The 72,089-nt window shown below is 39.4% G+C and overlaps 1 protein-coding gene across 1 annotated transcript; it reads left to right on the top strand.

Moving 5' to 3' along the window:
* The first annotated feature begins 28,104 nt into the window (after nt 1-28,104).
* Nucleotides 28,105-61,831, top strand: LOC135481404 (uncharacterized). The gene is made up of 5 exons (XM_064761232.1): nt 28,105-28,538; nt 33,545-33,631; nt 51,516-51,593; nt 55,712-55,867; nt 61,767-61,831. Exons 2-5 carry the CDS (start codon nt 33,583-33,585, stop codon nt 61,829-61,831), a joined length of 348 nt encoding a protein of 115 aa, XP_064617302.1. The 5' UTR covers nt 28,105-28,538; nt 33,545-33,582.
* The last annotated feature ends 10,258 nt before the right edge of the window (nt 61,832-72,089 follow it).

Here is a 72,089-nt window from a genome sequence, read left to right as displayed (position 1 = left end):
CACACAGTGGGTGGGTAGGTGCGTGACTTCCTTTTCCGTGTTCAGCATGTCGATGCACTTGCCAATCCTATAACCTGTGAAAGGTCGTGCCACACCCATCGCACTTCCACACACGCTCCTGTTCTTCGTGTCACCGCTGGTGCCGGAACAAATCGCCCCGGTGGAGAAACGTCCGCCCGCAGGTCGGGCACGTGAACCTCGCTCCTTCCTCCTCCGCGTGGGACGTCCGTTGATACGGCAGTTACGCGTCCCGCCGGGAAAATGTCGGCAAGTAAACTGGGACCTCTTCCCCTCGGTGTGCTGTGCCTGCTAATGCCACAGGTGATCGCTCCGCCTAGAAAAGCGCCTGGCGCACGTCCAACAAGTAAACTTCTTTGCCGAAGCCTCTCCTTCTCCTCCTCCTGCATAAGTGGATCTTTTCATATTGACAGCGTAGAGTCTCTCCCTGGATGGCCATGGTCTGGAGCTTCACGGCTCATACACCTCAATTTTATCCCATCCGCTCGGACGTAAACCAGCACCAAACCGCGCGGTCCCCGAATGGTCAGTTTTGGCACGAATTGAGGTCACCCATTGATCAGTTTTGGCGCGAATAGAGCTTACCCATTGGTCAGTTTTGGCGCGAAATGAAGCTGAAGGATCTACTCAACCCAACTTTACAGGCCGACGTTTTCGCTACCATGCGAAACGTCATGCACACCCATTGTCATGCACACCCATTGGTTAGTTTTGGCGAGTAATGGAGCTGACTCAATGGTCAGTTTTGGTGCGAATGGCATGCCTCGCGTGTCGTGTGACGTGACGCGCATGCGCCTATTGGAGCGCGGACTCAACGACACACCTACGCTACCGCAATACGGGACGTTTGGCCCCTTGTATACTACTCTGATTGAACGTTTTTAGCTGAAAAGATCAAATTCTAGCCACAAATATATTTATAAAACATTGTTTTACATCCCCGTTAATAACATTATTATCCAAGGGCTGGTCATACCAAAAGGTGGCCCCAAATACCCACCATACAAAAATTATGAAAACTATTGAAGATCATATTCACAACTAATTTTTTGAACTATTTCATTTGAACTTTATGTAATTTTTAGGTTTTCTCCACCTTTATGAGACAAACTCAGAGCAGCAAAAAATTAAAATTGCGGTTAGTATATTGTTCTGGGGTAAAGAACCGGTTCACATATGTCAAATTTTCTAAAGCAAAACAGTTTAATTGTAGCTGTGTTTGAATTTTTGAGTCAAATCGTATTAAAGCCGTTTGATAAATGCGGGTCCAATGTAGCTGCTCATGTCTGAATCTGTGCACCAAAAGCATTATTCTTTATTGTTAACAAAGTGAGGGAGAAACAAAGCAGATAGAGGTAACTACCATGGGAACACACTTTGATTCATGTTTATGCTACAGCAATAACAGGATCTCGTGCGCGATCAGAAATCGGTTATAAAACCGTTATGTGTGATAAAGCTTTCTAATCTATCACGTGACGATAGATTACCAAGAAATGTGCAAATTGTAACCCGTCACACTTCATTCTAAATGAAGATAAGCGATGTTTTCACGAAAAGCCTTGGGCGAGTAACGTTAAATATATTACCAGGCTATATTTTCTACTTCCATGTGATGGAAGATAAAAGATGATGAATACACATGCATGATGAATACACGCACCCGTGGTGCGTGGACAATGCCATTAGGGGCTGTCGTCCAGTCCACCTAAGAGTTCTTATCGCCACAGACAAAGGGGGGTCTCAGGACCCTTGGCAAATTGAGTCGCAGGCTCACCACAACAGATTAGAAGTAAGGTCCTAGGATCGTCACAACAGATTAGTCCCTGGCAAATGGGGTCGCAGACTCGGTACTTTCGACTGGCCGCTTAGAAATGCAGTCACAAGCTGACCACAACAGATTGACCCGTGAGAGATTGGATCAAAGGCTTGCCCAGGCAGATTTGTCCTTGACAATTGGGGTGACTGGCTCGTCATAGCTGATTGGCCACTGGATAATGTAGTCGCAAGCTGGCCACAACCTGACAGATGGGATCGCAGGCTGGCCACAACCTGAGAGATGGGATCGCAGACTGGTCACAACCTGAAAGATAGGATCGCAGGCTGGCCACAGCAGAATGGTACTTGACAAATGGGGTCGCAATCTCAAAATACCGTGCTTTACACGAAGCAATTCAGTTTTCTTCACTCAAAAGAAGTGGAAAAGTATGCATAGCGTTATGGAAAGCCATAAAGTCAGTTCTGACTCAAGTCAAAATTTGAAATGCAATTTTAAAGCTTTTTTTGTGATTAATACATAAAAATTGTGTCCACCCTATCAATTTTTACAAACATCCAAATTTCAACTTCCAGCACCAAAAACTAGGCATCGCAAAGAGAATTTAAATTTTAACTTGCATGAAAAAGAGTTTTGTGGGATAAGAAAAAAGTCAAATAAATAGAAATCATATATGGGCTGGTAGCGCTTAAGGTAAAGATGCGAATACAAGTTTGTTCTTTTCTGAGGTAAAACCGAAAAAGTCTTTGTAAATCAAAGTGCGATGGCACAAACTGTAAGACAAGTGAACTGCCATTCGCGTTTTAGTCGTATTAGAGAAGGGATTAAGGACACGAAATACTGTTGTTGATGCTGTGACGCTAAGAGTGACAGTGATAAAAATGTTTATGCAAGTCAGTATATTATATTTTAGCCTAATTGCAGTTTATTTTACTTTATTTATTTATTTACTTGACAGGTGTTTTACACCGTTCTCAAGAGTACTTCACTTATTCGATGGCGACCAGCATAACCAGGGCGAACCCGGGGCAAAAACCACGACCATCCAAAGTGCTACTATTTAAGCATTTACATGAACAGTTAGAATAAAACCCTAAACTAAGATCAACTGAATCAACAAGAGACCGTGTTTTGCCGGTTAAGTGTGACCATTTGCCAATTATCACACTGTCGTAGCCGATCTGGTTTTACTCCCTATGCTGTAAGTTTTATTATTTTCTATAATGTTTTCCATCCACAACAAAACGTCGGGTGCCATGAAAGAAACTGTTCACCACACAATACCAAGTGTTTCCTACTTGGATCAATCTGTCGGGCTTCTTCTGTTTTTCGCTAGGTATTCTCTGGGTGTTTGAAGGTACCATGAGTTGCATTCCATTTAAAGAACATTGTAGCCTCTTTAAGTCCTCATTCATATTGCAATGGTAGAATCTTACTGGCGTATCTATCATTTTGTCTCCAGTCCGAACACGCTTTAAGGCCAAAACGACAACCCGGATTGTAAATTTAGTTAAAATTGCACAGACAGTTGATTCCACAGACTTCTGAATCATATTTATTGTATTAGTTGGCTTATCATGACTGAATTCAGATCAATAATTGATAAATACAAGTACTAAGACAAGAGATCAGAAATCGGCGTGGCTTAGAGCACTTTTATCTCACTTGCTGTTTAAAAGCCTTGTTTTAATTGTAGGTATACAGTATCATGAAATAACAGTCATGAAATATTTGTATAATTACGCGCCTTTTTCTTTAGGCGATGTATTTCCTGGTATTCATTTCTTCACGTGGAGGAAGGGAGAGCCGTTTGGCTTATTCGCTTTTATAGAATACGATCGGCTCCTCACCAGTGCAGAGACAGGCCTTAAAGAGGCTACACCGGAGATTTGAGGCATAAAAGTCGATCAACTTCAAACCCAATCGATTAAAATCGATTATTAAAAATAGCCCCAATAACTACCTTTCACCGAATATCAACACATGCTTCCGTTCCAAAACGGTCCAAAGCGGGTCGCATTAAAACGTTTTCAAACTTTAGAATCATTTTAAGTAGTATAAACAGTACAGGCATCAGTTGAATATTTACTCAATACAGTAATTCAGAGTAAACAGTGGAAATTTGATTCAATTAGCGAACATGGATTTTTGGCCCCAAATCTCCGGTATATCCTCTTTAAGTTAAGCGGTTTGTCAGGTATACTTCGGGAAATTAATGCTGTGTCTGCAAACGTATATGTGTTAAATTCATCATAATGGCGTTAAACAACAATCAAAAAAATAAAAATACTACAATCCTGAACACAATACTGTATTTCTGACTGGCATCTTTTTAAGACTGGAAACAAAATGACTTAACGGGGCTAGTCGCTATCCTCTTCAACGGATGGTAAATCATGGTATAGTTTCAATGGTTTAATATAGTTTAGAGGCAAAATGGCACCCCAGTAAAATGTTACCATTGTTAGAGGAATGAGGACTTAACGAGGCTACAATCTTCTTTAAATGGAATGCAAATCATGGTAGCTTCAAACACCAAGGGAATATCTAGCCAAAAACAGAAGGGGCCCGACAGATACATCTAAGCAGGAAAAACTGAGTATATTGTGGTGAACTGATTCTCTCATGGTACCCGACATTTCGTCGTTGATGCGAAACATTATAGAAGCTACAAGACTTACCGCGCATAGACTAGATCTAAAAAAGCAACGACAGTTTGGTAACTGGCAAATGGACACGTGGAAAGAGCTCTTGTCATTTTACCTCAGTTTATTTGTTTCTTTCCAACTGTTCATGTAAATTCTTAAATTGCAGCAAATTACAATCCGCTTAATACCATGAGTGAAGCAAAATTAAGCCAAAAAAATGCAGTGTTTGTTAATTACAATTAATTAGACATCACTGGTTTAGAATTACTCAAAATGCGATAAAAAATCTCACTGTGTTTAATGATTCCTACGCGTTTGGAACTTAATATCTCTTCTCATGTTCCAGTTTTCATGCCATTTTTTTGACGGTTACGACAAAGACAGATTTCTATAAACACTGCTTTTACCAGAGTGTGTTTCAAATGTCACTGAAAAAAAGTCGGCTGCTTCTCTTTTTAACGTCTAATTTTCCTCCCGTATTCCTAATTCCCATCGGATTTAGGTTAAATGCTGTTCTGTAATCGGCTCCTCTGACCATTTTCCCAGCCTTTCCATTTTTATTACGAATGTTGATAGGAATCTGAATTCTTGATAAGACGCCTAAAGTAATTCATAAGTATTTTACAGTTGTTTTTCATAGCTTTAAACAAAATGGCATTGGTTAGATTTCGACTCTTGTGTTCACACACGTAATACCAGCACAATGACGTAAAAATGTTAAAAAAAAAACAGTATTGGAAATTCTGCATTGAAAGGATATAGTGTGATGTCTGCATTTCAATGTGAGAGAAAAATAAATTAAACCTGCCAATCTTTCTACAGATGCACTTATGGTTTTCTACATTTTGGACAAAGCCTGTGTACAAAATGTCTCTTGTTGTATAGCTCCTACCAATCTACGCCAAAAATGGGCGGAGTGAAAAAGTTGTACAAAAGTTTGCCAATGATCAGTGAAAAAAAGCTACAAAAATATAAAATTCTTGGTCAACTGAGTAGTACGGCGTCTATTTCAGCTAGACTCTAGTCTTTCGTCTGGGCTCTCGTTGCATCGTTATTGCAATTACAGGTATTAGCGATGTTAGAAATGCTTTAAGATAAAACGCGTGCAATGGAATTTTATTGCGTACATGTGTTGTTTTATCTGATACTTTTCGTGTGGTTGCGTTCACTATTAGGAAAAAAATGCTTTCTTTTGAAAATGCTGATTTTCGATCTTTATGTCAAATATCGGGGTTACTCTAAAAAAAAATCTGTTCAGTTTAACAGAAAATCTGTCGTCTGTATGATCTAGAATCTAGTCTGTCTAGAATTAATTTTGTTACTGCAGCAGAATGTTCCGTCAAATATTGCACACATGTTTCTATTTATAATTGAGCATAAAGACATAAAGAGCATATTAGACTAACAGGATGTTATGTTAAATATGACCCAGTATTATAATAAAACAATTCATTCTAGCGTCACTAACGGGTTTCTGCTAAAATTAACAGATTTTTGTGAGAGTTGTTTTCAGTTAGTGAATAGTTTCCCGTAACCTTGCCACAGACTCTATTAACAATTACCTCCTCACAAAGTTCCGTACGTTACATGGTGGTGTGAGTGGGATTTTTGCCAGTTAGGCTTTAAACTGATATATAAATATCGTACCTATTTAAAAGTCATATATATATCTTAAATACACACTATCAAAATGCAAAAAAAGTGCATAAACTATAAAATTGTTATAATCTCTTTTTATATTGTTTATTAAAAATGACAATTTGACAGAGAAAATATGCTTTATATTGTGTAAGTATTGATTTCTTGGCCAGGTGTTTTCTATCTGATCTACTGATATTCATTAGGTGATTGCAGATTTATACCGTATATAGAGGAGTAGAACAACCCTGTCAACGAGTCCACGGAGTCATGTTTCTGGTAGACGACATCTTGTTCATCATTGATGGACCAATATTCGTTATCAGCATGAGTATGTCAGCCTCATGCTGCATTGTCTCAACAGTAGGATAAATATTTCCCCATAGCAGCAATTGTCGATGACATGATGTAAAGTTGAGAGGTCTCCACAATTTCTTTTTATTAGAAAGAGTCTGGGTGTCAAAACAGATTTTCGTAGGCCTATACCAGCAATCAACCAAAATGGACGTTCCGGGTCAATATATCCCTTGGTCAGTTCCCAATACAACCTTCAAAACAAACCACTAAAGAACTGTGTATAAAGAAGAAAATATACATCTGACATGATTCAAGATCAATGATGTGAAGAGCTGACTAAATTCCATTTGATCCATCAATCAACTCGAGTCAAAAGTTGAGTAAAAACATAACTTTTCTTTGAGTACCATTATATAATATCCCGTAATTCACAGCAGCTGTCCAGCTTGAAGCAGCTTTCCTTCTTTTCTATTCCGTTTAAGCGCTCTGCCTTTTGTGTACGTCACAGACAGCAAGATCAAAACACCATAGCCCAGTCGTCGGCATTCTGGTAAAATTCATCAAGCTTGTGACATGTCTAGATAGTCTGTACTCCACACATCTTCTGATAGAGCAATGAAAGGTTCCTATCTACAACAGACCAGTTAACTGCTAGTTTCATTTCCACTAATCACAGACCGATCGAGGCAACAGAGTGACTCTGGGAGACTATAACCACCACCTGAGACACCATTTAAGTGGTCACTACAGCAAATGACCCCGTCAACTTCCGGTGTTGGAGAGCTTGTCCTTTTGACAAATGTTTAACTGCTCAAAAGGCTAGGTGAAAGGTTTAATTAAACGCGGGAAGCGAATCTGGTGGCCATGGTCACATGGTTGAACCGCGCGTGTCTTTTCCACAGAAGATCATCATTACCAAATCAATTACTAGAGATTCGGTTGTTATCTGTCTTTCTGTTTGAACCACTTGTTGGTAATGATATCTGAAAGCGACTTGTTGATTTGGATGCCTCGTTTATCCATTAAAGATCACATCAGGCCAAAAATAAACTTGTTGCTCTTGTTTAGAAAGTCCACTGATGATTTGTAGCCTTGCGTGAGGAATGTGTCGCTGTTCTAAAATAAAATGAACAGTTTATGACACCTTTTTTAACCATCCTTAAACTTTCAACATAAGAGCTATTGCATTGGGTGTATCATTGTTTTAAGTGGAGAATTGGAAATGTCTACAAGCGCTTTTTAATTATTGCCAGTGGACAAATTTTCGTGAAGAAAAACTGATAAAAACGTGTTCTGCAGTAGATTGTCAATTTTGACATGTCAACCACACTGGTCTACACATTATAATCATTTATTCTTCTTTTCTTATATAATAAAATAAAGAAAGCTTATATCGACCGAGATCATCCTGTTTATGAAGCAAATTAAAACACTTTTCATCAGTACCAACAGATCTGCGTTTTACTGGAGTCACAGGTCATTTCCGGTGATACTTTATCTTGACAGTCGCGTGTTCAGAGTCATTTTTGCAATAGGACGACTACTAGGCGGAGAGCGCAGATTATAGCACAAGGGTAGAAAACGACAAAATGGACTGTAGTACAAGACTAATCCAGATAAATTGAGCGTCGGCAAGGAACTAATTGTTTCTGGGACAATGTTAGTGGCTGCTGATTGACTTTCTGAGATCCGCTTCCTGCGCGCTTTGCTTCCCTCACAGGTGCTCTTGTTACCGTTTAGATTGCTTTCCGATAATCACAAAGCCACTGCTTTTGTCCGCATTTCTTTTCTGTCCTTAATATGCTTTTGTCACCTCGATGTTTAATGTTGTGAAATCGCATGTTTTCGAGAAGAAAAATCGTTTTATTATTGGTCAGAGCTCTATTCCTGCTGCTGTTGTAGTAAGTGGGCGTTGCTTCGTGACTGGGATACACACGGGCAGCCATAATGCGGGGGAGGGAATGGGGGAAGTAGAGTTTGTTTGACTCACCGCAATATATGACAGCAAAACAGTCGTATTCTTATCCCTGAGTCAATCATCACTTGAACCGAATTTCCCCCAAAATAGCCGTTTAATCAAATTTCTCATTAAAGAGATCCATTAAAGCTCAAGCAGCAATCTTGTGATAAAAAAGCAAATATACCTGGTCTAAAAAAGTAAAATGTACCAGGTATTCATTATATATTATTGCAGACCAAATGCCCTAGAAATTCTCCTGGATATAAAAAAAAAATAGCCTGAAAAGACTGGATATAAAGGACCAGAGTAAAGCCAGAGCAGTGACGACATTGTGAAAGAAAATCGGTAAAATCCAGACTGCATTCCTACATAAATCAGGACTTTGTTGGTGAATCATGCATTCCCGAGGTCGAGGCCCTTTGCATTATTTCCACACGATAACATTTCATCTTTCTCAGGCATCTTTCTCAGACAACATAGCGTTATGTATGAATCTGAACAAGTGACGTCTAATAAATTGCTAATGACAACACTGTATTTATTTAGTTCTTTTTTTTATACATATTTCTGCTTAAGCAATGGGGCTAAGGGGGATGCAATTTTCCACTATTTATGCCTGTATATGAATCGTTAGAATGGAGCCCTATCTGATGTAGACCGACAAGTGGCCGTATTTCACCGGTTACGTGTGACCATTTGCCAACTATCACACCCTCGTCGGTGCTATTATTTTACTCGCTATGCTGTAAGTCTCTTATCTTGTTAATTTATGGTGTAAGGAACTTGAGAATATTGGAGAATACCCAGGACCATCGGTAGGTTGCTGTCAGTTTTTCTCACGTAGGCTAATACGACAGGAGAGGGAGCCAGCATAAGTTGAAGTTGGACTTGAACTCACAGCGGCCACGTTGGTTAGAGACTCCTGACCCATTGTATAAATATTTTTCGTTAATATGGGATTCTGACGAGTACCTTGGTACCCATGGTACCTCGGTTAAACATCATCAGAAAAATAAACAAAAGTATTGTTTTCAATCTTCGGATGGAATATTCTTTTGGTACATATAGATATTTTGTATAAGATTGTCATTTCTTTTAAACACACCTGGATGAAAGGATTAGCGTATCCTCAACTTTTTTGCACAAGAGTTCTTTATCAAACGTGTTAATGATATGGTCATGCATATACTTACTTGTTATATATAGTTAAACTAACATATACTATATATACTTATTTGTTACATATACTCATATTAACTTTGCTGATGGCGGATTTGATCGAGCGACTTGATTAAGCACTTAAACGCCATGATGAACAAAGAGGTATTTAAATGCATTAACAAGACAGTGCATGTTCCGCAAAATTAAGCCTCGGGATTTAAGCCTCGTCCTTGTGACCCAGATCATTCGACGGCCCAACCTTAGAAAACTCAGTGTTGGTGATAAATTTCGGATCACTCAACGTCATGATAATCACTGTTCATTAAACTACTGAGCAAATTCAAAAGCCCAGGTCAAAAGTGTGTCAATGCTCAAAGTATTTTGTATCTAACATTTCAAGTTTAACTAGATGTATCACGTCTTTCCCAGGTCTTGCAAACGCAGGTCCTCTCTATACAGGAAGCGATAAAGCACACCGAAGAAATTATACCGTCATTGTTTTGATGTGATTACGATGCTAACAGCACCCATAAAACATGTGTTCGACATTTTCTATTTATCGTTCTGTCATTGTTCTTATAAACTGCGTACCCTGGATCTATGGTGCAGATTGATGGTAATGAGACGGACAATGGGCACGCCTTCCCCTCTCGGTTATGGTGAATGAGTTGTAGCGTTTGCGATTTGTATCTTCTGTCGAGGCCCAATTTTACTAACAAAATTCGCAGTATTGTGCTATTCTGCCCTCTGTTGGAGGTGTACATGGATATGGATTCTGTGGTCTGAAAACGAAACCCTTTGCGGTGATTGCCACAGAATCCGCACAAAGGTTTCTGAGCTCTTAAACCGTTGATAATGAAGCCATACTTCACCGTGTATGCTGATTCTGTGTTGATATGAATGTATGGTTATACATTCATATCATGTACATGTACATGGAGAGCAATATCTCACATGTTGTTTGTTTTCTCATTAATATGCATACTTCCTTGCATGGTCATCTTATCAGAGTATAACGTCACGTTTAAACCTTATCGTTCATTCATTCATTCATTCATTCGTTCACCAGGTAGTACTCCCTATAATCGTCCATTCTTTCATTCTTCTCCAGTCGTTATACACTTATCATTCTTTCACACCCAGGCATTAAACCCTATAATCAATCATTCATTCAATCTCCAGGCATTAATTCCTATAATCATCCATTCTTCTCCAGTCGTTATACACTTATCATTCATTGATTTATTCATTCATTCATCTCTAGGTATTAAACCCTATATTCTTTCATTCTGCAAACACTGGTCCTATGATCATTCAATTATTCATTCATTTTTTTCCAGTCAATACCTACTAATCATCCATTCTTTCCCACGCGTTTAGTGTTGATCATTGCATTAAGAATGGGCCATTTCTCTTTCCTTTTGTTTCTCCTTGACATTTTTCGATTTCATAGATCTACATGATATTACCTTATTTGTAAATATTGTTGATATTTTACCATTGCATTGTGTCATGTGACTTATCATTAAATTGAAATGAAATACATCAATATTTATTTATTTGATTTGATTGGTGGTTTTACACCGTACTCAAGAATATTTCACTTATACGACGGCAGCCAACATTATGGTGGAGAAAACCGGGCAGAGCCCGCAGAAAACCCACGACCATCCGCAGGTTGCTGGCTGTCCTTCTCACTTACGGCCGGAGAGGAAGCCAGCATGAGCTGGACTTGAACTCACAGCGACCGCATTGGTGAGCGGCTCCCAGATCATTACGTTGCGCTAGCGCGATAACCAACTGAGCCACGGAGGCCCCTAAAATACAGCAATAAGAGTAATTCAGAACTAGTGACCTCTAATAAATTACAATAAGCATCACTGCATTTCGTACCTAATTCTGCTTACAGTCCTACTCTAGCGAAATTTTATGTCATAAAAAAAATGAAAGTGGGGTATATGTTTTTCAACGTGAGTAAAAAGTTGAGTTTGTATTTAGACTCTGTTGGCACGTGGGAATGATGTAGGATGCGATCATCTGCCGCTATTACGTTGATTCTAAACTGCGCAGGGCAGGTAAACGTGCCGAAAAAGCAACGGAGTGAAGTAATTTTTCAAAGAAAAGGCCAACGGTTCGGAGATGTGTTAGCCGCGACTGTTATCCATCACACAATGTCCAGACATCAGAAAAAGGCGGTTATTGACAGATTTTGCCCAAGCCAAGCGAGCCTTCTAGATGGCACATGGCCCACATGTACACACTAACTACACATACTTCATTTTTAAACACTGCTTTCACAGTTAGAAACGAGTCCGGGTGTGCGTTGAAAAAAAACTTGTTTACTTAATAAAGAGATGTGTTATTATGGTTTGCAAAGCAATATGGCGGATATTTTCAATAAACACCATTAGTACAGTAAGTACGTATGTTTTTTACAATTCAGTGTAGAAAGCCGTTCAATACTTAAAAGTGTTTACTATAGTAAACTTAAAACGGACTGAAGTAACTCACACGTGGAAATTGCATTTTGTAAAAATCTCTTTTCCTGAAAGACTATCCTTCAATGTGAAGGAATATTATAGGTTTTATGGCATTTTATGCCCTATAAAACGAATTATATGTATGCCGTGTCAAAATCCATAGGTGTGACTAGTATGTGTGCCCCAGTTATATGGGTATTGTCAATAAAAACATGTCGTCCATTGAGGACGACTTCATGTTTATTTTCAGTGCAAAATGTTGATGCCACATGTTTACCACATTAACCATAACCACCAGTGTTTAATTGAAAACGTCCACCACATTACCATGGAAACAATTGTTAGAAGCTCAAGACATTCAGGCTAGAATCCCAATCTTTCTCTTCGGATTATTATTACTCCCACTAAAATTGTGGAGAGTGTTATGAGAGAACGGGTAATTAGACGTATGTGCAACTTCAGTATGTTTTAGGTAAAGACTTGAAGTTGTGGAAACTGATCACGTGACTTGGTGGCAATATTGGATTTTGTGCAAAACGAAAAAGAATCGTGTTCTACAGAACGGTGATGTTTATACGTGCTGTTCACACAAACGCTGTGTACACATAAAACAATGAGGTGTATATCTACGTCCATGCTGTTCAAACAAACCCCCGTACATGTGAAGGTCTGCCAGCCACCTACCGCCGTCGTATAAGTAAAATGATCTTGAGTGCGGCGTAAAGACCAATCAAATAAATAAATAAATACAAACCGCCGATATATTGTAAGCAAATATCAATTTCAATACCATTTAGTCAGCGAACCTGTGACGTATACAGGGCACTATTCTACACAAATTAACATCTTAACGGCTGAGAGATTCTCCATTCCTTGACTGAGTAGTGGGTGTCTTGATTGATGAATGAACCCGTTGAGTTCGATTTCCTTAAACCATCACCGAGAGAAAGTAATTCCTAAAACGTTATTTTAAGATTTGCCTTCAGAAGTCTGAAGGAAACAAACCAGCTACAAAACACACTACGTATTCACCTATGTAAATCCACGTTGTTTCCTACATAATTAAGATATTTCGCTGTAAAAAGGTATTTGTCTACAAATAGACTTCGTGACATGACACCTTGGTTTGTGGTCATCAGTTTCTCCCCGAAATCAAATGATTCTTGAGGCTGTGCCAGTGAATCTAATGGGCTCCCAGACGCCCATGTCTTCTGAACCAAATCTCCTAACCCCCGTGCGCATGTCGGAATAACCCGTGACGTGGCTGACATGGTACGGATATGGCCTCTCCTCTCTGGTAAGAGATACACGGTGTGACATCCTGACTCTGTCACCTACGTGATTTTCGACAACGGAGTTTGCCAGATCTAGTTTGACTGGCACCGTCTCAACGGATTTACATGATGAGCTTGATACATCATATGCAGTTATTCATATTTCACTCAGCGACTGGATTATACTGGTGGCTACAACCCATTAAATGACGACTATTCACTGAATAGACTCTTGGACGAAATATATTCTGATAATAATGGTTTCATTTTATGTCCCCGAAACCATAGATTAGATGGCTTAATACATCCTTTATGTCTCATTTCTTCACTTCTCAGAACCGGCCCAGCGGGTCTAGGTAAAGCCTCTAAATATCGTATGCCATTTATTATTTAATCGAGATGCCCCTAAGAACGTGAAGTACTAACAGTCAACAGGCCATCTTCATCTTTTGTACAGTTCCGACATTTACGATGTCATTAATTTATGCAAATGATATGCACGCCAGCAGTCTGAAATGTCGGCGAAAGATGTCGCCCAAAAATGTGGTCTGGAATTATTGATTCAAAGTCTAGTTTGCTGAACAGTTTGCAAGAAGTTATTTTTCGTCACGTTTCTTCATATCCCTGTGAAGCTAGTACGCTTATTGTGGAGTCTCTTGTGATTTGTTTCATGACGGAATGAGAATTCGCCCACATTCCGAAGTTACCGTCCCTATCCACGCAGTTCAAACAAACGCCATGATGGTCACAGAAAACCCCGCGTCGATATAAAACAGTGATTTTTATACGGTCCCTCGTGAGTTCCTCATACGCCTGAATGATATAAAACAGTAATTTTTTGATGGTCCCACGCATGCTTATGCATCCACTATACCTGTCCTCATACGCCTTATTGATATAAACAAGTGATGTATATAACGCAACATTTGTTAGTTTTGATTAATTCCAACTATTGAAAAAGTCAACCCACTGTGTAGTGGGTTGTTTAAAGCCAAAAAGCCTTTACAAACGTCATGTAGTCAAACTTTACATACGTCATGTAGTCAAACTTTACATACGTCATGTAGTCAAACTTTACATACGTCATGTAGTCAAACTTAACATACGTCATGTAGTTTTTAGTTTTTGCACACCGACGTATTCGTATAAGATTGAGCATACACAACTGGTGTTTGGATTCTTAATCAACCTGTAGTGATATTTTTTGTAGCATTAGGAGCTTTTCCGGCTGAGCATTTAAAAGGGCTCAGTGCGGAAACAACTGGCCAATGTGGTCACGTGTTCGAATCCAGTTACTTCTGGCGAACTATTATTTCATGTCAGGATATTTTAGGTACTTGACAAGATGTGTGGATACCCCTCAACAACAACCGCCTCTGTGTGCGTTTTCGTCCGTGTATGAAATTCAACGATATTCTTGAGCAAATCATGCCAGCAAGTAAATAAACTGATGGATATTGCTCAAGCCATGGTGCTAAGGGGCATGTAAAGTGCTAGTATTTCCTGCATTTAAATAAACAGTTAAAATGAAACCCTAATCGAGTTTTGCTCTGTTTGCATTAATATTTTATATTGCACCATTGAATCAGCAACACATGTGATGAATACAAAACACCGAATGAACCACATACAACAAAAGTTGCCCTAACAGCTGATAGAGACTCAACATTCCTCAGCTGTTTGCCTTTGGTTTAGATGGTGGGTTGCCTGATTGATAAATAAACCCATAGAGATTACAGGTCGATTTCCTTAAACCATCACAGAGAGAAAAGAATCCCTAAAAACTGGCTTCAAGATTTGTCTTCAGAAATTTGAGAGGAACAAACACACTATACATATTCACTTATATATGCCCACGTTCTGTCCCAGATAATTCAGATATTTGGCTGTAAAGTTGTATTTTCTTTCAAAGACCTTGCCACATGATCCGGAATTAATGGTTGATTTATGCTCATCAGTTTCTCCCCGACATCAAATGGATCTAAGCCTTGAAGTTGTGCCGGTGAATCTAATGGGTTATCAGACGCCCATATCTTCTGAACCAAAGCTCCTAAGCCCGTGCATGTTGGCGCATGTTGGAATCCCCTGTGACGTGGCTTACATGCTACGAAAGTAGCACCCCGCCCCACCCGGGGTAAGACAAACACGGTGTGACATCTTGACCGTGTCACCTACGCGATTCTCGATAATGGAATTGCCAGATTGAGTTTTATTCGCAACGTCTAAACGGATTCACATGATGAGCTTGACACATCATATGCAGTCATTTGTATTTGACACTACGACTAGAATATACTGATGGTTACAACCCATTCAATGAATATAGCTGATGGACGTAATCATTTTTACAATGGTTTTTTTCATTTGGCCTAAACAAAGATTTTATTATTTAAGTTCAGCCATTCCGTCTTATGTCATCACAAGTAACCATCGACCAAGCAGCCCAACATGTTGCATCTAAATATCTCACCCTACGGTATTTCTGCTTACTTTGCACACACGATGTTTCCTCCATCAAGCAGCCCGAATTCCGTCGTAAAATGGAAATATATATTTTTGGGTATCATGTATATTAAGATTTTTTTTTTTTTTTTTTTTTGACTGGTGTTTTACACCGTACTCAAGAATATTTCACTTATACGACGGCGGCCAGCATTATGGTGGGTGGAAACCGGGCAGAGCCCGGGGGAAACCCACGACCATCCGCAGGTTGCTGGAAGACCTCCCACTTACGGCCAGAGAGGAAGCCAGCATGAGCTGGACTTGAACTCACAGCGATGTATATTAAGAGTAATGAAGTATCGACATATAAAATAAACCAATTGTATTTTTTGAAGATTTCATTACAGCTCACAAGTTATCGATTTCAGTTTAGTTCGTTAGGAGTTCTGCAATTAACAAATTCTCACCACGTTCTAGAATCTATCACGTTTATTGCTGAGGTCTCCTGCGATTTCATAACAGAATGAACTTCTACTCACTCCATAGCTATGAAAGACGGTTCTCCTTGTTGATTGTTGTACAATAGGCTAGGACACCTGCACACCCAAACTGTTTTCTACATACGGAAATAATATTGTGCTCAGCGACAAAGCCACTTTATACTTCGGTTATTCCGGTTTCCTTCGCCAATCAACCCGATATAACGCTGTCATATAGTTGAGAATTCGTTAAAAACACAATTGGAATAAATAAATAACGCCAACTTTTTGTGGCTATAAAATAGGCAATAGTAAGATGTATCATGGCCATTTCTGATTTATTCATTTATTTCTGGTTATGGATAGATAATGTAATATTTATTTATTTGAATGGAGTTTTACGCCGTTCTGAATTATATTTCATTTATACGACGGCGGTTAGAGTGGCGGTGACAGAAAACCGGGTAGAGGAAAGTCCGGTGAGGATTTTCATGGGCGAATCAGTATGGGCGCAACAATATTTTTATTCGTCATAAAATAGGTGAGATCACACCATCCTTTCTGTTTATGTTTTACTTGGGTTTTATTACTCTCTAGGGGTGACTTTACCATCTTATTTCATACCGCTTCTCGCATGTTTATCGTGACTGTATAAGCGTTTTCAGAAAAACGTTTGTCAAGGCCTTGTTTGTGCTCTGTAGAAAATTGCAGCTTGATCGTTCGTAGCGGAAGGCAGTGGGTCCAAGTCTGGGGTAAGCTAGACATGGAAAGATTAGCACGCATCACACTATCACGGAGTGTACCTTTACTTCATTTGAATATAAAGACATCAATTCGTTTTAATGCAATAAACAGAGTTTACTTTTTGTGGTGGATACTTAATACTTGATTTAGATGACAATACAGCATTTTGAGTATTTCTAGAACAGTGGCGATTAAATTGCAATTAACATCACTGTCTTTTTTGTTTAAGTATTTATATGAACAGGTAGAATAAAACCCAGTCTGAGGTAAAGAGGCCGTATGTCATCGGTTAGGTGTGACCATTTGTCAACTGTCATGCTGTCGTCTCCGTTCTGATTTTACTACGATGGTCTGTAGGGAAGGTGTTAAGTGAAAACTCATTGCCAACGTTCAATGTACTTGTCAGTTCAATATAGATAGTATACGTCGATCTCGCTTGATGATGGCCACATGTACGTTCATAAGGTGTATGTCGTTAACATGATAAGCGCCATTCAAATTCAGTTTATGTATACAATCGAGATGAGTGTTACTCAAATGCAGCTTCTCCTGAAACTCATCCATAAACATGGACGTATACACTCGGCATTCGCCTACATGAATACATTATGCAGAAGCTATAGAATTCAGTTTCTGATCTGAATTTTCATGTCTAAGCTAGTTGCATTATTTATTTCCAGCATGGTATTTTTTAAGAACGTGAAAACATGTAAGACATGACTTATTGCCAACCATACGTGTATATCCTGAATTTGAGGTTATAAAAACATCAACAAGGCTTTTTTTTACTTGAGAAATATCGGTCTTACCATGGCGCTGCTCACATCGAGGCAAGCCCTTCACACTGTGGATATTTTTATAATTCTGCCTTACTGCCAAAACCGTGCGTTAATACACTCACACAGAGACTCGAGCTTCTCGTTATCATCTAATTTTTCCAAAACTGAACGACATACACGAACAATTACGTTGTTAATTTATTTTGACCGGGGTATTTTAAGTGCCCGAAAAATTGCTCAAGATGGTAAATTACAATGCATATAGTTCCTAATTTGTGTTTGTAATACAAATTTTAGCCACACTTATTTGCTTGGAAAATGTCGGTCTCAAAACTCGCATATTTCTGGTGCTGCCTCAACGAAATGCTTTGACGAAGACAATAGAAATAAAGATCCACCCCGTAGTAATGACTCTCACCATACTTTAAAGTTGATGGGCAAGCTTAGTCATAATAACTGACAATTGTAAAATCCCAGTCTTGCCCTTACTTAATATACTGACACTATTTCGCTAATATGTAATGTACGCCACGATTTCAGCGCATGCGCAGGGACTTGCATTTTGACATTTCCCATATATATGAGTTAAACGATGGAAAATATTGAAGTGGCTTGCTGAGTTGTAACCTTTACGGTTGTTATTAAAACTTTAAAATGACTTATTCATTTCATTCCTTGCTTCCTTATGTATACTTCCCAATACTTTTAGGATATATCTACAAAAATATAGTCGATACATCCCTTGTGTTGAAGAGTTCAGACATATCAAACCCCGGGTTGAAGTACCACAAGAATAAATGACAATGTGTGGTAAATGCCAGGAAATAAGCTGAACTGATACAAGAATGCCATTAAGAATCGGTTTGGCTATCGGAAACATCTACTTGCTACAGGGAAGTACTGAGGCTTGGCGAGACAAGCGTTGTCGGGTTAACTCTTGCTCCGATCGACATATAATGTCATAGGTACTTGTGACGATGCGTAGGTTCTTAACAGCTTTGATTTATGACATACAGCGTATACTGATACTGCGGATACTGCGTTGAATTTGAACGGACCTCGGCCTTACACGATGTCAGTTTTATTCAGTGACCAATCTCAATCCATTTCAAGAAACCCATTTAAAGCAAAAATAATATTTATTTATTTATTTATTTGACTGATGTTTTACGCCCTACTCAAGAATATTTGACTTATACGACGGGGGTCAGCATTATGGTAGGAGGAGCAAAAATTAATATATTTCCATTCGGTTGGTTTTAATTTTCACCAAGCGATGTTTCTTGCTCATTTAAAAAGTGGAAATGGCACTTTACAATTTTACAAAACACATTTTTCGGAATAACTCTGCTTGGCACAAACATATGGAATTTTCCCTTTTCTTGATCTGCCGGTAAGCTCCGATCACACATTCAAGGATCAATCTCCTGCGACGGCACTTGTCTTATGGTCAATAAGCTCAGGATTCCACCATTTACAAATCCCACCTCTTATCCTCCGCAGGCAGAACGGTTATAAATAAATGAAGAGCTCTGATAATCACAGAGTTTTCACAACAACACAGCACACGTCTTCACACCTCTTCACAATCGATCCCCGTGTAGTTATCACCTTGGTATTATTGAGCCACCTTTCTTTCTATTCATACATAGGCAGCGTCGTGTAATTAGACAGCATTTTTAACCACGTCATAAACAACTGCTCTGGAAATAATCGCTGAAATAAAGATGTTTCCTTGCACATGCATCACTTAAATCTGCATCATTTGAATGGTTTGATTTCCAAGATTGAATTAAGTTTTCTCTTTCACAAGGCTCATTGGTAACACTTAAAATCAAAGTGATTCTGAGGCAAAATTACCACAAATGTATCACCACTGGTTAACACTAGAAATTTGCACATACAATATGTGTGAATATCAGCATCCGCAATTCGCATCCATTCCGTCAATTAATATGCGGCATGGGTTCGTCTGCTTATACGTTGCAGCACTTGTATGTCGAAGCCGAAACATATCTCCAAATACTAGGGAAAAGAGAAATTCAACTGAATATGTGACCGAATTAAAGCGTCGAAACTGGCAATAGTATACCAGCCCTCAGCCGTAATGGACGTTCTGTGTCATCAATCGCAAACCAATTTTCCAAAAACAAAATAAGTCAAATACTGAGGTAATATATGAAGTAACAGTTTAACAGTAAATAGGCTGCATACATACTTCATAAGTTGTTATTAATCGAAATATAAGAATCTCAGGTGCGCTTCGACTGGAACTGCTCATATGTCTATCGTGACGATGAGAGGCTTCACAAGAAACAGCGAACGCGGGAGCACTGATTCTGTTTTAAGAATGAAAACGACACTACACTGCACAAATTAGGTCTTTTATAAAGGAGGTGCCAAGCTGAGAGATCTTTTATCTCCCTGGAATTAAAAGAAAACCATAACTAAAGCAAACTGACAAGAGACCGTACTACTGTTGTGACTGTTGTTGTTTCTCAGACTTTATTTTCTGTGCTTTAGTCTAATTATATTGTATTCCTGTATAAACTTGGATTCTGTGGCTGGACTTAATATCCCCGCATTCTGGTCCCTTTGTATTGTATTTAGTGTATTTGTGTATTAAATGCGATGACAATGTAACATTTTGAGTTATTCTAGACCAGTGATGTTAATATTGCAATTAACATCACTGCATACGTTTACCCAATTCTGCTTGAACCATGATGTTGAGGAGGTGGAGGGGGGAGGGGGGAGGGAGGAGGGGGGGGGGCGGGGGTATGTAACTGAGGTCAATTGAGGTTATGTAACTGAGATTAAGAGGGCGTATTCCATCGTGTGACGATTTGCCATCTGTCACTCCGTCGTAGTTGCGCTAGGTTAACGCTCTTTGATGTAGTCGTAGTTGCGCTGGGTTTATGCTCTATGTTGTATATGTTACATTATATATTACCTTCTGGTTCACGAATACAATAGAAGCTGATATAAGTTCTAAAGAAAACAAACGCCAATTTGCAATAGCTGCGACATTCCGCAAGACGTTGACTTAAACGTAAGTTCCTATGGTTAATTTACTGGCCCAGTGATGAGAAAATCACAAATTTGTCAAACCGATCTACATGTAGAGTGACTTGTTCCAAAAACAAAAGAAAAATTCCTCATTAATGTCCTCACCGCTAAAACCCATTCAGATGCGTTCACACGATGCGAGTTGTCGTGTGGATATCAAATAAAACAAAATCTATTTCCTACGGGTCTGTATTCCTTGACATCTGAGGTGTTTCAGGTTTGTTGTAGGCTACAAAATCGGTACGACAAATTGAGCCGTGAGAAAGGGGCTTAACACATGATTCGCCCTTGACTTATTATCAGATTTTCCGACCAATACCTCGAGAGGGTTTCTGCGTTGCGAATTTTTCAGTTGAAAATTACGTATTGATTTGAACAGCCAGGGCTCAAGATTGTAATTTGTGAAGATCAACGATTCTGAAACGCCTTGCAAATAAACGCTGAGGAATGTTATTCTATCGTCGAGTTGTTTTCCACAGCATCTTGTCATTCGAAACGAAATACCCTCAGATAATAATTGCATGTCTGTCACATTTATGTTCACTGAATGCCTTGATTGATCGAAATACGGATAAATAACCAATTAATCAGATCAATACATTAAATAATATTTATTAATTGATGTGTTATAGTAATTCGGTGGAATCGCCAAATAATGGGATTAAAACTACTTTAATTGAAAGAATTACCGGGATATTCCTTTTGATTGTTTTATTTATATGACTTTGTTAGACACCACACTAAAAAAGTAATTTCTTTTGAAATACCTATCTTTTTACATTACATTTCATAAAACTATGCACCACTTAGCAAACAAGTCGTACATTTATTCACCTGGTTTTTGTTCAATGGCGCCACCCATGATGGCACGGAATTGCCAACAGTGTTACAAGATGGAAGCCAGATCAAATTCATGCATTTAGTGTGACAAAGTTACAAGATGTTAGCCAGAATAAAACCATTCGCCCCATGTGCAAAGTTACAAGATGGAAGAGAGAATAAAGTCATGCTTTCAGTGTATCAAAATCACAAGATGGAAGCTAGATCAAAATCATTCACCCAGTTGCAAGATAGAAGCCAGACCAAAATCATTCACTTAGTGTGTCAAAGTTACAAGCTGAAAACCTGGCCAAAATCATTCACTCATAAAGTGAAAGTTGAAAGATGGAAAGGAAGCCAAAGTCATTCACTCAGTTTGTCAACGTGAAAAGATAGAGTCGGTCAAAACAGATCATTCAGTCTGTCTCAAATGCTTACAGACAGATCACATTTCTTCTCCCACTCTCTCGTTTCTAGAACACTGAGTGGTAATTTCTATGACGCACGGACAGGCTGTTGCCATGCTTTCCCATGAAAACTAAACAAACGTTGTCACATCCGTTGTATCTATTCACTTTGAATGTTTTTTTTTTACTCTGCCAGAAGGAAAAATCCTTAGCATGTAGTGTCTAGTGTTTGCCTAAAAGAGGGCCAAAAAAGAAATATCCTGACAGCATCATTAAAGTCTATCATTATGTTTTTAAAGAGAGGGTCGCGGAGTGTGGGGAGTGTTGGAGTGTGGGAAGGGAGGTCAAATCATTTGCTCAGTGTGTCAAAGTTACAAGAGGCTAGGGATATCAATCATTTGACTGGTGTGTCAAAGTTACAAGAGGCTAGGGATATCAATCATTTGACTGGTGTGTCAAAGTTACACAATGGAAGAGACAACAGATAATTTAATCATTGTATCAAAGTTGGAAAATGGGGGATGGGGCGTGGAGGGGTAGGGGTGGGGTGGGGGTTTTGGTTACTTTGCTTAATCTGCTTGTCAAAGATACAAGGCTTTGATTTTTGTATGTTTTCCGGTGTATTAGGCGCCACTAACTTCAAATCTGCTTTGTGTTTTGTCTGTGTTTGTACAGTTTTTAGACATGGTTAAAAACTAATTTTAGGATTTCGAAGTTACTTAATTTCAGTGGCCTGTGCATCGAAAACCATGAAAGCTAAAAATTTGTAATTTGCACCAATTTGTGATTCCGTGATACCTGGAATGTAGTAAACTTGACCCACACTAACCAAGAGGGTTAGTCAAGAGGATAAGAGGATTACATGCTCTTGAACCGTCCATGATTCCCGAAAACGAACTGCATATCTTAATATCCCATCGTGCTGAACGACTGTTATAAATATTGTCATGTCGCAATGTGTTCTGTTCTGAAGCAGCAACTAAAAGACATTCGTGAAACTGGAAGCCGTGAAACTGCAGGCATTTCTCGTTCAGTTTTATTCGCATTTAACGTCTAGAATATTGAGTATGACACATTTGTAAACTGTTGACATACTTGCTCCTTGAGGCGAAATAACAAGTGTCATCTTCAAAAAAAGTTGCTTTGTATGTATCCAGCTATATACATACTTATTTATTTCATTGATGTTTTACGCTGTTCTTATATTTCACTTATACACCAGCATTATGGTGGGAGGAGTGAGTGCTTAGGTTGTAAAGTCGTACTTAACAATTTTTCAGTAATATGACGACGAAGGAGTCCTAAGAGTGCATGTAATGCGCCTCCTTGTTGCAGGACGAATTTCCACCGCTCTTTTATATAGTGCTGCTTCACTGAGACGACTTACCGAAGGCAGGTGAGTCGTCTCTCCGAAGCTAATATACTTAAACGGGTCAACCAGTCGTTGCACTGTCCCCTTCATGCTGAACGCCAAGCAAGGAAGCTACAACTTCCTCTTTGAAGGTCTTAGGTGTGACCCGTTTTATAGTGGGAGGAAATTGAGCAGAGCGCTTGTACATACAGTAGGTTACTATGGCAGCAGGGAAATATATCCTACGTTCGTCTTGTGTTTCCCTTAAAGAAGGAGATCAAATATTTCACTATAGCATAAAATTAATAAAGGTTAATGGTTTAAAACAAGCTGTGTAAGTATTAAGATATTTCTTGTGATAGCAAATGTGTTTTAGGGCGTATCAGTGCTGGGGAGAATATCTTATCTGTCTTTTATCCGGTGGAAAAATTCCGCGTATGCGACTACAAGTACCTTTTCCCGGATTTCCAAGCAAAGAAAGATTCAATATAAGCTATAGTAGTAACCCATTTATGACCAAACAAGCGAAGGTTAATATAATATTTAGCGTTATGCAACATTACATTGTTCGAGAGTGACAAAACAGGCTGTGTGGTCCTAAACCATTTGTTATCTTGCTAGCCTATCACAGAAATCATACTGTTGAAACTTTCCTTTACATACTTTCGACTATTCTTTTGGATATAAATGCGAAAAGGCAACACCACGAAAGGGTGATACCACAAAAGAACGCCGTTCAGACATCAACCAGCCAGGCAGCCAAAACTTCCAGGCCCCGATTAACAATTTTAGCTTTTGGTTCTCCCAGTGGTGAAGTCTCTTTCCTCGGGGAAATGAATAGCGCCAATGCGACCCAATTCTCGGACGAATTGCATCAAACTCATGCTGAAATGTCAGCCACGGGCTCAGTGGAAGAGGATTAAGTTTGTCCTGGATTAGGATTTACTCGGGTTATAAATGAATGTTTTAAAACATTTTCTTAGAGATGTGAGATAGACATACAGCGTGGGTGGTCAATCAAGTGTGATAGATCCTCGACTGTTTTGTATTCTCCCTCGTTCCCGTCCCAGAATAGCATTAACTTGTTGAATAGTTTGTTGGTTTCGTGTGTCGATGCCTCTGTGGCGACTTTTTTTACTCTTAACCACAGGGACCTCGGCTGGTTTAATTTCGATCTCTCAATCGTTTCGCGCGGAGATTATAGTATATTCGTCCGCCTCAGTTCTTAGCAATCGCGCGTACAAATCTTCATGCATATCCCGTCTCGGCTTAGCCCCGAAAACACGATCCGTATTGACCCGGGCACAGGGAATCCGACTAAAACATTAACGTCCTCGGTAAATGCCGATGCTACGTTCGCTATCATTAGAAAATCTGCTTCCCAGAATGCAACTTTTCGGGCACAAGAGAGACTACTCCAGTGCCGTCGCCATTGGGATACACCGAAATGATGGCGAACGAAGAATGCATAATCGACGTTATATTTTTGGTTCGGTTCCACAGAATAGCAGACATTCACGAAATGGCTTCTATTACCATTACCCCTTTATCCGAACTTCAAAAGCAACGACAACAACAAATAGATATTGTCTAAACATTTAAAAAAATCTGTTGAATATAATTAAATTTTAGATAGCCTCTGGAAAATATATGCCTACAGTTGGCTCTATCTCATATATGTGCAGTTTGCCCTACCTAATGAGACATGTTCATGTAGTTCGTTCACTTGGGCTATTTAGTAAGGCATATGCCTGACGTTCGTTCTATTACATGAGGGCTAAATACCTGTAGTTTGTCCTAATTAATATGCACTAAATATGTCTGTAGATTGCTATCTTTATTGCAGCATATGGTTTTAGTTCGCTCCCCTTGACGAGGCATATGTTTGTAGCCTTTTTTATGGCATTTAAGTTGATAAAGTTAGATGCGTTGATATGGCTACTACAACTATTATCGTGGAAAATGTTTATTGTTTATTAAATCTGTTTGTTTTATATAACTCATGAACATATAAGCCAAGTATTAGTGTACATTTTCGCACTCATTCCTTAGGCCTTCCACATCGACGTTTCCACCGGTAAAATAATCGTATTTGTTTAACTCTAGTAGACAGGTAAAGAGGGTTACCTGTTAACAAGACATGATCTTGGAGGCTGCGCTGAAAGCTATTGACGAGATGGACATCTTGTAATCCGACAGCTATGTGTTAAGGAGCCTGGATTAGTGTTTTTCTGTGATACTGCTATAGTACAATCCGATTCTCGTTGCCTCTTCTAGCGCACAGGCGTGTACCGGACAAAACACGTGTCTGATTAACGGTGTAATCTAATAGTATCTAATAATACAGTTGGCTTTGCAAACAAAACAGCGGCAGCCGTATTCCTATTGTTCACTGAAACCTTTTAATGTATCACTTGGACGGAAAAGGTCGACAAGGTCTCGATGCGACAGCTTCAATGGCCGATGTTGTCAATGGTCGGTGGCGATGTAAAGTTTATTGAGATAGGGAAAAGCCGCAGTTCAGCCTGATCAATGGAGGAGAATTAAGTTGTTGTCGTGTTGGGTTTGATCTATTAATAACAACTTTTGTACCTAATAACTCTAATATAACATTATGAAAGCCATACATTTGAACGACTCTTTCATGTTCGAATTTTAAATCTTTCCTGCCTATAACAAGTTGGGCCGAAGCTGTACTTTTTCCCATTATTCGTATACGGCCTTCTTGACGGTAAATCGCCGTTTGTCCTGAACCACTTGTCCTGTCCACCAGCATGGCGTTCGTATCTATAGTAAACTATAATCTATAGCCTTGCCTAAGCTGAATTTTAGGTGTGGTAGATTTATTTAAGCGCTGCCAAGGTTGTACTATTTAACCCAGTAAACCCTATCTCCGCTGTCAGCCAATTAGCGTCGAGTCTGTTTCCTTCAAGACTTAATTCTAGGAGACACTTATGTATTTATTTATTTATCTTTCTATTATTATTTTTTTTTCTTTTGGTATTTAACACTTTACTCAAATATCGCTCACTTATATGACAGGTTAATGGGTGGGGGGGGGGGACTTAAGCTTAATAGGAGTAGACCAATGACCTTTTCAGCCAAGTAACATAGCAGTTTGTTGTTGTCTAAACCCAAACTGATATACTGAGTTACCCAGTAAGCCTACGATACAAAATTGAATCACAGAACCTATAAGTTACGGTAAGTAGATCACTGACTTAAACATTCAAATGGACATAACATTGATGATCGTTTAGGGCTGTTTAGCTGTTGCTTCGGTAACTCGGCATTGCACAAAGGGAGAGGTAAAAAGCATCCTTTGATGAGTGCGTATATATCACCCCCGTGTGAAGTCTGCGAGTAAAGCTGGCGTCGCAACCTGCGTGATACAAACGCCATCGATTTGACACAATAACATTCATGCAGTTTCCAGAAAGTAATGATGATTTTTATGCTAACATATTGTGTCAACATTCATTTGACGACTGAATCACGCTTTCAATTAGCACAGCTAATTTTTGTCTATTAACTTGTCATTCGTCGTCTGTACATACGCTAATTTTACCATCACTGTCTCTTACTATCACTTGTTTCTTTACAGTATTGCCGCATTGTTATCATTTGCAGCTCTTCGACTTTTAAACATCTCACTTCACTCATGCAGACACAGTAGGTCATTAGATTTTGGCTTTCATACCTCCCTCTATAGACGCATCAATACACGAGGGTGGTGTAAATACATGGAGAATTAACCTGATTTTGATTGGCGGGTCCAGATTTTACATTTGCCTGTATGGTAAGCTCACCACGAAATGGCTGAAATATTGTCAGTCTGTGGTTAAACCTCAGTTGTTCATCTTCATGTTAAAATTTGGCCTTAACCATGCATGGATCAATCTGTAAGACGGTATTCCCAGAGACTCTCCTATCACGAACATTCCACTATTTAATGGACAAGTACTCCAGTACTAGTACTCAAGTACCCCTTTTACTATAAAATCCTCTTCCATTACTGAGGACCTGTTTTTATAGCGCATATAGTTAGTACCAGAGCTCTTGAAATATAGGTACTTACTACCATTATTGTGGTATTCGTTCTGTACAGAAAACACAGCCCTCACTTGGTGATCGTCTTCGGAATTGGTCTACCGTGGTTCTACTTGGTTTTCTCTCGACTGTTAAGTCCTTGTTCATAAATAGGAGGTCTTTTTATTACCGGAAATGTTGATCTCCGGTAGAATATTGTGGGCACGTTTGCCATTTCCAGTACACACCAGGTCTCTACTGTTAGTGGAGCTGGCTAGTGTTTCTGATGCACTAGTTATCTCAAATGATTTGTGCTGCCTTTGTAAACGATATGGGTGTTTCATGTTGACTACAAATTGAGTAACTCCTCTTTTTGAAAAAGTGCAAATCGGTTTCAAACGGGACATTAAATATGGTATTTTTGTATACTATGTAAATTTGTTTATGCACGAAACAAACATTGTTTTTTTTTTCTCTCCAAAACATCCAAAAGCAATTTCGACTGCACCTTGACGAATAAACGATAGTTCGCGATATTTGTATCTTATGAAAGACTTGTATGGCTGGCTAACGGTGTATATCATACCGACAATTTCCTGAAAAACCCAATCGATAATGTGCGCTGTATGAAACCCTTGCATCGCTGCTCAGGCAGTTATAAATACACTCGATTTATCGGGCGACCACCAGCAGGCCGGGACGCAGCGTCATTTTAGTCCGTCTGTTTTGGGGAATTTGCCATAGCGATTAGTTTATTTGTTTGGACACATCGAGTTTACTTGGAAGTTTTCCGTGCGTCGGGGGCGTAAGTGATGATACCTCGGAGTCTGTACAATAGCCTCTTGATGAAGTATCGAATGTTCCAACAACCAATTCGAGGCAAATCATACGGCATCGGACAGCTTCAATAGCAGCAGGAACCCTCGCGCGTCACGCGCACAGCCCCTTCACCATTGGCTCAAAACGCTCGTGATTTTCTGACGTCACAGGGGAAGGTACTTAGTACAGAAAAGGCAGTTCATTTCGTTGTAGGCCACTGGGATCTGATCAGGGAGAGCAAATAGGGGTAGAGGGACAAACATTAACTCGAGAGGATAAGCGACAGGACTTGGAAGGTGAAAAATACCGGCTTCAACCGCCCGAAATTCAAAGGAAAAGAGCTTCATGTAAGTTAATTTTTTTTATTCAAACGTCATTTCGTCTACCTCTCTAACTAAAAGACTTTTTGAATGGTGGACGTGTGATGATCAGCTTCATGGGCTCCAAAACCGCCACATTGCATTTGATTTCAGTTAAATGACTTTTTTTTCATTGTATTGTTCCCTTGATAAATTACTTGGCATGCCTTGCTAGTTATGGCGTTTATCTTAACATAACGGGTACCTTCCATTCCATTATGATTATTGTAGTTATTATCATTATTGTTACAACTTTGTAAAACGGGGTTGAGGAGGTAAGCCGAGGCGTTTAGCCCATAGCTAATGCCTCGAATAGGTTAGAAATAATATTTTTCTACATTTTTTATTTTTATAATTTTAAGACATCTAACATATGAATGTAAATGTGTTTGTAATTATGAAGCCTTTTTAGTATCGCTATGAAAGATATAGCCAACTGAAAATACCCAATGTTCAGTTACGTCAAATTGATGCAGTTTTAGACTCCGCCAAATCCTGATTTAGGGGCGAAGTAAGCTACGCCCTAGAACATAATTTGAACTGGACTTGTAGCTTCGAACTTCGAATCTCTTTGGCAACGACATCCTTAATGTTTACATCAAAAAAAAATATTGTGTTTGATTTGAAAGAATATTCTTTAACCATGAACTGATGTGAACCAATTTTAACACGATTGATTTACGTGTTTTGGAAATAGCGCAGTACGTAGGGGGAGTGTTTTTTAATTTGCCATTTCTGCACAAATTATTTATTTGTTTATTTGATTGGTGTTTTACGCCGTACTCAAGAATATTTTACTTATACGACGGCGGCCAGCATTTAAGCGGGAGCAAACAGGGCACAGCCCGGGAAAACCCACGACCATCCGCAGGTTGCCGGCAGACTTTCACAGATACGGCTGGAGAGGAAGCCAGCATGAGCTGGACTTGAATTCACATAGACTGCATTGGTGATAGGCTTCTGGGTTATTACGCTGCGATAGCGCGCTAACCAACTGAGCCATGGAGGCCCCTATGCGCAAATTAGATTTTGACTTAAATCATAATTTTGACACAAAGCAAACTAATGTAAAACTTTGTTATAAGGTTTGTGAAGAATTTCAGAGATCATATATATGTAATATTTCCATGTCCGGCACGAAGACAATGGTAAATCATAGTGAACAGCATTGAAATAACTAGCCGGTGTCAGAGACATGCCGAATGCCTTCTGCCTGATACTCGCACTTTTAGACAATGTTATCCTTTGCTTTACTCCTTTGTGTTGACATTGTGCAAAATTGTGATGTAAACAACTCACGAATTAGCGGTCATTTTGCATATGCGTATATGTCACCATTAAGATGACATGTAACACTGATAAACGACGGCCAGTATAAGGCCAAAGGTGGGTAGTTTTCAATAAGGAGTTTCCCCCACCTAGAACATACTGGCGCAATATCGTACAAGTGAAAAAAAAAGCAGCAATCAGTGATTATTTCACCAAGTTGAGTTTTTACCAAGACAAGCTTTCTGCTGCAGATTTGGACACCTGACACATGTCTGCAATCCACACAATTCTATAGCCAGCGAATAATTAAGTTTCGTTGACGTTTTACCATTTTGTAAAATAATGGTTTGCCTACATTTTAAGGAAATTTGTCAGGTATCTGGAAAATGGGCAATGGTTGTATCAGGCCACTCTCCAGTGTCCTGCATCACTAAAACTATAAATTGACAACAGATGTAAAATAAAGATTGCAATCAAACCCTTGAAAAAATATGTTTTTATGTTTTGCCAAGTGGACCATTCGATATTAAAGGTTCCACAAAGAATCCATTTGAATATGAATCACAATAACAGGTTGTAACTCTTCTTGAAGAATATTTTACCACAGGGGGAGCTTCTGCAATGTTAGTTTACCAATGATGTCTCCGTGAAGGAGATCGTTGGGACAACTGCTTCCAAGCAATATGTACTTTAGAAATTTTAGATGATTGTGTTTTCTCAGACACACCTTAAATTCAAATCCATCTGAAACCAGATGGCACTCTAGGAGAGCAACAAGTAAATTTCCCCGTACCTGCGCTTCTACCCGTTATCGTATGATCGTTCCAACAGAGAGACAATACTCTGCTAGGTACTAGTACAAGATGAAGGAAAACTTAAGCCTTTGCATCTTTCAAATCTTAAAAAATCGTTTAGACAAATTCCGGTTGCGGATTCAGATTTGAGTTCCACTAAAACACAATGCAGTGATGTCTGATCCGAGGCTGAACTGGAATCAGAATCTCATCCAAATCATTGTTTTGCTTTTTTCCGTAAATTTGATGGACATGCGAGCAGATAAACAAATAAATGTCGGTAACACATAATGTTCTGTTTGGAGGATTTGATTTGATTTGATTTGATTGGTGTTTCATGCCGTACTCAAGAATATTTCACTTATACGACGGTGCCCAGCATTGCGGTGGGAAAAAACGACCATCCGCAGGTTGCTGGCAGACCTATGGTTGGGGGAAAATGACCACTCCGTGACTGTGTTAACTATATAATTCTAGACGTACAACATAGAGAGTAAAACCAGAGGAGGAATCACACCGTGATAGCTGACAAATGGTCACACGTATCGAGTGAAATACAGTCTCTTGTCAGTTTACCTCAGTTAGACCTTTATTCTCACTCCTCACTTCAAATATACAGAAAAAAGTGTTGTTGACCGTCAGATTGTCTGCACTTTTGTGGTTGGAGAAACATCTCAAGGCTTAATTATACGCTGATAAATTCCATAGGATTCCTAAGATTTAGTTACAAGTTTCAAAAAAGCTGTATGTTGTAAAGGTCGAATGAGAGAAATGCAGAGTGAATCTGATCAAGTACATATTCCATTATGTTGCCTTTAATATACTTTCTTCACGTAAATATAGATCAACCAATTAAATTTGAGATGGAAAGTAGAGATTTGTGAACGTCAGCAAGAAGAGAACCGCTTATAGATAGGATCAAGAAGCATGGCTTTTAAGAGTGTTTCAGGTCGCCGTGTCAACGAAGTTACTGTGGTCAACCCTAAATTTAGGCTGCAAAAAGGCTCAATCCTTAAGTTGGTATATGTACTGACACAGTCTCCACAGGCTTTAACAGCACGCAGAGCGCTTTTGTCAACCCATTAACACCGCCTCGTATTTAGAAACATATCACCAGCTTATTTCATAGCTGCGGAAAAGCGCATTTGCACTGCGGTCACCATACCGATTTAAAGCCGTGTATAGTACATCGCTGATAGGGGCCTACGTGGCCGAGGTGGTTAGCATGCCACCACAGTGCAATGACGCAGGTGCTTCTCACCAATGCCGTCGTATAAGTGAAATATTCTTGAGTACCGCGTAAAACACCAATCTAGTAAATAAATAAATACATCGCTAATGCGTGGTTGGTTTTGTGTGGATTGAGAGTTCAGGTTGGTTAGACGCCGTAGTTTTGCTGAGAAAAGAGTTGAAAAAAAAGGTGTGCAGTATGTTAATTGGTGGTGAGAATCAATAGCACGCATTGTAAATTAGCCACGCAGGAGCAGGCTGGGACAGAGTTGCTAAAACACCAGCCTTTTTAATTGCTATGGCACACGAGGTGTGGGTTTAAATGCGGCCTTTGATAAGGAATTTTTACATTTACCCTCCTCTCACTTTTTGATGGGTCGTGGTGACAATAACCAGTGAACTACGCTTGTGTGACCACTTGTGCAGTCAAACATTTGTTGAAGGTTACTTGTTTTCTACCATTAAGGCGTAAGTATCCGAATATCAGGCGTGGGAAAGATTGTCACCAACTTGCAAAAGGCCGGTGGTTTTCTCCGGCCACTCCTTTCTCTTGTATGCATTGAACATGAATCCATCGCATGAGGGAAAACATATGGCGTTAAAAACTAAATATAATTAAGTAAATGAATCAGCTAAGTGCACGGACAAAATATAGAACTTATGCCAGCACCACACTTTCAGAATTTAAGGCTTTGTACGGATACAATAAACAAAAATGGTATAATAAACGAATGTTGATGGTGTACCACTTTCCAGAAACCAGCCTGTATCATCTGTTCTCAGAGGAATATATTGTGAATACTTATGTGAGTTTGCCACGACATGGCTATTAGGGATAACATCTATGCTGCATTAAACCATGATCATTCATTTATACATATTCAAATATGGCTATCGACTTGGGTGAGAGCCACAAGTGTTAAGCTTTAAAGTGATGAAATATCTTGATGACGGATTTTTGATTTTCCAAACAGCAACTAATAATTTCCGGTGCCATTTGCCAGAAGCAAGTCGTGTGATACAAGCTGTTAAGGCCTGGAAACTTAAGGCCTCGGATCAACTTTAACACGTCATCCCGCGGTATCTTGCAGGCTGTTGTGATTTTTTGATGATGTCGAGAAATCTGCTTTTTCTGCTTTTTTTTTGCGTATATCAAAAATGAAGGCTTTTTTTACATTTTTAACCCATTGTGTGGTTTCTTTTCACTTGTGTGAAACTTTAACATGCAAGGTATACTTTATTTATATCAAGTTACGTGAATGATCATTTACACTCAAACAAGCCTAGCTCTCCGTAGCATTCTCAACCCTTATTATGGGCAGGCCGAGCTTAGTTTTGGACTATAACCAGTGTTATGCATAAATTTTTGAACCCTGGGGCCATAAATTCCGTATATTATGTCGTGATTTTTAAATTTTAACTCGGTCATTGTTTAGTGGTGACCAGCTTGTATGACTGTTTAGGGGGTCTTAAATGAATTCTGACTACAGTTTCTTTGTTTCTGTGGATGAAAGTTTGTCGGCTGGTTGCCCAAGGTCAGTGGTTTCATCCAGGTACTGGAGTTTACCCCACGAATGAATATGAACATCACCATCGTACGGGGTATAAATTCTTGAGTACGGCGGTAGAAGAATTACTTTGGAGTTTGATAGGATGTCGCTAATAAACATAAATTACGACATTTTTTTTTTCTCTTTTCAGAAAACAAACTTCTTTGGACTGAACACAGAATTTTAACTATGGCCGCATTCGAAATAAAATCCACTCTGTGCGTCTTAATACTCATCGGTAAGTTGTCACTCACTTTTTGGTATCCCATCCTTCAATGCTCGTATCGTAAAGTTTATGCGTTTTAGGCCAAATCTTAGGCTAACCAGAGGCTAGGGGAATTTATATTCCTCATGCTGATTAAGATCACTACGTTTGATATGTGAATAGTAGCAATCCAAGTGCAACAGAGATACATATTTGGATTATCGACAGCTTTTACACGAACATGTACGGTAAGCGATTTGGAGACTGATTTCATTCATTCGCCAAGAGCATTCCCTACGTCTTTCTAGCATCGTTGAAAACTGCTCCTCTTTGCATGATTCCGTCCTAGTTTCGTACTTTGTATGCTTTCTTAGTTGTGTTAAACGTCGTTTTGGCCTGGAATGTTCATTTTGATTTTACGCCTGGTATATGACCGAGTGGTGATATAACCATAACATAGATGACACATTTTTGGATAAGATACGGCATCCGACGGTGATAACATCTTGGATAAAGTAAAGAAACGGCTTCAAACGGTAATAACATCTTGGATAAGTTAAAGATAGATACCTCATCTGACGGTAATAATTACCTTGGATAAGGTAAAGGCACGGCATCCGATGGTGATAACATCTTGGATACAGTAAAGATACGGCATCTGACGGTGATAATTATCTTGGATAAGGTAAAGGTACGGCGTCCGACGGTGATAACATCTTAGATAAAGGAAAGATACGGCTTCAAACGATGATGACATCTTGGATAAGGTAAAGATATGGCTTCAGACGCAATTAACATCTTGGGAATTGGCAATGCGATCATTGACCTGAAACGTTCATTTTGGTCAACGCATAGATTTAAATGTATTTATTTTGCAACGAGCGGTTAATTAACTATAGCATTAGGGAAACGTCTCAGGTAAGGTAAAGATACAGGATCAAACAGTGATAACATCTTGGATAAGATAAAGAAGAGGTTTCAGACGCTGATAAAATCTTGGGAACTGGCAATGGATTATTGACCTGAAACATTCATTTCCTTCGACGCATTGATTTAAATGTATTTACTTAGCGACTACAGCATAGAAGAAACGTCCTGGATAAGGTAAAGATACGGCATCAAACGATGATAACATCTTGGATAAGTTAAAGGCACGGCATCTGAAGGTTATAACATCTTGGATAGGGTAAAAGGTACGGCATCAAACGTTGATAACATCTTGGATAAGGTAAAGATACGACATCTGACGGTGATAACATCTTGGATAGGGTAAAGGTACGGCATCAAACGATGATAACATCTTGGATAAGTTAAAGGCACGGCATCTGAAGGTTATAACATCTTGGATAGGGTAAAAGGTATGGCATCAAACGTTGATAACATCTTGGATAAGGTAAAGATACGACATCTGACGGTGATAACATCTTGGATAGGGTAAAGGCACGGCATCAAACGGTGATAACATCTTGGATAAGGTAAAAATACGGCATCTGACGGTGATAACATCTTGGATAAGGTAAGGATACGGTATCTGACGCTGATAACATCTTGTATGGAGAACCTTCGCCTCAGAATGAATGCAATAATGTTGAAGTGGCATGAAGGCGCCTGGTATGAAGAGTCGCCAGACGGAGTTTATCATTCCTGGGGTGTCTCATTTGCTCATTGAGTTTCTTGAGTGTCTCATAAGGGACATTTTTGAGAAATTCAAGGAAACGATTTAACAACAGTTCGTATTCCGATGGGCACAATTTCCCCTTTCGGCAGGCGTACTTGGGCTTGAACACAACACCTACAACAAAAGGGATAGTTTTCAGTTTGACATTGTAAATTATCCTCAGTGGGGGTAACACCAATCTGAGAGGGTATGGTGTGGACTATGGTGCCTACTGTTCGTTTCATGTATTAGATCCTGAGCGTTTTGGAACGGCCCGGTACTCTGCTTCATGGATGCGTCTAAGTTTGCTTAACCCGGTTCTAAGTGCTTTCTGTTCATCGTGTTGAATATTGCCTCGTTTGATATTTTAACAGTTGCAATCTGACAGCATATTTTTGTGCATTTGATTCACAGGTACCCATCAACTAACAAGGTTCACGATAATGATTAAATTTATTCGCCTTAAAACATTATTTGCTTTTTCATTCTTCCAGAACATTTCCTGTGTCTTTCTAGCATCAGCGAAAGCTGTTGACTATTTTTCTTTATATGAAACAGTCCTAATTTCTTACTTATATACTTTCTCTGTTCATCGAGGGTTTGTGTTCAACATTGTTTTTGGTAACTTTTATTGCGGCCAATGACACAGAACGCCCATTAAGGTTGACAGCGCATATACCAATGTCTTTTCTGACGTCTAAATCGCGTAAATGCCACATTTGTGCAGGCCTTTAATTCTCCACGATATAACTATAATCTATGCACCGAAACAGACATTCGTATACCAGTTGTCAACAAAGATGGACGTTACAGGTCATTAATAGCAAAACGACGATTAACACAAGCTAAGAACTAAGAAAGTATATACATACGAAAATAGGACGGAATCATGGAAGGAGAAGAAGTCAACAGTTTTCAATGATGTTGGAAAGACCCAAGGTAAATTCTAGGCGGCTGAGTGAAACCAGTACTCAAATCGTGCACCATTCATATATCCAGTGTGGCGATCTAAGTCAACCCGATGAATATACCGCCCCTAGCCGAGGGCTAAGGGGAAATAGACACATAAAATACTGTCGAAGTTCGCCTGAAGGCATAATCAATCGTCGCCGTTTTAATATGCGTGTCGTGAACAATCAGCATATAGCAGGAGGCATGGGTTCGTCTCGATGACAGAAATTCGTGTAACTTTAACCAAACACTCACACAGCATGTTAGTCTTCAGCCTCAGCTGTTCAATAGAAAATTTGTAATCTGCCCGTTGTTTTTAATCTGGATATTGTCATGGAGATCCGTCCAAGCCGCACTGTAATTATAAAAAATGACGCTGAGACCGTCCTGCTTCTGTACACAATTCAAAATGAGAGCTAAATCTAACTGACTGATGCATTAGAACAGAACGGAAGTCTTGGGCTGGATTATCCGTTATATCAGTTAGATGTCAAACTTTATGAACTCTTGTACCAGAAAAGGTCGATGGTTTATTGACCAGACAATTGTCTCATGAATGGGACCACCACCGTACAAGTGCCTCTTAAAACATCTATCAGACAAATACCAGAGTATTTCTGAATAGTCACAAAAACAGTTTCCAAAAGGATAAAATCGAAAAGATGTCATTCGAAAATTCAACAGCCCAAGGCAACCTATAACAGTGTTTTGCTTATTGTTTCATACACAGCATTGCAAAGATGTTCTTATTATGTTCTAAAACTTAGGTAAAGTAATGTACTTTAACGTCAGGTGTACCACGATGGCAAGAGTTGTCTATAGATATACTTAGTTTCTCATATATATATATATATATATATATATATATATATATATATATTATATATATATATATATATAGAGCAAAGCTTTTTAAGATGGTCTGTGATTATTTTAGGAAATAAAGTACAAAGTGCAGTATAAAAAGCCACAGCAAAAAAAGATAAATGAAGCAGTATCGATTATCAGGGGCTCAATTAAGGGGGCTTTTTTTGGCGTTATTTAATAGGATCTGTTTTTGATACACAGTTCCGAAGTGCAGTGCATCAAAGGATTAAAACTACGATTTTAAGTGTCGCTGTAGGCTTTTTACGTCTTAATTATACTATGCAACAGTAACGTAATTCAACCTATGCTTCTTCAGAAAAAACGTCAAAGAAGGTGCGAGGTTTACGGGTAAAATAAAAAAACTTTCTGATTTTACTTAAAAACTTTTTCTTACAGCGAAAGGGAATTAAAGTATATGGAAGACTGCCAGATGTTCAGTTGACCTACAAAAAGTGTCGACTGGGATATCAAATTGGGTTCGAGATACCTCAGTAGGAATTATTAATAACGAAATTTCTCCGCGTCTGGCATACAGTACATGCGAGGGACAGAATCCCTTAAACGATTTTTTCATCAAGAGGATTACATGGAAATGAATTATTAAGATACAGAGTGTTTCAACTATACGCCTCGTTCAAATATTCTATATTGACGGGGAACAAAAAAAATTCCGTAAATCCTCTGAGAGTGGCCATGTGGACTGAGTCCGATGTCTGGTTTAGGGATAGCTGTGTGCAAAAATCGGGCAAAACTGAGCAGGAGTGCAGGAACATTGAGAATGTGACGTGAGATTCAGTCCATCCGAGGTTACTTATTGGAGTTTAGACATTATATTGCATGAAAAACCCACCTTTGCAGACAGAGATTTAAAAGTTCTTTCTGCATACTATTCAGATGTAAGACAGGTATTAACATGTTCCTCCTACATATTATTTAGTTTAAGACAGGGATTGAAAAGTTTCAATAACATTTTATTCGGCTTTAAGCTACGGATGAAGAATCCCACCAGCATTCTATTCAGTTTGAAACTACCACCACGCCAATTTACTCTATACTGTTACTGCTTGAAATTTCATTTCCTGTACATCAACTTCTAATGGGAAGCTCGCCATAACCCAAGTATACCCATAAAATGCCATACCGCATTTAAAAATCATGGAGTCGAAAGCTTACGCACAATATAGGTTTCGTATACGACAAGACTTAGAGCACAATACTGTTGCTGTGTAAGACAAAAGTTTATTAATAACCAAAATACAGGTCCTTTGAAAAGACAAAATCCGAAGTGCAACACTGGTATCGTGATAGACAAAACTGAAGTACAGTGCTGGTATGGTGTCAGTTGAACTACAAACGAAATTTCAACTTCACTCAAAATTTGAAACGTTAACAATAGGTTTGTTTTTGCATAAGACACAATCAGTTTAAATGGTAGGCATATTAATGAGAGTTAAAAATTATAAATCGCAAAAGGCCTAGATTTCACGCCATCATGGGAGGTTGGCCTGACCTTTACCGTCAAACTACCTTATGCAATTGGCAGTGCGTTTATACACGATTCCATTCTCTTTGCCTTATGGTTAATCAAAGCGCAAATTAATTCATTAATTAAATCAAATTAATTCAATCAATTATTTCAATCAAAGCACAACTGAGATACATATTTTGTTAATATTCTAGCACGGTACACGATTTAAACACTGATTTCATTCAGTCGGCTAGAACATCAATGAAAACTTTTTCTCTTTTTGCATGATTGCGTCATATTTTCGTACTTTACATGCTTTCTTAGTTCTTTGGTCGTTTGTCTTATAGGTCCTTTTAGGGAATTGTCCTTGCAATTATTGACCTGGAATGTCCTTACTGGTTGACGGCTGGTATACGAATGCCTGTTTCGACGCATATATTAATAATTCTTTCGTGACAGAAACGATCTATCCTGGAATTATTTGCACTTTTTCTTTCCAATATTAATCTTCTGCACAACATGGACAGCTGTGGTCTATTCCCCTGTCTCAAGGTAGACACCGTGCGCCGTCATCAGCTCTGATGTGCTGGCGTGATTGACGGTGCAGTCTCTCCCGTACACAAATTGCCTGATTTTTCGAAGAATATTTCAAACGCCTTTCACTCGCAAGGAATCCCCCCAAAACCTGGTTGTCTTATTCGTTCACCTATTCGTTCACCTATTCTCTACACCTATAGTCGATCTTGATTCCCAGAACTGACTAGTAATTTTTATGTAGGCCTAAATACAATGGTCATAACAATGGCAATTTTGGTTAATTCTAGACCCGTGACACCTAGTGAATTGCAAATAACTTACAAGTGGCCCTATTTCACCAGTTACAGGACAAACTAAGTGTTTGTTTGGATTCCGCGCCTGGCAGGTGATAGATTCTCTGAAAAATCAGCTCATTATATGAGTTTTTATATGGGAGGGTCTGTGCCGTCAATGACACCAGTATAATATCAGAAAGTGGATGTTGATAGTCCACTGGGTTTAGTCTTAGGTTTGCCAATAACCTTCTGATCAAGTGGAAAAAATTGACTTACCTCATAAGCTTGCCTCAGAGGATGGAATAATTTGGGGCCTTCTTACGTATTCTAATAGATAAATATAATGTACACTCACTCGAAAGTGATAAATGTTTCCTTTTTTGTCATTTCCTGTCCAGCGGTCCTGACAAACCAACTTGTTACCAAAGCTGAAATGACCTTTTTTCTATTTTTTTTTAATTGTTGAGGATGGTGTTCTTTTTCGTTGTTAAACATGACCTGCCCTTTAGAAATGAACATGCGTGACAGCTTGTGACAACTCTTCGGTCTTTTTTGTGTTAAATGGATATGTCTTTGTGTATAATGCTAAGCTATGAAAAATGCATGCGTCATCTTGAAGACTTAACGTTATCCTTGTTTTATATTATACCTGGTGTCCTAAAAAATGCGTCTTCCGCTAATCAAACCCAACGGTGAGACAATGGTGTGAAAGCGCTGGTTTGAAAAGAGACTTTTACGAAGTCTTTTGTTCACTTGACACGTGGTAATTGAGACAAATAATTTATTCATAAGAACTTCGTTTTGGAAGTGGTAAATTGACAGCCAAAGGCGTCCTTTGCTCTCTTGCCACTCGTGGCTGGCCATATACAATACACTTTGTATTCTGTCTTAACAGTTTCAGGGGTATATATCGATTTCTCATTGTTTTAATCGATTCTGGATAAAAAATGAGTCAATATTTGTATCGATCTTTTCAACTGGTTGGACGAAGCAGAGGTCTACTTAATAAAAAATTATCTATTCTCATGTTTTGTATTCAATAGCTTGCGACATGTTTTACAAAGGACACTGAGCGTTAGGTACACTTACCTAATGACGTAACGCCTATTCTGTTGGTTGCAATGGAAGGTACATGGGATTAACTTGGGACCAAGAGTCCAAGCTCTACAATAACGAAGCTGTCTTTGACTTAAAGAATACATAAAATGTTTGGTTTTCATTGCTTAATATCGAGATTAGCATATGAAAGTACAGGAAAAGGGCTCAAAAATGGCTTTAAGCTTCAGTTTTCCTAAGATCCCAGCGGACAGTCTGGAAATCAAGTAGTCAACGGTGATAGCGGTCAAAACAACTTTGTTGGGTGGGGGTAGACCGAATATTCCCGAGCATTGATGATAATTTGTATAAGAGTGGTTATTCAAAATATGAAATATGCTTAAGAAATGAAAAAATGTTTCGGACTAGCTTAATTCATCTCCCTACAACTGTATTCTTTATAGTATACCTTTCCATGTATCCATTAAATCATATTTGATGTCATATCCTAACTTCAAAACTTTTGTCACTGACGGGTGCTTTGAAATGTATTGTTTTAATGCATAGCGTTCTCGTCGGCTTTCATGACAAAACTGAAAATTATCTTTGAGTTCAAGTATACAGTTGATGAATAATACCACTTAATTCGAAAGATAAATTGTTCATACTGGATCTGGGGGTTAAGGTTTACAAATGTTGCTTTTAAACATTTTGCGAAATAAGTTTCGTTCTCAATTTTCTCTGTTGTATATTTTAAATTACACCACCGTTTGTATACGCATGTGTATGCGCGTGTATACTCCACTGTACAGTGATATTCATTAGGGTAAACACTTCTTCAAATGTATCAACATAGAAACGCCTTATACCCTGTTTTGGCATTTTCCAAAGACATCAGATTTATTTATTTGATTGGTGTTTTACGCCGTACTCAAGAATATGACGACGGCCAGCATTATGGTGGGTGGAAAACGGGCAGAGCCCGGGGGAAACCCACGACCACCAGCAGGTTGCTGTAGACCTTCCCACGTACGGCAAAGACATCAGACAAATTAGGTATACACCGGTAAATTATGAATTGCTCGATGTGTCTCCAAGTGTCCAAACAGACATTCATATACTAGCCTTCAAGCAAAAAATACTGTCCAGGCCAATAATCGTAATGGCTATTTCCAAAACAAGGTACATCATAAACCTCCAAAGAACGATGCACCTATATACAGTATGAAATTAAAACGGATTATGCAAAGAGACCCAGAGAATCATGACGGAAACACACAGTGAATGTTCTGGGAGAATTGAGTTAATCAACATTCAAATTGTGCACCATACTAGTTTATAAGTTGTCATTTTTCAATGACATTTCAATGTATTTCAGTTGCGCTTTGATTGTAACTGTGGCGATCTAATTCAGCACGGCCCTAGCCCCGGATTAAGCGGAATTAGAATCAGATTATGGACACTTCTGATGTCCATATTTACTGTTCTCATTTTAAGTTTTAAGACACATAGAGTAAAGACGTTTTAAAGAAACTTCTTGACACACTAGTTTTTGCAGTGGCAATTTTGTGATTGAAATCGTTACACACGACACATGATATAACAAATGATACAAGACGACAACGACATATGTACACACTTTATACAGAGCCCTTTTGTGAATTGGCAAAGAAGTATTCAAGTAAGAATAATTCACAATGCCGATATCGAAACTATCCCTTTTGTCTTGAAGTTGACGTGACAGGAAACTGCGGTATTTGTATGCATGTAAGTCCAGGTACGATGTACCACCTGAAGGAGTATATACCTTGTCTTGAGTTTCCATTAATGCCAATCCGTGGCTGTATGCAATTTGTCTACAAACGCCTTTCACCATGTCGTTGCATATTCACTTTTTCATGACCGGCCACCATATAAAATAACGATGAAGCGGTTACAAAAAAAATGACCGCTTGTAAAACATAGTGCTATTCGACCTGCTTACCATGGCAGTCTCTGGGGGATGGCATTACATTTCTGTTGTGTTTCTCATCATACGGCCCTTCATGAAGCAGTTCGCCTCCAGGGTATGGATTCAAATTAAGCTTTTAGTGTCTTTTGGGACCTAAACGCCATTCCATACTAGGAATAGAATTAGTCATGTAATTTTTGGTTTTAAAGCGCCGAGAGGAAAGAAACTAGCTGCCAGAGAATACTTCGTCATGAATACTGTAAGTTTTTCTTAAGCTGAAAGAGCCTGCGATAAATAGCAGAGTTCAACTTTGAAATAACATCAGTGTCACTTGTGATGGCACAACAGCAGAGCAGTTGGGATGAAACTGAGGTGAAACGGGTCAATACAAACAACTGGTTTTCACCGTTATTGGAACGCCATGAGCGAGTGCTGGCCGTGGGGTTTGATATGCAGATTTGGCGGACAGCGTGCTTGCATTTTAAATGACCTAGGTTGATTATTACAACAAAAGTGGAAGCTTACGTGAACATTCCCCAGAGCTGTTTCGTGAAGATTTAAATGTGACCTGGAACACGTCTTCACAAAACTTGATGTAAATAGTTTTCCATCGCTTCCCTAACTTTCTTTTTACAACGTGGTAATGTCATTAGTGGTGCTCCTCATTCATGTTGCAAACAATGTGGCGTCGTTGACGGTGACGATACGACGTTCTAAAATTCAAGGGAGACAAGCCATTTCGTTATAAACATGGCATTATGGACGAATTATATGCAATGTCTTGAAGTTTGCCGTACTCAAGAATATTTCACTTATCCGACGGCCGTCAGTTGTCGGTGCGAAAATCTGATTTCTAGGTTATTTTAAGTGTTAAACTTAAGAATTCTACTATAACTAGACAGTTACTTGTGTCAGGGCGAGCTTGCGACAAAACCATTTTGGTATAGTCATTGTGTGAACATGAGAAAATCTCGTTGCATAATTTTTCCTCGGGAAGGAAACATCGGCAGGATAAACCTGTTCCAAATTAGGAGCCCTGCTATGTAAATTCCCTGATGTCTGTACCGCCAGCTAATGTTGACACCCATGGAGGCGGAGACGAAGACGAAAATTGCCACTGAAAGAAGAGACTATGCCCACCAAGTTCGTCCTGACAAACTGTCACATACAGCTAAAATTCGACCGTTTGAAAACCGAAGCTGAAACTGTTTACCCAGGTATCTAACGTTTGTGTTTTTCTCTATCACATGTTCATGCCCGACCCTTTATTCTACCACTTGCAATCGCTACCAATGCTCCCCGAAACAGCCAGGAACAAGGAAATCTAGGACAACACAACAGAAAAAAGTAATTTGACATGTGTTCCCGAGAGAGAATTGTGCGAGGGTCATCAACCGAAGCCTTGCTTCTTATTCTCTTTATCACGCGCAATTATCACGGGCAGTGCGTCATGTAAAATGGGAGGTTTTGTCGTGAGAGCAATTCCAGCAGTGAGCGATCGGTGCGGAAGTTAGAGACAACTATAAATACAGTGACCGATGGTTTTCGATGCACTTCAGTGTTTGCCAAGAACATCATCTGCGCAGGCGCGGGAAAATGTCTTCACGAAACAACTGGTAACCCCAAAAAGATAACTATAAACGTAGTGACAGATGGACTTTGATGCTCTTCCAAATGGCCAAGAACAGCGTTAGCAGCTACATTTTTTGCAGGCGTGGAAAAAATATTCTTCTTCAAGTATAAATTGACCATTGGAATCTGTATTTGTTGTAACTGTTAAACGAAAAGATCTGCACATGATGATTATTTTTGTCAGGTGTTTTAAGTGTAGCTTAATAGATTTTGAGAGAAATATAAATAGCGCATCATGGTGTCTTAACTTGCATCAAGTGTTTTTGTTTTCCGAAAACAAAATGCTGTGGGATGAATGTGGGGATTAAAGTAGAAAATTCAGAGAGCAATTTTAAGCGTATAAAAGCAAAAGTATTTCCCACAATGTGGTTACCTGATTTTTTTTTAGCGTCAGAAGACTTCTTAACATCCGTTCAACGCGCCACCTGTTGGCAAGCGGACTCAGCTCTTAAGTCACTTGTTGAAAATAACAGTAAAAAAAGATGTTCACAACTTCCGTTGAATTCTTAATTAACCGTCCAATATCCGCTCCGTTCTACACAATGTCCGCTGCACCTGTCGATATTGCTGACAGGGTTGATGTTTACGTCGGTGCCGCGTGTGACCCTGCCGTGGATCACCTGGCCACATGTAGGCGTAAGATGGTGACCACTCAGCTCAGCTTCTCTAGCAACCGTACAGTGCGGATAAAAAAAGTGTGGCCTCTACCCAGGTGTTCCATTTTAATGGATTGCTGAATAACTGCTTTAATTGCTATATATTTATTCCAGACGTTGTGATTAAGAGTCAGAAAGAAAAGTTCATAAAATGGACTATTTAATTGCTGAGTGCGTGAAATGTCCTAAAAGCCATTAACTCAATTAACATAAAAACAATACAAATGTAACAGGCAAAACTGGACCACCGATGAAAGTAGACCAATATTTTACCGGGAAGAGGTATTAAGTAAATCCAGATACAATGGGTATTCGTCCTAATTTTTTTACTTTATAAGGATTCTGACTTCATTGGTGGCTTGCGTTAAACTTCGTTTGGGCATAGGCCGGGCACGTCCATTCTGCTTGACAGCTGGAACGAATGTTTGCTTCGACGCAGAGAAGCCATGCTCAAGAATCGGGACTCGTATATTGTTTTCAGGTGGGATGCAGTATATACATTAAAGCATTCAAAAAGAAAATTCCCTCAAACTGCAATGGATAATACGGGAGATTAGCCCTTGAACGCTGGTATCAGCACACGGCTGTGTTGGTTGACGTTCTCTTGATAGAACTTGCAGCAGTAGCACATGATGCAGGGTCAGTCCAAGCGTTGTACTGTTTTGTTATTTTATGTAAAGCGTCAAATTTCACAGAGTAACATCACAGGATTCGATGTACATTCTACACAGCGCAGTCGTCAAACAAGATAAGATCTTGGCAGTGTGCCAAGAGAGAATTTTACCAAGCTGTATAGAAACACATCATTCTCTACTTTTTCGCTTCATGAAAACATCCCTACTGGAGGAATGCATTATGCATGTAGGCCCAAACTGTGTTGTGAAAAAGTAAACCCTGGTTCATTTCTGAAAGGCCCCACCCCCGCCACCGGTCCGTTAATAACAGGGGGATACAATATATTTAGAAATCTTTCAAAACCCAGTAAGTGACATTGACCGTGGAAACATCAAAGGGCATCGTAAGCACGGAGGACAGGCATAGAGGCTAATATACTATAAGACCATTGCTTATAACATGATACAGATTCTACACAGCGCTCAGAGAAGAGACGCTAATGAGGGTGATCGATGACGTGGGCATGACTTTGATATAACTTTGTATGAAAGCTTACCAGCTGGATTCGGTAACCGTTGTGTCACGCAACTAAATATATTACCAAGCAGACAAACAGCTTATTAGCGTGCTACCATAAAGATTGTCGCTTAGTATTCTGGTGCTATGTTACAATTAGTTATAAGAAAACCTTTTGTCATAAATATGTCTTAGAATACAACGCTGATTGAGGTAAATTGATTTCACCGGTTACGTGTGACCATTTACCAGCTATCACACTGTCGTTTCTGCTCTGGTTTTACTCTCTATGATGTACGTCTTCCATTATTTGGTATTCCTGCCTAAACCAGGATTCTGCTAGTGGACTAAGCATCTACGAGGCCTGGTCCCTTTGCAGAGTTTCAATGTTGTTGTGTCTTAAATGTCTTAATTCTAGAACGATGACGTCTAATAAATTGCAATGATGATCACTGCATTTTTGGTCTATCTCTTCCCAAGCCATGGTGCTAGGAGGGGCGTTAAGTTGGTGCTGGTAAATTGACAAGGGGCCGTATTTCACCTAATACGTGTGACCATTTGCCAGCTGTCATACTGCATCGTTCCCCCTGGTTTTACTCTCTGTCCTGTAATTATACCAATCACTATGAACCACAACAATACGTATAGGACTAACGCTGGGAATAGTGGTGCATGTTCCCAGGGTGAGTCAATAAATGATTCGTTTGCACTAACACCCATTTCCATCCAAATACCGGATATATTTTAGAACATTAAACATGGTATTTCCACCAAACCGTGTTCTATCCAACTGAACGATTGTTTGACACCAAAGCAAACATTTAACTATTTCCAAATGTGGACATACCAATTGTCTTATATGTCCATCATTTGATACATCCGCCACTTTTATTTCTTCACTGACTGGTAAATGTTATTCTGTTAATTCCTACGTTAACTTAAGTTGCATTGCGTCCAATTGTAACATGCAAGAAGTGTGGTCAGCAGTATGTTGGGAAGACCACCCAGAAACTACATCTACGGGTGAACGGGCACTGCAAGTCCGTGCGCAAGAAACAATTGCTAATAGGCAAGCATTTCTCTGCCTCCGACCATGACTGGGACCATTTCCGCATTCAAATAATAGAATCGGTTTATCCATCAGCAAATTAGACAGATGTCGAATTTGGACGTAAAATCCGTGACCGTGAGCTTTTCTGGATGATAGAGATTGGTTCAGTCTTCCAGAATGGGTTGAATAATAACGTTATGGGAATCGGCAATGTAACATCTAGCCAACCACATCACTCCATCATAACAAATTTATTCACATACCATAACCGTAGACCTGGTAGTCATGGTAGGAGGAAGTTCAACAGAAACATGATTCACAAACACGTTACAGTTAGCTATTTAGTAGGATTGTCGTATGACATAAATAGCATGCATGCTCTACGCACAGTATGAAATGCACTGCCATTGAATTCGCTAAAATAGGTAGTTCAAGACGTATCCAATAACATACACAATTTTAATGTTCCACCTCACCTTGTACGTCTGTGTCAAGACATATCGTATTTTCGATGGTATCGCCCTGTAACTACAATTGAAACTCAACACGATCGACTCTTTCTGAAGATAAAAGTATTTAGACAGAGGCCTTGATTTAGTTAACCTACCACGCATCTTTAATGAACCTGATGTTCGTAGTGCTGTGCCTAATTATTTTAATATCCAAGAGCCACCTTGCATATCCTATAAGTATACAAAGCCTATCGCTTCCAAAATTTTCAATTATTCCCAGGCCATCAAGAAGTTCGATTTGGCGACGTATACTTCTGGCGGCTGTAATTGTGATCGTGAATTCTCAGTTTTTACCTACGACAAATGTAAACATGTCCTGACTGGTGACCTTAATATTATTAAGAATCATGATCTAAAGAATCTCTTTTTGAGAGGTCCTAAGTATAGAGAAAAGAGAAATGTCGACATTCGATCTAACAAAAAAAATATCATCTCGGCGCTTGAAGAATATGTTAAAAATGGTCAAAACGGGAGAAAGTGGATTCTTCGGTACTTAACGATTGGCTTGAGATTGTCAAAAAGAAGGTTAGTTTAGCTATACACCGTCTAGACATTGGTGCCTCTACCTAACGTTAAACAGGTTCTGAAGGATCCCACTGTGCTAGAAACACTCGCTGACCTTCATAGTAAATTTGTCATCACTGTAGCAGACAAGGCTCCTAATAATGTCATCTTTAGTTACAAACATTATTATTATCAAATTCTTGTTCAAGAGCTATGTACATCTACAACAACATCCCCGTATTCTGCTACTACTTGTACTCTGGAGGAACTATTTAACAAACACAAAACCTTTCCTAAAGAAAGGCGCATAAATATACCTACCCGTCATACAGAAATACCACAACTTTACTGAATTCCTAAAATGCATAAATCCCCATACAAGGCTTAATTTATTGCGGGTTCAAAAAGTTGTAACATCAAACTCTTGTCAACCATACATACGAGAGCGTTACAAGAAGTAAAGTCATTTTGGAATAAGAATTCTTGTGCCATAACAAAAAATTCAGATGTCGACTGCATCTGGATTCTTAACAACTCCAAACGTCTTACAGAAGAACTTGATGCTCATATGCATATACCGTACAAAGACGTATCCACATGGGATTTCTCTACTCTATACTACAATTCCTCACAAAGATCTTACTGAAAGAATGTCGTCGTTAATTGTCTCGGTATTTACTAAAAGAGGTCGCCGTTACATTAACGTCAGAAGCAATAAGGATTTCTTTAGTTCTACTATTTATAAAGGTTACCACTCATGAGATGTTACATTATTTATTGAATTACTTGAATTTCTCATTAATAATATCTATGTGAAATTGAGGGATACCATTTACCAACAGTGCATAGATATTACAGTGGGTACCAATTGTGCGCCTCTTTTGTCAGACCTATACCTGTTTTCATATGAATACGACTATATGAAGAAATTACTTAAAAGTAATATCTTTAAAGCTCGATCCTTTTCATTTACCAAGCCGTATATTGTTGATCTACTGGCGTTAAATAACCCCCATATTGCTGAAGCGGTGAAGGAAATCTATCCGCCTTCACTGAATTTAAAGGAGACAACATATAATCCTGATGGTACATCTTACTTGGATCTATATCTGTACAAAGACGAACAAGGTCTCCTTTTACGCCGCCTTTACGACAAAAGGGATAATTTCAATTTTGATATTGTAAATTATCCTTATTTGGATAGCAATATACCAAAGGGTCCTGCATATGGCGTATACATATCTCGCCTTGTAGCATTTGTCAGATCTTGCGTTAATTGTGATGACTTAAATCTGTGTCACAAGTTGTTAGTTCAAAAACTAGTTTGTCAAGGATACTCCATCAAACGCCTTCATTCTAAGTTTCTCAAATTTTACAATGAGTATAACACTCTCGTTGGCAGGTATGGACATAGCGTTCAGAATATCTGGCGATCCGCATTGTTATCAATCACATAGACGGAGCTGTTATTCTTCTGTACAGATCTATCGCGTACATGGTATTTAACAACATAGATGGCGCTGGTTGCCCAGTTTAACCGTCTATCTTGTAGACAGCCTTTATACAGACCTGCATGTCATGTGTAACATCATAGATAGCGCCTCTTGTAGTATAAGATCTTTTCATATTAACGGAAAAGACGTAATCGTCCGTTACTTTGGAATCACAATCTGATCGGTTAGGGTCTGTAACGCTCGTAATTTTCAAACTGTATCTAAGACCGCTTAACCTGGGGCTAGGGACCGTAAAGGTAGCCATGCTGATTACATCTGCATGATGCCTTTATGAACAGCTGCAATCATAGCGCGACTGAGATACCTTGTTAATTGTTATTTGACCTGGAACTCATTCATGGACTATTTTGAATTTGAACTGTGATATGGAATTCATACCTGGAATATCCACTGTCTGCCCGGCATCATTGAAAACTGATGACGGCTCCTCTCATGTGTGTTACCGGCTTTATTTCCTATTTGTATAATTTCTTACATACCTCTGTCTTTGGGAGTTAGTGTTAAACGTTGTTTTGGAATGGATCTTGCGATTACCGACTTGGAACGCCGTTTACGGACTACGAATGGTATGTGAATGTCGGACATGAGGCTTATATTTAATTATTTTGAATGGATTGTACTTGCACAGTTAGATGGCGCCGGACTTTACATTAAACATAATCTAGTTCCCCATCATGTTACTTCTAAAGACGTGATCCTTTCATTTAGCAATGCACGGTTTTCCTTAAGTGATCAGCAAAGCAAATACCAGTAACTGCTTAAAAACGGAATAAATAACGGCTTGATTTTTTTCCATATAAGCGACCTCAAACGAGTTATTGTGCGTTGGCGCTCGCAGTTCATCTCTTGACATAGCCGTCATTGTCACGCCTACGGGCATAGAGCACTTAGATCAGCTCTAATAAAGCTTGCACAAGAACAAAAGGCGGCACCATCTCTTGATATTTCGACTATTACCTGATGCTCTTTAAGCTGCTATATCCTGGGGCGTACCGTATGCGCAATTAGGCCATGGATTGTTAGAAAAACTAGCTACAGATAAATCCTGAATAACAAGACCAAAGAGGACAAGTTATATGCCTTTACGTCCTAGTAAATGGTACGTTTGTATTCCCGCTGAAAATCAAACTACACCTTATCAGTTATCATTGTCTTGTAACGAATGCTTACGAATGCAGCAAAATGACGTCAGTGTACACAAGCTACGAATGCAGCAAAATGACGTCAGTGTACACAAGCCTGGGATTCAAGAAATTCCACATACGTTACAACACACAGAGCAGACTTCAAATGGAGTAGTATTGGTACATTCAACCCCGGAGTAAGACATGCCCAGTTTTGACATTGTGACATTTGAAATCATATTTTTGACAAGATCCACATTGCGTACCAAAATGCTACAATGTCTCTCATATACTCTGTATCGTTGTCATATGACTGAAAAAATATCAAGTACGACCTTAAACCCCAAGTATATATATATTCATGCATACATACATTCCGTAAGATTAACTCGAATCTGAGTTATAGCCTTAATGTTTTGTCCAAAAATAATCATTTGAGTAACACATGTTTTGGTTTATACCGCCTCTCTGGCTATAACTAGCTTATTTAAAGTTAGCGAACCATCAATAAACCGCGCTTCAATCTCCAATGGCAGTTCCATTTACTCATGCAATCCATTTTTGGCTACCTTCCAAAGCGGCTGAATTTAATATGATTTCAGCTGCTTTGGCTAGAATATCAAAGATTCGATTGTTATTGGCAAAAAATCCAGAAATTTGTATTTTATATGCAGTTGTATTTTAGAGTGTAATATTAGAGCGAAGGAATTAGATTGTTGTGTTTTATGGTGGGAAACTTAATTCACACTGTTTTAGGCTAAAAAAAACTTCATCATTTTTAAATACGTTTCTACTCCTCTATCAGCTGTCACATTTTCCTGGAGTTCTTAAGGTGAACGTTCACACTGTTTATGGTAAAATTGGAGCTACACTTACTTATAAAGACCTTTTTACTTTTCTGCTACAGCATTCTCTAAGTTCATGCTGGATATGCTAAAATCTGGCATAAATGTATATTTGTATACGCCTTTGTTCTGTTCTTAAAGAGAAAGTACATTCTTCTTGCTAAAATCTGAATTACATGCACTTATATAGACCTTTGCTGTTTCTAGCTCACGGCTTTTCCCAAGGGTTTTTGATGAGAAGAAGCACATTGCCAGTGTACTGGGTACCAAAACCATATTTAAAAGGTAAGCTGCACTAATATGTCACCTACCATTTTGTTCTGTTCTGTCTTTGTTGCGTAATGCATCCTTAAGCGTATTTCATATGTACAATGAGGATCAGTTACTGACGAACATTTTTGGGTGACCCCGATGGCTTAGCTGGTGCAGCGTCCGCATCAAGAAATGGAAGATCCAGGGTCATTCCTGGGTCGAGTCACACCTTAGGCCTTAAAAGAGGAAGTTCTAGCTTCGCTTGGCGTTCAGCATTAAGGGGATACTGCAACGACTGATTGACTGGTACACGTACATGCACTCTAAGAACTCCTTCGTCGTCATATGACTGAAACCCTAAGCCGTCACTCACTCACTCCTTTGGGTGACGGATAGATCTGCACCCTATTTGGGTTATGGCCCTAAAGCCTGTCACGATTGTGATCGTTGTGAGTTCAAGTCCACCTCAAACTGGTTTCATCTCCGTTCATACATGGGATGGTCTGCCAGCAACTTGTGAAAAAGCGTGGGATTTTGCCCAGTTTCTTTCCACCATAATGCTGGCCACCGTCGAATAAGTGAAACTTTCTTGAGTACGGCGTAAAAACTAAGTCAAATAAATAAATAAATTTTAAACAACGTATGACTGCTCAAGCAGTCCCATGGGCGTTTTCGAACCATGATTGTCACAAGAGCCTTCAGGGAATGGTGTAATATAGAAATTTCCATCTGTCCAAGGCTAGGATTGAACCTACAACTTTTATATCGCGTCACTGTGCCACGTGCCGACCCCAGTTTTTCTGTTTAACTTGTGAACGCTCAGATGTCTAATTAACTCGTGTAGTAATTCTATAAAAAAATCTGAAGCCTGGTGTGAAGACTTGAGTCAAACCTGAAGTCAGCCATGTAATACAGCGAGTTAATCAACTGTAGTCACTCTGTAATACAAGGCGTTCGTCAACTGTACCCAAGTGTGTAATACAAGGGATTCGCTAACTGTAACCAAGTCTGTAATACAAGGAGTTCATCAACTGTAGCCAAGCCTGTAATACAAGCAGTTCATCAACTGTGGCAATGCCTGTAATACACGGATTTCGTCAACTGTAGCCAGTTTGTCATACAAGGAGTTCCAAGTCTGTAATACAAGGAGTTCATCAACTGTAGCCAAATGATCGAGTCAAACATGGAAACGGTAAACTGTAGTCAACTCTGTAATACAGCAAGTTCGACAACTCTAGTCAAGTTTGCATGGAACTCGTTTGATTTCATCCAATCTTTAAGACAGAAGTTCCACCGCAGTGAAGCCCACAATTGGCACGTAATTTTTTCGTCAGCAGAGCGAGCTTATTTGTATGCCATATTGGATGAAATCAAGGTAACTAATGAACATGGTGTAGGTCTAAGACCACCTTACAGGACTGCCGATTGTATATTGCAATGGGGGTGGGGCAATCAGAGGCCATGGAACCTGGGTGATCAGCTGTCGGAGGATAGAAGAGGGCCAACTAATACCTCGAGTGTCCAAAGTTTAACAAATCAGCGTCCAGGAAGGCACAGGTAAAATTTAAGAGCCCAGTTAAAAACAATCGCCACTGATCGCGCTGCAATCATCTTCAATAAAACAGTTGCAAGTGTTCAAAGATGTCATTGTGCATGGAGCTGTCAAACTTTGTATCCGGAAATTACTGACTATCAGGAATCACCTCCTCGCAACGACCTGAAAGTTTTACCCATCCCCAAGACGTGACAACATTTTGGCTTGTGATTCCTGCTCGTTGCCGGTAATTGTACTTCCGTTGCCTAATGCAGCTAATTCTGTCAGTAATTCTACTGCAGAAAGATTGGACGATTTTGACTACTTAAGCCGTTCTATGATCTTTAATTATTTTCCAAAAGACTCTTTTCCAGGAAAAAGGAGGTTTTGCGTGGCTTGTTCCGCAGAACTATCCTTCGTTAATTGGACAAGCATAATAGCTATTCACATTAAAAATGAAATTAAGATTCTGTGATTGAAACTAAGAGTCTTTTTATGAACGTTATTTTGTGGAGTAATAAGCTTTCGTAAAACAATGTCGAGAACAGACGAGCCACATAGAAATACACCCTGAATCCACATGCTTGTGAAATTGTACCACAATTAGATTTCCAGAAATGGAAAATAAAATAAGGGTTTGTAAGAAAGAAACTGATAAAAGTGAGTTGGGGTTTTGTATTACCGTTATTATTTTGGTAACCGAAGAATGCAACGGCCCAAGGGCATCTCTACAAATGGGTTGTAATGTGGATAGATTTGACAAGATTGCGCTGAGGTGGATCGGCTGTATACCACGAATAGCCCGTACTGATCCCAAACGCCCTACCATTCCATTCTTTTGTCCGGGTAAATATTAGCACAAGAAAATGCTGGAAGTATATAGCATCGCTTGAATACCTTTGGAAGATGCCAGGAATGGATAGATCTACCATCTGAGCGAGCGGTATTGTAACTTTTCTTGGCATCCAAATCCAATAAGGTTGTTTAATTCCATCAGTGGAATGGCTCTCGTCTGCAACTGTGTGTTCTCGCGATCGTCTGTCTTTGTCAAGGGTAGAGCCGCAAGGCTGACCCGTACCACGCGATCTGGCTTTACTGTCAGCAGAGACAGTACTCAGGTTAGCGTCGTAAACCGATTATCCTAGACAGAGGGATTCTTAATCTCCAGCATCCATTTGTCAAATCCCGCTGGAAAAACTTGTAGGCCAGCAATAACATCGTTAGTATAGGTTATAAACTCTGCGTTCACGACTGAGTGCCATGGATGGACAAATTTGTAACAAAATCTATCTCTTCGTTTACTCGAGCGAGACATCATATTCGACATTCGTAAACCAGTGATTTGCTAAAGGTAGTCTGGGTCAGTAATCACTCGAATGGTGTCTGTGCTGACAACTATTCTCAAATACTACAAGATGCGACTACGAGTCTGAAAGTTTCGTTCATATTTGCCAACTGGGTTGTTGTTGCAAAATTTAAAGAAACGTGGTGGATAACGTTTGGGAGTGTTAAAAAGCCTTAAAGCTTGAACAGACATTTTAGAATGTAGATTAATATATTTATTTATTTATGTGATTGAAGAGTAATGTCGCACTTAAGGATTTTAAACTTACATGACGGCGGACATTAAGGGTGGAAGAAACTGTAGTGTCCCGATTAAACCACCGCACTTCACCAGATACCTGACAAATCCCCTGACTTAAAGCCTCCACCGAATTAGTGAGAGCCGGGTTCAAACAAACGTACAATGTATCGCGATAAGGAAATTGAATTCGCACTCAATTTTGTCCAGGGACAAAACAAAAGCAAAGCAAGAAGAGGATGGAGGTTAATAAAACATTTTTGAATCTGCCTTTATGAACTCGTGAAAGTGAAAGGTAGACCTACCAAGGACCTTATCATTGAGTTAAGATGTGACAGCTATATCGGTTATTCGTTACTATGGCAACATCAACTATCACACGTGTATTTATTGTTAAAGGTGTGTTGGGCATCAAAGCTTTGGTGAAAGGAAAGGAAAGGCGAAAGTATGGTAGAAATGCTATCTTTCAAGAAAAATACAAGCCACTGAACAAGAAGAAATTATTAAGGAAATGTCATTCTGTCGAAGAAGTACAATCTTTAACAGCGACATAAACTAATAGGGAAGTACCATGTAGGAAACGAATACCATTTATGACAAACTGGGGCCTCCGTGACCTCTGGTATCATGCCTGTGCAGCACAATGGCCCAGGAGCCTTTCATCAATGCGATCGCTGCGAGTTAAAGCCAAACTCAGACTGGTTTCCTCTCTGGACGTACGTGGGAAGCTCTGCCAACAACCTGCCTGTGGTCGTGGTTTTTTTCCCACCATAATGCTGGCTGCAGTATGAGAACGATATAAAATATAAAACAAATAAATAAATTAATCAACTAGCAATCGAGAGCTGGATTCGAACTTTCGAACTCTTCAGTCAAGGAATTCAACATTAGAACAACTGTCTATCTGAATGCTTCAGCGAGGTCCTGTGCTTATGGTGTGGTTGCAGCCTAAATTCGAGTCTATATCACTGATTCTTAGTTATATAGTATTATATTTTTGAAGATATAGTTTACACTTTGTCCTTTTGTTTTCAGCCTATGCCATTGACGAAAGTTCAACAGAACCGGTCGTATGTGGGACGGCCATGATCGCTTTTATGTGTGAAAACGTGGACCTACCAGACGGAAAATACGGCAAATACATCATCCCTGTCTATTCGAGAAAATTTATCTGCGATTTGATAGTTGGAGGTGAGTATTTGGATTTCGCCATAACATTTGGTTTGCGAGTTTTGGTCAAACAACAGATTTAGGTTGCTGTTTTGTGACATGGCAAAACTACTGACCTATCTTAGGCCATGACGCTTTACCAATGAATGCACTACTCCCAAGAGATTGTCATATTTCTGCATTTTATGACAGCGTAGTCTATTAGACCATATGGTTTATGGGTTTAGATAATCTCTATTATTGTTCACGCCGACCTGCGTTTAATTTGACGATTGATGATCCTCCAGTGCTGTAAAGCGGCAACGTCACCCGCGAAAGCGACATCATTGCCGTAACGTTTTAACATGAGAACCACGTATTCATGATACTAACACAATAAAAGTGATTAGTGAAGGGTTTTTTTCTGAAAGTAAAAACATGGTGACGATCGTAGTACAGTTTTCTACTTTGTTGCATACGTATATAAAATGTTTAGCTTATGTGTCACAAACCGTACAGATCTGGCCAGTCTACAATTTGCTCAAAACACCATGACTTATAGCCCTGGAGTTTTGGGCTCTGCCTGGTTTCCTCCCACCTTAATGCTGGCCGCCGTGGTATAAATGAAATATTCTTGGGTACGACGTAAAACACAAATCAAATCTATAAATAAGTTGAGTTTTGGAACGTTGTGACGCCGAAGGAGACCTAGATGATTCCAATTATTGTCAACGATGTCAAAAACGCTACCACCATTTAAAACATGAATGATAGGCACTACCGATGTCATTAAGACCTTCTTAAAATAAAGAGAGGTAGGCAATAAGCATTTTCCGTACAACGCCAGGCTAGATATGTTTTAAGATTGATTTTCAAAACTCTTGGTGAATTATTTCCACGAAGAAAACTTTGACAAAATAATACGATGACAGGAAAAGTCTCTTGACAAGAGTTGTTTCACCAGAGGTGTCGCATTTTTTAAAACTTATAATGAATGAGCAATGTCATCTATCAGATCGTTTTGTTCGATCATTTGCCCTCTGCGATGTGAATGCCATAACGTAGGAAGCACCAGTCACTCAACTATTAGCCACACATTGCATGCATTAAATGCGGACACCATCATTAAATATCAGTGTGATCTTTTTTTAAACATTCTGATATCTTCCCAGACGGTGACGGAATAAAAATGAACGAAGGCTTGGCCCAATCTCTTTGCATTTCGTCAAATTAACGTTGAAATTTGGCCACATCGGAAGCCCCCCATGGATTGTTAAAGAAACAGTGTTTCCTAATTTATTTTGAATAAATCGCGTATCAGATCAGACGATTGGATGTCTGCGGCATGACAGATGCGTTAAGAGAGATTAGTGATAGTATGAAAAGAAACGGACGTCTGTACAATGTGTTTGTCGTTAAAAGACAGAAATAAACGTCATCCTCCTATACAGCCTTTATGAAATCTGAATACATTTTCTTTCGGTGCTGAAATTCATTTGATTTTTAATGATTTTTTGTACTTTTTGACGAAAAACGTTGAGGATGTGCTTTGAATCCATCACAAAGGAAATTTAGAATTTTTAAAGTAAGAGTGACAGAGGCGCTAAAAACGGGAAAAAACATTTCATTCCACTCAATCGGCTGTTATTGATTCTAAAATGTTTCAGTTGACGGAATCGTCGCGAGTGGAGCTAGTATATTACTTTATGACCAGGTTTGTTTGTTAACATCGTGGTCGGTGTTTGTGACACACCACCGTTTAACGCGATCACGGTTGTTTCCCAGGGTGTATATGAGAAACATTGAGGTGCTGCATTCGGTTTTTTCTAAAGTCGCTACAAAGCTTGACTATTTACCCATTTACCCACCCGGGCATCTCGCGTGACGTTCACTGGGGCTGATTAATTGCTTGGTATCCGAGGAGGATCTAACTAGATTGTCACAAACAAGGGGGGTCTAAAGTCAATAGAAGTAGACGTGCCATTGCTAAGACAAACAGTATGTCGTGCCCAAGACTAAATCGTTCAGGAAGCTACAGGACAGAGTCAGCCTAGACAGTAGAACATAAGTTTTCTCACCATCACTGTCATTACGTGATGGTTGCTTTTCCTCCCGAAATGTTCCATTCTAAGAGCACGTAAGGACGTGCATTAGGATCTTATTAGGATATTTAAAGACAAGGAAAAATATTCTATTAGTGCCCAGGTCTGCACGCGACACACGTTCGCCAATGACTTACCACGCATGCAATAACAAAGGGCATATGCGTGGGAGGTGTCAACGAACATTGTCTCTTTGAAATACCTTTAAACGCATTTTCTTTTAGTCCCCAGAATATAAAGAGATTGGAACTTTATTCATAAACGTTAAGCGTTTGAATTAGAACAGAATATTTCTCAAGACTTACGCATTAGACTCAAAATAGCACGTCTTTTAAAGAGGAGTCGTGTAGTATCGAGCCGCTTCGGTGTTTCGATACAGGTTCTCTTACATTATGTCACCGGTATAAAAGCATCGCATCGTCTCTCGTTTGAATCCTTTATTGATTGCTCAGCGTGCCCAGCTAGCCATGCCAACCTTAAGCGGGTAAATAGTACGTGCAACCAGGGAGGTATCCGTGGCCGAGGTAGTTAGCGTGCGAGCGCGGCTCAGTGACCTAGGAGCCTGTCACCAATGCAGTCGCTGTGAATAGAAGTGCGGCTCATGCTGGCTTTCTCTCCGGCCGTACGTGTGAAGGTCCGACAGCAACCTGCGGATGGTCGTGGGTTTCCCCGGGCTTTGCCCGGTTTCCTCCCACCATAATGCTGGCCACTGTCGTATAAGTGAAACAGTCTTGAGTACGGCGTAAAACATCAAGTAAATAAATAAGTAATAAATAAGTACGTTCAATCACAAGAATAGCATAAGCATTACCAAGACACTGAATATCCATAACTGGTCATTATTTTAGTGAGATACTGTGCATACGGAATTTGTCTCCGAAATGACAAGGGCTTTGTGTTTTTGCTCAAAATTCTGTTCGGTAGTTCTGTCTTATAACTGTGTGTAGGCCCTGTGCATGCATTCCGAGGAGCCTGATATAACAGCTTTTTTACAAAATACCGATGAAATATTACCCCATTTGACATATTACACCATTTAGAGAAAGAGAGAAAACGTCATTTGAGAGGACTATTTCTATATTCTATGTATAAAGTATTCCAATTAGTAAAGGTGTTGATGGACATTCGCAGAGCTATGATTAGAGCCTGAGAGATAACCAGGTACAAAGCAGATGGCCGTTGTATAATTCATTTGTTTCGTGGCATGGTAACCTTGTTAGGGTTTGCCCGTGCCTGCTTGGCTAAGCCCGTTGGTGCTGTTCATGGCAAATTTGATTAATGGGACAATGCGGTAGTTGACACCATCCTTGTACCTCCTTGACTTCCACCCCTCGGGCACGTTCTTCTAACAAAGAGAATACCGGCATGATGGACGCCTCGCCCGTGTCTCCTTTTGATCTCCACGCCTTCGTCGCCATCCATTCTTGGTGTGGTTTCAAGGTGAACTCAGGCGACAACTCCGAATGCTGAGACTAGAATAAAAAATACGATAGTCGCGGCATTTGTCTCGGATTCTAGTCTATAAGCTTAATTTAAACTGGACAGGTCGTTCCCTCCGAAGAGAGGAAATAGCGTCATTATTTAAATCTGTCCCTCGAAGGCTCAAGCTCTTCGCACTACCTTAAACTTTGGGAGCAGTCCTTTGCAAATTACGGAAAGACGCCAATGACGGTTAAATCACACAAAATATTGAGAGCGACAGAAGGATCTCATTACAATTGGCGTAAGGATATTTTGTTCAAAGGCGGTAAACAACTGTTAGGCGACGCATTGCAATTTCTCTGTACATTACCATTCCTCTTCACAGCTTCCGCTTAATTAATATAAGACGACGTAAATGGCCATACGAACGCTATGTAGAATGGTTATCGCCACCAACACCTTGATCACTGTAGGAGGGGGATGAGTTGACAGAATCTTAAATATTCCTTGATGGAAGCTTGAACTGGACATCATGGACATATCCTGAAGCACAAGCATCTTAACCAACCAGGAACGACCCACTTACCCATTCCCTAGCCTTACTTTTTTCAACGCCAACTTTTCTCTTTTGAATGTAATCCTAACATAAAATATTAACGTGAAGTACCAAATCTGTCAATCCAAATTTCCTATCCACTAGACTGCAACACGTGCCATAGCTGAGAGGTTAGTGCATGTTAGTGCGAAGACATTTATTAGCCATCCTTGGGGGCCTCCGTGGCTCAGTTGGTTAGCGCGCTAGTGCAGCGTAATGACCCAGGAGCCTCTCACCAATAAGGTTGCTGTCAGTTCAAGTCTAGCTCATGCTGGCTCCCTCTCCGGTCGTAACTGGGCCGCTATGTGAAATATTCTTGAGTACGACGTAAAGCACCAATCAAATAAATAAATAAATAAAATAAAATATTTGTTCTTTTCCTTTCGACGTCGGAACTTAGAGGCATTCACACAGTGAAATATGTGACATTCACTCATCCAATTCATCTGGTTGAATGAAAATAGGACAAGCTCTATTTCATAAGCCGCTCGGTTTCTGTTCATCGTAATGCTATCCGCCGTGGTATTAGTGAAATATTCTTGAGTACGACGTAAAACACCTATCAAATGAATACATAAATTTCATAAACCGAGTTCATACGGTGCTTTTTGTCGAATTTACAGCCAAGTACACTAAAAAAAATAATCTGGTATATTAAAGTGTGTTAAGAAAGTTTGTTGTCTGAGTGATGCTAGAATGTATTCTGTTATTGCAGGAGATTATTCTGTTAAATGCAACACACACATTCTGTTAATTCAACGAAAAGATTCTATTACACTAAGAGGATATTATGTCGAGAATATTGTGTTATAATAACAGAATACATCCTAACATCACTCACACTTATTATTAGAATTAACAGATTAATATTTTAAGTGTATTGCTGAAATTTTGCCCGTTAGATGTGACCATTTGACAACCATCACATTTGTCGTCACTGTTCTCGATTTACTTTCCATACCGTAGCTTTTTACATAATGAACCACCGTTTGTGTCAATAACAAACGTTTTTCTCCATCCCGAAACATGGACATGGGTGTTGATTACAAAGCTGATTTAATATCCCGAGAGCACATTGTACTACCAAACTTCACCAGAACTTTTTTCCAAAGGTTCACATGAAAGTCCTAACAATACTGGCATCTCACATTATCAGTATATTTCCAAGAAATTCACCTTAAATGTCGAGCATAAATGCTTCATTTTATCCATAAAGAAATTCCGTACTTTAGTTTTCAGTTTTTTGGAGGAGTTTGGTTATGTTTTTTTTTTTGTTTTTTTACTTTAGGCATAAAGATGTTTTCCAACAAAACCCTTACATACAGAATCTGTTGTATAAGCTAAAGCTTATAAATTACAAATCTTAACCCCCAGCTGTTTTAACAGTTTTAATTTTTTGGGTGTTTTTTTGTTTTTTTTTGTTTTTTTTGGTGGGGGGAGGCGTTTCTGGCTTTATATTGTTTACTATTTCACCTTAAGCAAAAAGATTTTTTGCAGGAAATCCTTGTATACAGAATGTGTTCTATAAACTGCTGTTCGCAAAGTTACATGCCAATCGATAACCTCCTGCTAATTTTACAATTTTGACCCTCTCTTTACACATTATGCTATAATTTCGCGACGTCTGTTTGGATTTTGGTGGCGTTTGTTTTTTTGTTTTTAATTTTGTTTGTTTTTTCTTTCGTTTCTTATGTTTTCTAGTTAAAGGAAAAACATTACAACAAAATCCTGTAAACAGAATGTATAAAACCAATTGTTACATGCCAATTAGTTTTACCATTTTGACTCTTCAATTACCCACCACGCTCTTTTCTCGTTCCAGCGAGAGATTTCTTTCCATGCCTGGATTCTGAAAACAGCATCGATCAGAATAGGTTTCAAAACTGATACCTAGCGTCAATCATCATTCGCCTGGCCCTTAGACCAGATTTCGATACCATTTTTATGGAGATGTTCTATGCGGTACGTTTGTAGATTATGTAAGCAATAAACTATGTCTTATATATCTACCTCGAGTTGTTTGTCAGATTATTTCCAAATACACTGAACTGTCAGACAGTGGACCGATGAGGTTGCGTGTTCAAATCCAGCTCTGGCTGTTTTGGTGGCAGCCTAGAGTCAGGAGGTTTGTGAAGATCAGTGGATTTACTCCAGATACACCGGTTTCCTCCGTCCATTTAGACCTAACTGTCGTCACACAAGTGAAACATTCCTGAGCACTGTGTTAAACACCAGTGAGTCAGTTAAAGACGTCTGGAGGGAGAGGCGAACTAACCTAGCAGAGCCGAAAGAGACAAGTAGATGTTTAGGTAACCTAGCAGAGTTCAGGAACAACCAAATGTTTATCTAACCTAGCAAAGCCTAGACAACTAGGTGTTCAAGTAACCTAGCAGAGCTTAGGGACAACAAGGTGCTCGAGTGATCTAACCCAGACAACCAGGTATTCACGTGACCTAGCAGAGCCCAGAGACAACCGCGTTGTTCAGGTAACCTAGCAGAGCTTAGGGGCAGCCATATGTCCAGGTAACCTAGCAGAAGCCAGATAACCAGGTGTTCAGGCAACCTAACAGACCCCAGGGGCAACCAGGTGTTCTGATAACCTAGACAACAATGTGTTCAGGTAACCTAGCAGAGCTTAGGGGCAACCATATGTCCAAGTAACCTAGCAGAGGCCAGATAACCAGGTGTTCAGGCACCCTAACAGAACAGACACGTAGGTGTTCAGATAACCTAGCAGAGGCCAGACAACCAGGTGTTAGGTACCCTATCAGAGCCCAGACAAGCTGGTATTCGGGTAATTTAACACAGGCCATGGACATCGATTTGTTCGGAGAGCTTAGCAGAGGCCAGACAACCAAGTGTTCAGGTAACTTAGCAGAGGCCAGATAACCAGGTGTTCAGGTAACTTAGCACAGGCCAGACAACCATGTGTTCGGGTAATTTAACAGAGCCCAGACAAGTGTGTTCAGGAAACCTAACAGAATCACGGAGGTGTCTCCTCCAGTGTTTGGACAATAAGGAGGTCGAGGTGCTCTGACTGGCGTCTGAATAATCACAGACATGAGAGGTGTCCTGCCCGGTGTTTGGACAATAAATGGGGCAAGGTGGCCTGGATGGTGTCTTAGTGGTGTCCTAGGCGTGAGGATAATAAAAACTTGCAAGCTGCATCTGGACAGTAAGAGAGCTGTCCTGATCAAAGTCTGGATAATGTGAGAATGTTCTGTGCCTGTTGGATAGTACCCAGGTTGTCCACTGTTGTCGTAAGATGTGTTGAGACAGGAATATCCCCCGTTCTAGAAATTACCAAACTCAAGCCTACATACATACATACATACATACATACATACATACATACACACACACATACATACATACATACATACATACATACATACATTCATTCATACATACATACATACATACATACATACATACATACATACATACATACATACATTCATTCATACATACATCCATACATACATACATACATACATACATACATACATACATACATACACACACACATACATACATACATACATACATACATACATACATACATACATACATACATACATACATACATAGGAAGTACATACATGAAATATATATGTATACAAATATACATATATATTTGATTGGCGTTTTTACGCTGTACTCTAGAATATTTCATTTATGCGGCGGATACCAGCATTATGGTGGGAGGAAACCGGGCGTAGCCCGGAGGTAAACCCACGACCATCCGCAGGTTGCGGGAGGATCTTCACACGTACGGCCGGACAGGAAGCCAGCATGCATGAGCTGGATTTGAACCGACTGCGACCGCATCAAGGAGAGGCCACTGAGCCATTAATTACGCCACGCTGGCACGCTAATAACCTCGGTCACGGAGGCTTCTACATACATACATGTCTTCCGTTTTAGATAACAGGTGTTAACACTATCGGTAAAATGGTAAGGAGGCAGTTTGAAGTAATCAAAGTTAAATTAAATATAACAGGTTTTGTTCAAAAGTAACTTTAAACTATCGACCGATCGGTTTAGAAACTAAATGACTCTTCAAGTCTACATCTTTTGCGCGAAAACTGCGATTACATTTACTCCAGGAAATACTTGATTGTTTGATTGACTGATTGCTTGATTCTTTGCTTGAATGATTGATTGGTTGATCGGACTTTGCTATAGCATACCCACGGCATATCTTTTGACACCATGTCAGATTTAGCTTAAATGCAGCAATGAAGGTACCCCAATTGCCTTACTGACTTGCCGAAGGCCAGCGGTTTAATCCGTACGTTTCGGCTAGAGTCCTACAACCATAACTGTGACCGCTGATCGTATGAGTGAATCTTTTCTTGAGTCCAGCGTTAAAAACTAATCAATCAACAAATCAATCAACATAATCAGGAATCTAGCCATTGTTTGACTTATGAAATTGATGTGGATCTAGGATGATGTATGACGTCATTGTTATTCATGAATGTATCTCAGACATTGCCAGTAACAAAAGTTCTTACAAATAGCTGTGCGCAATTGTTAACACCGTTTTGACATTCTACTTAAAAATTAAATACAGTTTACCATCACCAAATGCACTCTGGCCAGCTGCATATTTAGAATAAAAGTTTTCAAATTATATGTGTGTCCATCTGCCAACTATCACACTATCGTTGCTTCTCCATTGTTTTTTACTCTCCATACTGGTGCCTTTTGTATTTCATACCTGCATGCACCAGAATTATGCTGGTGGACAAATAGCCCCAGATACTTCGTCCCTTTGCATTGTTTTCCTGTTTATTAAACGTGATAACCGCGCAGCATTTTGAGTAATTCTAGACCAGTGAGGTCTAATTAATTGCATTTGATAACACTGCTTATTTTCCTTAACTAGGGGCCGTGTTAATTGCTACTTTTTTGAGGATTTCCCTGAAACGTCAGAATAAAACCCTATTTGAGGTAAGCCGACAGGACGCCTGGTTTCAGCGGTTACGTGGAACCATTTGCTTCCTACCACACTGTCGTTGCTACTTTAGTTTTACTCCCCACGCTGATGTCTTCTATATTGCAGATATATATATACACAATCCCGTCCAACGTGTACAAACTCTATATCTTTCAATGGTTCCTTGAACAATGATTAGGCCCCATGGTTATAATAGGCGAGGCCTTTCATCTCGCATCTGTATTAATACGTTCATCCATGTGTTATTTGGTATCACAAAGATCTTTGTCAGCACAAATACAGGATTAGTTTAGCTCTGTTGTTTCCTGTTTGTACAGAGCAAATACACAAAATATCAAAGCGCCCAAATCGTGTCGTCTTTGAGCGGTAACATTCCCAAGATCATTCGTCTATATAATTAGGCTACTCCGCCCAGATTAAAAATGGTTCATTTGAGACGAGCTGAAGCGAAGAATACAAGATAACAGCGTATAAATTATACATATACAATTTTGTGGGGACAAATAACAACCTACTCATCGGGGTTAATACAGAATAAACACTCAGTACTTCGCTACATGCGCGCTTTGATCCAGCTAAGCGGGCAATCTATATGTGTTCACTCTACTGTTACATCACTTTGCACACGTATGCCACGACACGTCATTAGACTTACATGCATGCCTGTGTTCAACCTTAAAAAAAATACACATATTCCTGGCAGTACATGTACATTCAATTCGAAAGACTGAAGTTGGTAGTATCCAGGTTAGTTCAAGATGAATGGATATAAGTGATAGTTAAAGGGACATGCTGCCGAAAGAAATTCGGAATTTTTGAGTTGGTTCAGCTAAATACAAAAAAGATTTTTATTTCACTCCTAACTAACTCTCCTGGGCCTATATTTTCCGACAAATGTCAATTAAGAGAATTATAAGAGGAAATCAGTCACTGGTCTAAACTCTCCGCCCAACGAGATAACATGCAACACAGGCAAAGCTGCATTCCCACAATCCAGCCTTCGCTCGTAAACCAAATACGATCTTCCTTTCTATCGATATTGTATTATAAAGTATTCATAATTTCTAACGATCTGTACGGAAGAACTAAACTTACCTCTTTGTCCGGATAATTAGAACACTATACCATTTCTATCATTCCAAAGTTCGCAGAACATCTCCCGTCGTCTGGACAACATGGGGAGGTAGACCAGACAAAAAAGTCAGTCTTCTAAATATGGCTACATGAGTGAGTAGATGTCGCTTTATGTCTCATTAAATAGCAACTGGTCTCTTCAACCGCAGGTACAGACCCGGATTAAGTTGGGTGAGAAGTAACTATTTCCAAAGAAAAAGCATTCTGAAAGTATTGAGAAAACAATACATGTCTTTTACAGGTTTGATCCGTCAGAAAACCTTGAGCTGTCATCGACCATAACAGAATAAAAGCAGCCAACACTTTTTTTTACTGAAAATAGACTAAATGATAACCTTAAACTTGCCTCGACTCGGTTTGAACATGCTCAGGATTTTCAAAAACGACCATGATTTTGTCGAAAATTTAAGAAACCACGCGAAACTCAATCTTCATCTGTGTCTTGGTGATGACATTTTAAATTCAATGCGAAAAGAAAAACTGTCTGGAAAACTGCATAAGTCGCGATATACTGGCAAACTGACGTACTGACGTATGACAGACGAGGTGTAAACCCATAGTCCTCTCCGCTTCCTCTACCAGGAATAACAACGATTGTGACTCAGTGAGCCTCTAATAAAATACAGAATGGAAGTAAAACGTGTAACATTGGCTTTCCATGAAAAGTCATTGACCAAATATTCACAATTAGAAATTAGTGACTCTCAGTTATCTGTGCAAAAGTATATGTTCTGGTATTTGGAACAGTTAAGAATCCTACCAAAGGCAGCAATTTACGTATTGTCCACCAAATGGTCACTATGGTGACTAACATCCAAGCAATGCCGTTTATGACTGGTTAAATTCATTTCACTGTAATAATAAGCGTTCTCCATAAAGGACGACGTAAAAATACAGTTGAAAACTTGACATTTGTGATGAAAACCAAAATCAACACTGCGGGAGATGCTTAGTGCTGATTTTTTTGCAAATAATGCTTCCGGAGTCTTCCATTCCGTATCACATCGCTTACTCGCTGTGCCATAGTCAAAGGGAGGGAATCACCAAGCAAGAGTATTTATTAATGAGGATTAAGATACACAAACTATTGTTTCACTAAAGAGTTTATCGTTTCTCGCACAGGCATACCTTGCGTAGATCTATACGTCAGCCCAGTAGGCTAAATCGTTGTTCACGCCACAACCCATGGACCGTTGGCAAATGAAGTGGTAGGTTCGAATTCAGTCGTCGTTGGTTTGCCCTACACAATATGACTGTGCTTTATAGATCCCTGTCAACCTTTTCTTCCATCATGGCGAAGCATCGCTGTTTTGAAACAGTGAAATATGCGACTTGCTTTGGTACAACCATGAAAGCGATTTTCGTTCATGTTTACGTGATTGTGGCATTTAAGCATGGTTTCATCGTAGATAAAAAGTGCAACCCGTTCCTACAGGTAATTTGCATATTGTAACGAGAAATTAAATTTGATTTCAAACGAAGGGCTTTAGGTCAAAGAAAGACTAATATATACTTTTTAATATATGTGCACCAAAAGGTTATCGATACCATAGAAAAATGCATTGAACATTAAGTGTGAAAAATATAAAAATATTATTCTTGTCGGCGAGTCTTCTACACACTTCCAACAACACATATCTCTCAGTAGATAATGTATGAGATAATCTAGCTCACATGCAAGTGTTACTGTAAGGCGTTTACAATACATTTAAGAGAGCCTGAATTTTATGCCATCTCGCTAACAGGAGAAATATTCTGCAGCATATTAATCATTATATATTTTCATTAATATTTCCCAGTGTGCAATATACACCTTAAATGCAAGTTATATATATACTAGAAAATGTGCAACACAAGACCCGTCCATATTGCACACTGGGAAACATATTATAGCTGGAACAAAAAGTGAACTTGTTGGGAACGGTGCGCTTGTGAGAGAGTCCACAACTATTCACATGTATATGCGAGAACGATCATAACTACTGTTCGGTGCAGCTATTGATTTCGTTGTTTTGAAAGCAACAGCAATTATAGTCTGGGAATACATGAATATTTCATTTCTTGCGTATGTTCGCGGCTTCCCACCGTGCTTTGACAGGTTTTAACCTGCCAAAATGCTGGCCGTCGTCGCATCAGTGAAATATTATAGAGTACGGTGTAAAACACCAACTAAATGAATAAATCAAATAAATAATTGTTGATTTGATTTGTTCTGTTAAAATGTAAAAGTCCGATGTCAAAAACATATGTGGTTATATATACACTAAATAATTCTAGCACCATGCATGCCCCTAGGTTAAATGGCCCATGTTACGTAAGTTACATGTACCCACATTAGATTTCAGAACACTCTTTCCGCTGTTCGTAATTACTTTTATATGATTACTGATTAGGCGCCATCATAGCGTAGTTAGGCACCAGAATTTACAAACCAGTTTGTAGGCCATAAAACTAATAATTTATGTGTGTGATGTTTAGCGTCACACAAGACTTTCTTATCGGTTAAATTTATGGGTACATGGAGCAGCGCCCGAGATAAACCACCAACCTTTGGCAAGACGTTGACAAATTTTCTTACGTGCGAAGTAGGGCTATATACATGTGACCGCGACATTGGTGAAAGATAAAAAAGGCCATCAACGAACGTTAGATTGTGCAAATGTCACACGAACACCGTCACTAAAGCCCTAGGAACAGTCAGAGAGCATCCTGCCCAAGGCCACGATTGTACCAATTCCCGATCGTGTATGAAATCAACTGAAAGACAAACATCGTAACTAAAGTCACCATCCTCTCTCTTCTTGGGATAGGCCACAATTTATTTCTCAACAATAACAAGAATGTGCGCTTAGAACATGTATGCAGGCATTTCAGGTAGGACTAGTAGCACTTCCCCATAACCTCGCACGGGCAGGACACCTTTGTATAACCGCGTATAATCACCACTATTAGCTGGTACTAACGTAACACCCTTGAATTTCAATCATTCCACTCCTTTACACACACAAGGCTTTAAACAGACGATCGTCAATATCAGCCTGTAAGGCGCGAAACCGTGAAGGAAAGGTGCATTGCAATCGCATTCTCACGAGGCGAGAACTCCTAAGAATGGAAGTGGTACTGTAACAATAGATAATCTGGTTTACCAGAATTAAGGCACAGATTCCCAGATGGCGCGTGTAGCGTGGATGTGCATATGTATAAGAATGGTCCGAGCTTCATCTTCCCTCCATAGTGAGGAAAGACAGATGTTACTGACCTCGATATGTGCAAGCAGTGATCTATGGAGGGAAATAATCTTCAATGTCTTGGATATGTGATTTGTGGGACGACACATTAAGCATTACAGGAACAGGCAAATTATTTATTCGACTGTGGGTCAGTTCTTCACGATGGGGTTTATTTTTGGGGTGCAACAAGCCGGGCTGTTTGGTTAAAAACCACCGACTTTTGGCAAGTTACTGTCGAACAGTGAGAGCATAGGAATCTATAATTTCCTCTCCAAAGCCGGGATTTGACCCATTAAAAGGTATTTGGTGAGTTGCACGGCTCAGAACGTGAGGTACACGAACGAATTTGTAGATTTCCTCACTGTTTGTGGGGCCTTGGTGACTACAGGCAGTCGACGACGCTCATGTGACCCTTTTGAGCAGTTTAATATTCCTTATTTTAAAAACTACTTATCTTCCATCGTGGGGTGCATCTCTTTTCGTTACATACGGAAAAGTTCCCCAGTAACTTGCCCAAGGTAGATGGTTTACGCCGGGCGCTCAGTTGTGCTTAACCCATAAAATTAACTGCCATGGTATAGGTGCACAATGGTGGAGGATGCATAAAAACAATTAAATAGAAATGAAATCTAAGATCTCAACGAAATAAGTAAATAAATGGATAAGAGAAACCTTCTGCTGGACGACATTTTTCCTTTTAAATATGGACATAGCAGGGGTCTCCCCGTATGACTCATGCGATTACGGCGTTAGTATGTATGGCCGGTGATCGACCTCTCCTCATCATGGGTTCGAACCCAGCTCTCGTTATTTACGCTGCAGCTTAAGTTTAGGATCTTTGTTTGTTTTATTGGTGGCTAAAGCCCCATGGGTCAGCTCAGGAATTTTTCACTTGTCACCCCGTTGGTCAGGCTTATTAGGGGAAGTCGGAGATAAAACATTGCCACTTTATTTCTCTGCAATATTTTTTGCTGACGACTTTTTAATATTTTGCAATATCTAGTAAAATGAGGTTATATATAGGTTGCGACGATAGTGGGAAATTGCCATGTGCTAAATAGTATGTGTGCCAAAACAGTAGTCTAGATATCTGTACAGTAGCGGTGTCTAAATTCCATGTTTAAATCTGGATAAATACACAAGGATGCACCAGTATGCACAAAGATTCGCTGTCGTCATGAACAGACTTACTCTTCTGGGGTTAATGGTCACATTGTGTGCAGGTAATACTAACAACAATGCTTCGAAGATGGTAGTCTGGAGAAAGGCGAGTAAGAATGTAACGCCAACAACTGTATACGTATCGTGAAAAAAAAACACGGAAAACAACAAATGAAGATTATTTATCTTTTATCAGTTATGGCGAATATGACGTGCAAGTTTCAGTTTCGCACGTGGGTGAGCTCTCCAGTAATTTGCCAACGGACAGTGGTTTACTCCGGGCACGCCAGTTAATTGCCCCGCTCATAAATCTCTTTGAACATCTTTCAAATAACTTATTTGATTTTTTTATTTCATTAGTGTAGAAAGCCGTGGTCTAAGATGTTTAATTCATAATCGAAGATGATGTGGTGGAAATTGGGGTACTCGGATTAAACCACCGACCTTCGGCAGGTATACTATTATACCTGACAAACCATTTGACTTTATTTTAAACCACAACCAAACCAACGAGAACTTAATTGGAACACACGACCTTATTTGCCATGGGCCCTGATATTTGCGCTGAGCCAGCGTTTTGACGACTTGAATCAGCGTGGTCGGGGGTGAGGTTGGGCGGGGAAGGGTATATAAACATAAACAAATAAATATCAGTTTATTCTTTAATGATACAAGTTCATGGTTTCCACTCGAAATCGGATTGCACTTACAATTTTTGTGTTTTGACTTTTTTTCAATGTTCAATAATTACATTGGCTGCTTCCAGTGACATGCACGAGCCAGTTGGTTACCTTGGAGATGGCCTGTGAAATGGAATGTCTGAAGACTAAGACAGAGCATGCATATGTCACGTGGGACAGCCCAGAAGCCACCGAATGTCGCCGAGAGTGTCAGGAAAATCCGTAAAGTTTTCTGAGATTTTCTATATCCATAGAAACGTGCTATGTTAGCATACATTTTCATAAAAGAATGAATGAATGAATGCTTGGGGTTTAACGTGATACTTTACAATTTTTCAGTCATATGACGATGAGGAGTTATTAGGTGTGTGTACATATACTGTCTCTTCTTGTGGCAGGGCGAGTAGCTAAAGTGCTGCAGTCACTCAAGTATCATGCCGAAGACACCTGACATGACACCCCACCCAGTCAAATTATACTGACAACCACTCATGTTTTCTTGCACCAACCTGCTGAGCGCCAAGCGAGGCAGCAACAAGTACTATTTTTAAAGTTTTCGGTGTGACACGATCAGGGTTTGATCCCGGGCCTTCCCACTTCGAGGCGGACGCTCTAACCGTTTGTCCACCGAAGCGGCCTTTTAATATATAATCCTGTCAGAATAGGCATATGCGTGTCCGGTACATAAATCATTCGATGGGCCCAAAACTTTGACCTGAGGTGTCGTTTTCGCGTCCAGATCACGCTGCTTCGGTTTCGGTTTTAAGCCACGATAATCATCAGGCACCTGACCAAGTGCAGTGTTTCAATTAATCCGGACACTTCGGTTTCATCCACCTATAAATAAATAAATGTGAATCGTTTTTAGAAAAGCTGTGTCATTTTGTCATCCTATTATTATGCAAATAGGTTTGTGCGCTAAGATTCGTCGAGAGGTTTCATGTATTACTGAATAACAATCCTTAATCATATTC

Source organism: Liolophura sinensis, unplaced genomic scaffold (genome assembly GCF_032854445.1).
Source record: "Liolophura sinensis isolate JHLJ2023 unplaced genomic scaffold, CUHK_Ljap_v2 scaffold_41, whole genome shotgun sequence".
NCBI classification, from domain to species: Eukaryota; Metazoa; Mollusca; class Polyplacophora; order Chitonida; family Chitonidae; genus Liolophura; species Liolophura sinensis.
Note: the sequence above shows the minus strand (reverse complement) of the source record. Positions and strands in the feature narration are given on the sequence as shown.

Bases quoted from the DNA above. Each gene is read 5' to 3' on its own strand.
- LOC135481404 (XM_064761232.1), top strand. From the start codon at position 33,583: ATGGCCGCATTCGAAATAAAATCCACTCTGTGCGTCTTAATACTCATC. The intron at 33,632-51,515 runs GTAAGTTGTCAC...TGCTGTTTCTAG, and splicing joins GTGCGTCTTAATACTCATCG to CTCACGGCTTTTCCCAAGGG. The intron at 51,594-55,711 runs GTAAGCTGCACT...TTTTGTTTTCAG, and splicing joins ACCAAAACCATATTTAAAAG to CCTATGCCATTGACGAAAGT.